This window comes from Hevea brasiliensis, chromosome 2 (assembly GCF_030052815.1).
Source record: "Hevea brasiliensis isolate MT/VB/25A 57/8 chromosome 2, ASM3005281v1, whole genome shotgun sequence".
Taxonomy (NCBI): Eukaryota; Viridiplantae; Streptophyta; class Magnoliopsida; order Malpighiales; family Euphorbiaceae; genus Hevea; species Hevea brasiliensis.
This window is the reverse complement of record NC_079494.1, coordinates 94,198,772-94,270,860: the sequence shown is the minus strand read 5'-3', so window position 1 is coordinate 94,270,860 and position 72,089 is coordinate 94,198,772. Positions and strand designations below refer to the sequence as shown.

General features: G+C 35.6%; 2 protein-coding genes across 6 annotated transcripts; one reads left to right on the top strand and one right to left on the bottom strand.

Annotated features, from left to right (window-relative positions):
* Nucleotides 1–55,032: 55,032 nt before the first annotated feature.
* LOC110657467 (methionine aminopeptidase 2B) lies at nucleotides 55,033–63,645 on the top strand. Of its 2 annotated transcripts, none has more exons than XM_058136068.1 (12): nucleotides 55,033–55,125; nucleotides 55,582–55,732; nucleotides 56,225–56,261; nucleotides 56,361–56,468; nucleotides 56,924–57,023; nucleotides 57,105–57,250; nucleotides 57,341–57,432; nucleotides 57,569–57,663; nucleotides 58,594–58,690; nucleotides 62,341–62,484; nucleotides 62,598–62,815; nucleotides 63,084–63,645. In XM_058136068.1, the coding sequence occupies exons 2-12, from the start codon at nucleotides 55,582–55,584 to the stop codon at nucleotides 63,192–63,194; spliced, it is 1,299 nt and encodes a 432-aa protein (XP_057992051.1). In that variant the 5' UTR covers nucleotides 55,033–55,125; the 3' UTR covers nucleotides 63,195–63,645. The 2 variants fall into 2 exon arrangements, with proteins under 2 accessions (XP_057992051.1, XP_057992049.1); XM_058136066.1 differs by having other exon boundaries at nucleotides 55,035–55,141.
* A 1,320-nt stretch (nucleotides 63,646–64,965) lies between these two features.
* Nucleotides 64,966–67,545, bottom strand: LOC110657465 (putative 4-hydroxy-4-methyl-2-oxoglutarate aldolase 3). Of its 4 annotated transcripts, none has more exons than XM_058136053.1 (3): nucleotides 67,358–67,545; nucleotides 66,337–66,422; nucleotides 64,966–65,766 (listed from the first exon to the last, which is right to left on the bottom strand). In XM_058136053.1, exon 3 carries the CDS (start codon nucleotides 65,742–65,744, stop codon nucleotides 65,244–65,246), a length of 501 nt encoding a protein of 166 aa, XP_057992036.1. In that variant the 5' UTR covers nucleotides 65,745–65,766; nucleotides 66,337–66,422; nucleotides 67,358–67,545; the 3' UTR covers nucleotides 64,966–65,243. The 4 variants fall into 4 exon arrangements, with proteins under 4 accessions (XP_057992036.1, XP_021670367.2, XP_021670364.2 ...); XM_021814675.2 differs by having other exon boundaries at nucleotides 64,966–65,764; nucleotides 66,375–66,422; XM_021814672.2 differs by having other exon boundaries at nucleotides 64,966–65,764; nucleotides 66,363–66,422; nucleotides 67,358–67,544.
* Between the last annotated feature and the right edge of the window lie 4,544 nt (nucleotides 67,546–72,089).

Here is a 72,089-nt window from a genome sequence, read left to right as displayed (position 1 = left end):
AACATAGCGCTAAAACTTTTGTGAAGAAACAGAGCCCAGAAATGCCATTAACCAAGTCAAATTACTTGCCCAATTTGGGTTACCAAAACTATCCAGAACCAAAACTGCCCAGATTTGCTAAACATAGGCTATTTGACTAGTTTTGGCAAAGAGGCCATAACATAGTCCACAAAAATCCAAATGCCTGAAACTAGTGTCAAAATTTCCATAAGACATAAACCTACAAGATTGGTATTTTGACCAAAACTCAGAAATCAAGAGAAATAGGTCAATTGGCTAGGTCAAGTTAGTGTATAAATTCTGGAAATATGCATAAGTAATCATTGACTCCAGCATAGTCTTTTAAGCATATCTATCACTAGAAAACTTCAATTGAAATGTGCCATATAGTTCTGGAAACCTAAGAAATAAGGCTTTAACTTTGTTTGAGACACTTACCTGAAATTATGAATGTAAGAAGCTTAAATTTTGGATCAAAGCTACTGACTTAAATGGAAATCATGTTAGTATAGGACATTTGAGTCCAAGCTAATAATGTAGCTATAAGTAAATCTATCTGACTTGAAAAAGTGCAACTAAAAATTTTGAGTGACCATAAGACATAGAGCAACGTATCCTATGAAGAACACTAGGCCTAAATATTGCTACAACCTGTTCAAATAATTTGACAAAATATGATACCAAAACTGCCTAACTAAAGGAACCAGAATTTACAACTAAACTAGTTATGGTTATTTGATCATAACTTGAGTTATACAAATCCAAATGATATGATTCAAAAAGGAAAATAAAGACAAGACATAGAAGAACAACTTCCATGAAGAAAGTGGGGCTAAACAGTAGCCACAAATTACTCAACTTGATATGTAAATTCAAAATAGTAAAACTGAACCTAAAGAAAGGTTCTTGAATTAAATTGTTTTTAGTAAGGACTTATCCCTAATAAGTCACTACATGCTAAATTACATGAAATAAGTATGTGGGACCCACTTTTCCATTATACTTGGACATGAAAATTCTATAACATAATTGATAATGCTTACTTGCCCAAAGTAAACCTAGGCTTATATATATATAGTTGGATTGATTGGTATACCAATTAGGGATTACAGATAAAAGTACTACCTACATGGAAAATCATGGACTGACAATATATGTTTGATATGATTGTATACAGGATATTATATACCTGCCTGCTAGCCTTGTGCCTGACATGACAGTTATATACAGGATAGACACTCCCATGTATCTAGCTTTATAGATTGTTATAGGTTACTTGGGCACTTATATGATTTTAAAGACAGAGAAAGAAATAAATGCACAGATAAGATACTGATAATTAAATTATTCTAAAAGTGCAATTGAAATATACAATTGACCTGAAATTATGAAATTTCACATATTATTGTCATTTTAAATCATTTAGTTATTCTACTTTAAGATTATGCACTACTAAGCAATTTGCTTAGTGCGTTAGATTTTCTATCGCATAGGTACTGGAGACCAGACACGATGGCGCCATAGCAGCCACTACGGTAGTACTCGATTCTGATTGCGGATGCACTTTCTGATCCAAAGCTCACCTCAGTAGTGTTTAGTTTGGTAGGGCCCAATGTACTTAGGTTTTGCATTTTAGTTCATGTATAATAAGATGTATATTAATTTTGAAAATTGTAATTAAATGAATTTATATTTTGGACTGTAAATAAAGCTTGTAATTTTTGTATATAAATTTTCATATTAATGAACTGAATTTTATTTTCTTGAAATGATATGATATGGTACATGGAAAAATAATACAGATATGAAATTGTTTTTAACAGGTAACTGTTGAAACCCGCCAGATGCCAATAAATCAGAGGAGGCTTTGCCCAAGTTTCCACAGAAATAAATTGTGATAAAAAAAATATTACCACATGTTTTCTACAAGTTTAAAAATTAACAATGGACACGACAAGATAAGATAGGGTGCTTCGGCACTGAATGTGCACTTCTTACTCAGCTACACTATAGACGGGTGAGGGTGTCACATTTAGTGGTATCAGAGCAAAGGTTTAGGCGATTCTAGACCTAGATAGGTAGAAAGAAATAGTTTGCATCATATGCATGGGCCTTTAAATAGAGTCGAGGTGACATTAATTTAGATCTATTTTCTATGGTTATTTTCGGTTAAGGTATGGATCTCGGTCCACAGAAAGTCATAGATTCGAAAAGGATAAGTATAGGAAAAATATGATCTATTGGAATATACTGTGGTAACTATACAATGTTCTCAATGTTTATCCTGTAAGCTGTAGATTACAGTACCAACTTGGGACTATTGTGTAGAGCTACGTATTTCCGATAGTAAATCGAGATGAGGATAAGATTGTAGAGCTAAGTCTAGTAAGATAAACTAAAGAGAAAGTGAAGTATTATAACACAAAAAAGCGAAAAGACAAGAAGATAGTGGTTCCTCGATTATTTATACTGGGTAAATTTCAAGGACAAAATTTTATCTAGAGGGGAAGAATTGTAACACCCTCACTGTAGGTAGTCTGTGTGTTCTACTGTTCTGACGACTAATGTCTGTGTGGACAACTAAAATGTCTGGAACCATACTTAAATGATAGTGAGGAGATATAAAATGATGAAATAAATGATAAGAACATACAAGAAAATTTAAGAAAAAATAAAAGACATGAAATGTAATTAGGTTAAATGAGCTGGAACTGTAACGATGGGTGACCGTACCGGGAAGTCACTGCATAGACAGTTAATGACCCCAGACCCATAAGGAACCTTGGGAGATTTTTTCAAGACTTAATTAAAGGTTTACAGAGATACAAATGACATTAAAAATGTCAAAAAATATTTAGTTAATCGGTATCGATAAACATGAAAATTAAATAAACCATCGGATCAGGGATTTAATTGGTAGTATTGAAAAAGTTAGACTATAACCCGAAGAGGGGCATTTTGATCATTTGACATCTAAAGCTGACTTTTGACTTAAATGTCCATTAAAAATGAGTGGTATTAAATTTTAAAAAAACCCCATGAAAATAAGAAATTTTATATGTAATATAATTAAAGGAAATATGGGGGGTGTAAATTGAAATATGAAAACTTGAATTATTATAATAATTAATTAACACTTAGTGGGGGTATATAAGCCATTAGATGACAAAGTCCACAACTTCACTTCATCTTCTTCCTAAGACTTCTTCCATGGCCAAAATAGTCCTCCCATTTTCCTCCATGAAAATTGTTTCATGCAAGCTTCATTTCTCCATGTTTATGCCATAAGTCTTGCAACTCCCTTCATTAAAAGTGATCATCACACCTTGGGAAGACTATAGGCAGCAAAAGGAAGGAAAATTTTGGAAGTTTTACAAGCTTGGGAAAGTCTTGATTCAAGGTTAGTGCTCAATCTTCCCACTTTTCTTCCTTAATTCTTGTTTTGAGCTTAGGATGAGTTAATATGTTAAGAAAATTGATAAAAATTGATGAGTATTTGGGAGTCTTGAATTTGGAAATCATGAAAACTAAAGGAGTTTGATTTATTTTTACATGTAAATAATGGGTAGTGATGTTAATTAAGGTAATTAGATGTTCAAGCAAATTGATTTCATGTGTATGTGGATATTGATAATTTGAATTAGGGTTTTGAAATACATATGGAAGTTCAATTCGACAGCCTTAATTTCCTTGAGAGTTTGATGAATTCTTAACTAGAATGATGGTTATTAATGTTATTTGATGCATCTAAATGCAATGGAAGTGATATGTATGTAATATGCATAAATTGGGGGAAACTTGAATTAAGGATTGATGACAATTATGGAGACCTTGTGCAATTATTGAAATTGGTAATTTGAATTTGTTTGATGAGACTTGTGTAATTGCTTCACTTTAGATGTCACACCTTACCCCTCTGTAAGGCATAACATGATCCCGTAGAATACCTAATGAACTACCGAACTTCACCTACCGATAACTCATTAAGTACCCTACAAGGGATTTTAAAACAATTTTCTTATCTTTGACAAGTGGTGAGCATTTCAAATAAGTATTTAAAACATTTAGTTGAAATTAAAACTAATTAATATTTTTGGCCATTTTAGTTTTCCGCAAATTTTATAAAAATTTTGACAGAGTTTCCTCTGTATTTTGAGAAAACCGTTCTTCAAATACCTGAAATAAAAGCACTTCCAATAATTATCTAACCATTGCTTCAAACTCATACTCAATCTCAACCAATTTCTCAAAATTCACAAGTTCAAAAATTCTCAAAATACTGTCCATCAATATCATTTATTCATATTCCATTCAAGATAAACAATTTATATATTCATCATACTAAAATTTACATTCAAAAGTCCAAATTAAAATTTATTACAACTTTTATACAAACTTTGTACAAAGTGCTCAAGACCCATGTACATGTCCATACATTTATGTGTAATATATACATCAAAAGAAATATTTCTGATTAGGGTATAAATTATACCCAAGACTTCAAGTGATGACTTCACACACCTCAGTGACTCGATCTGCTGCTCCTCTAATCTCTGTATCTGCGGCAATGACAATAAAGCTATCATTGAGTACTAAGACTCGATGGTGCACAATATACTAAAATAATCTTTATGCAAAACTTAAAGCACATTCATTGAAAATTTGACTAAACATGAAAATTAAATACAATCATGCATTGTAAGATTTTACATGTAAACCAAGTTTATTTCAAAGTATCAAAACACATTTAATAAAACCCACAGTTAGATCACGCAATTCGAAACAAATATAATCTCAATAGCCGAGGCTAAAGAGAAATCACATGAATCTCAATAGCCGGAGGCTAAAGAGAAATCATATCACAAGGCTAGCTAGCTCAAATATATGGATATCCATTCACATCCTCTTCTCTTGGCACACCTCAACACTTCTCCGGAGAAGGAATCAAAATTAAATTAATTACCCCACTAGTCGTGCTAGTGAGGTGTTCAAATATATGGTCATGATCTCGTGGTTTTAAAACTTATCTTAACAATTTGCTAAACATTGTCATTTCAAATATACACAATAAATTTCACAATTTGAATCAAAATATCATAAGTAAGGTCACAATACTTTCAGCAATTCAAAGCAACAATAAAATGCATATTTCATTCATTTAATCAATGAATTTTTTTAAAGCATAGTAATATTGTGCACAAACCTCAAACGAGTCGTCCTTTAGCCTCGACTCGGTTCCTCGGGTTCCTTCCCGATATTCTTTTCAACTGAAACACACAATTTTACAATGTTTCAGTACTAAAACTTAAAATAAATCCAAAATAAACTTAACTTCACATTTACCTAGCTCTAACGTGTTAAATTCGACGTTCACAAAATTTTGTGTTAGGGTTACTATTCACTGCACTATTCAAGTCAAATTATTGACTTTCTAAGGCTTAATAGGTATGGGAACTCCAACTTCACCCACATACCACATTTTGGTCACCAAACTTGTTGGTTTTGGTCATTTGTTTAAAGCTTAGGTCATTTTGGCAAAATTGCCAATTTTCGGTTTTGGTTCTCCGAAGTTGTACTGTTCCATTGGTCGATCTACTGTTAGAATTTGACAAAACTTCCTTCATAGAAAATGTTCCTTATTGTCTTAAGTGTATTCTCATTTTTGGATCACCTCAATCGGAGTTTTGTAGCTCAAGTTATGGCCAAAATAAGTTTACTGTTCACGTGCAATCGCTCATACTGCAATTTAGGTGCTGGCAGATTTTTGGTCCAACTTTGGTCAATTGTTTGATCAAGTTAAGTTCATAATTTGGTCTCACTTTCTTCATATGAAATGTTGTACTATGTCTTAGGTTTCCATCGGTTCAAGAATCGCCTAAATCCGAGTTTTCTAGAGAGAGTTATAGTTATCCAAACATTGCTGCTCAACTAAAAATCTGCAGAATTTCAGTACAGAAATTTTAACTTTGCTCAATGATTTGAATGAGTTAATGGCCTAATTTGGGTTGGTGTTCTTCATGAAAGTTTTAGGTCTATATCATATCTAATTGCTGGTAAAATTTCAGGTCAATTTGATCTACCTAGCTCGAGTTATGACCAAATGAACAGTTACTATTCATTTGGTCAGTTTAGTGCAGTGGCAGCCTGCTATCAACTCACTTTGGTCAATTGTTTCACCAAGTTTTGGTCAGTTTTTGGCAATGGTTCCTTAATGAAAATTGTGCTCTTTTATGTCTATTTTCATCTCCAATTGGTGGCATATCAATTGGACTTGTAAAATTTGAGTTTTGGTCCTTCAAAGTGGGTTTGGTCATGCTGCCAGCAGCATGACCATTGACCTACGAATTTGATTTTTATTCCAACAATTCCCACACAAATTATTTGGTCATAATTGACCATTATTTCATTTCACAATAGGTTAAACATGCTATTTATGCATTTCTCCAAAATTTTGCCTCAAAACCCTAACATTCAAACCCTAGCTCTTTCCTCTCATGCATTAAATCACAACTAGTGCACTAATCAAAGCTTTTAAACTTATTCTAATGCATCAAATTCATGTAAATCATACTCCTCTCAAGCTGCCCAAATTTCAGTTTGGTCCTTCTCCCATGTTTTTATTTCATTTCATAACTTCTAAGCTCACTTCCAACCCTCACATATGCATTTGAATGGATAAATGAAGGGTTTAACATACTAACCTTGTGTGCAGAATTTTCTTCTCCCTTTTCTTCAAATTTTTCTTCTTTCTTTTCCTTGAATCTTCTTTCCTAGTTGCCCAAACAAAGTCTAGTTATGGTAGGACAATTTTCTATGGTTGGATTTTGGTTCTTCAAGCTCAAAAATGAGCTTTAATGGTAGTTTAAGTGGTTTAAGTGAGGGAGAGGGTGAGGGAGAGAGTGAGTGACGTTTTTGGAGAAGAAGAAGACTTGTGTTTTATTTTTTTTTTCTTTTCTTTTATAAATTTTGGCTTATGGAAGACAATAAAAATCTAATTTAATAATTCAATTAATTAATTTTTTTTATGGCATCATGCATGAGGTCATGCATGATGTCATCACCTTTTCATTTTCCTCTCTCTTTTTTTATATTTTTCTATTAGTTCTTTAATTTAATTATCGATTCCAAAATTTTCTTTTCTCCGATTTTATTTGTGATTAGGTCAGAGTCGACTCTGGTCAATTGACCAAATTGCCCTCATTTGGTTCATCGGTTTGCAAATAATCCAATATTTCTTAGGCTCCACGACCTAATTATTTGGACTTAACAGTTCTTTTCGTGATTTTCTCTTTTCCACTTTGTGTCCATAAGGGTCCTAAGGACGCAGCGTCTCTTTTTACGGTTCGATATTTGAGTTTAAAACGACTTCGCTGTCGTTCCCGAGGAGGTCACTCATCGCTGTGACTCTCGGCTCGTTTAACCTCTTATGTTCTGTTTTTCTTATTTGTAGTTAACTAATTAAACATTACTAATTATTTGTGTTTATGGCTTCTCATGTTGTCTTAAGTGTGGCTCTAATCTCTTTATTTGTCCGACCGACACAGGTCCACCGACGATGAAATATACCAGGCTATACCAATAGGAGTGTTACAATTCTCCCCTCCTTAAATAAATTTCGTCTCGAAATTTTTACCTGGTATTAATCTCTGAACAGCTGTTGGTGTTGTCTCCTCATGTCCTCCTCTCGTTCCCAAGTAGCTTCTTGGCCCGAATGATGGTTCCACAAAGACTTTTACCAACCAGATTCCGCTTATTCCGCACCGCTTCACCTCATGAGCCGAATCTTTATGGGTTCTTCTTCATATGTGAGGTCCGATTCACTTCTATTTCTCTACTGGTAGTACATGAGATGGGTCTGATCGATACCTCCTCAACATAGACACATGGAAGACATTATGTATCTTCTCCAACTCTGGAGGTAGTGCCAAACGATATGCCAAAGGACCCACTCTTTCCAGAACCTCATATGGCCCGATAAAACGAGGACTCAGTTTCCCCTTTCTGCCGAATCTCATAATCCTCTTCCAAGGAGAAACCTTGAGGAAAACTTTCTCACCCACTGCATACTCAATATCCCTTCTCTTCAAATCAATATAGGACTTCTGACGATCTGATGCAGCTTTAAGTCGATCTTTGATCACCCGGATTTTCTCCTCAGTTTGCTGAACAATTTCGGGTCCAATCATCTTTCTTTCACCCACGTCATCCTAACACAATGGGGTTCTATATTTTCTGCCATACAAAGCTTCATATGGAGGCATCCCAATGCTTGATTGATAGCTGTTGTTATAAGCAAACTCAATCAAAGGCAAGTGTGTATCCCAACTACCCTCAAACTCAATCACACAAGCCCGTAGCATATCCTCCAAGATCTGAATTACCCTCTCAGACTGGCCATCTGTCTGTGGGTGGAATGCAGTACTGAAGTTCAATCTAGTTCCTAGGGCTCTCTGAAGACTACCCCAGAATCTAGAAGTGAACCTAGGATCTCTGTCTGATACGATAGATACTGGCACTCCATGCAATCTCACAATCTCATCGATGTATAACTTGGCCAATCTTTCTAAACTGTAGTCCATCCGATCGGCGTAAAATGAGCAGATTTAGTCAATCACAACAATGACCCAAACTGCATCATGACTCTTCTGTGTCCTCGGAAGTCCCATCACAAAATCCATCGTTATTCTCTCCCATTTCCACTCTGGTACTGGTAGTGGATGTAACAACCCAGCGGGTACTTGATGCTCTGCCTTTACTTGCTGACAAGTTAGGCATTTGGATACAAATTCTGCCACATTCCTTTTCATACCCATCCACCAGTAATGCTCCTTTAGCCCTCTATACATTTTTGTGCCACCAGGGTGCATGGCAAAAGGAGACTCATGCGCTTCCTTCAAAATGATCTGCCTCAAGTTGACATCATTAGGAACACATATTCTGCCCTGGTGTAGCAATAGACCATCATCTCTGATTGAGAATTCTGGTTTCTTGCCCTGTCGGACTTCTCCCATCAACTTCTGATACTTCTGATCATTCTGAGCAGCCATTCTAATCTGATCAATCAATACTGGCTGTACATGCCATGCAACTGCTGCCTGCCCATCATCATTAATCTCTAAACTGGCATGTAATGATCTCAACTCATGTACCAAAGACAAAGGAGTAATTTGTAGATTTGCCATAGTCTTACGACTTAAGGCGTCAGCCACAACATTAGCTTTCCCTGGCTGATAGTCTATCAGACAATCATAGTCTTTTATCAACTCTAACCATCTCCTCTGTCTCAAATTCAACTCTTTTTGGGTGCCCAAATACTTCAAGCTCTTATGATCTGTATAGATGTAGCACTTCTCCCCATACAAATAATGCCTCCAGATCTTAAGAGCAAACACAATAGCTGCAAGCTCCAAATCATGTGTTGGATAGTTCCTCTCATGCGGTTTTAGCTGGCGTGATGCATAGGCAATGACATTTCGATCTTGCATCAATACACAGCCTAACCCATTGTGAGAAGCATCACTATATACTGTATATTCTTTACCTGGAGTAGGTAAGGTAAGGACTGGAGCTTCAGTCAAACATCTTTTCAATTCATCAAAACTCACTGCATTTATCCGTCCACCAAATTTTACATCTTTTCTAAGCGGCTTGGTCAATGGAGATGCCAACATGGAGAATCCTTCACAAATCGACGGTAGTATCCGGCTAAACCTAAAATCGCGAATCTCCGTGACATTTCTGGGTGGCCTCCAATTAAGGACAGCTTCAATCTTACTTGGATCTACCTTAATGCCCTCTTCTGATACTACATGCCCCAAGAAAGATATTTCTTTCAGCCAAAATTCACACTTCGACAATTTGGCATATAGCTGTTTCTCCCTCAAAGTCTGCAGTACAATCCGCAGATGTCTATCATGCTCTTCTGCATTCCTCGAATAGACCAATATATCATCTATGAATACCACAACAAACTGGTCGAGGTATGGTCTGAAAATAGTGTTCATCAGATCCATAAAAGCAAATGAGCATTAGTTAACCCGAATGGCATGACCAAGAACTCATAATGGCCATAGCGGTTCTCAAGGCGCTTTAGAAATACTTTGCTCTTGTACTTTCACCGATAATAACTCGATCTCGTGTCAATTTTGGAGAACACAAATGCACCTCAACCGATCAAACAAGTCATCAATGCGGGCAATGGATATCTATTCTTTATTGTCACCTTATTCAACCGCCGATAATCAATACACAAGCGGAGAGTGCCATCTTTCTTCTTTACAAACAACACCGTGCTCCCTAAGGTGACACATCGGCGGATAAAGCCCTTGTCAAGCAATTCTTGCAATCGCACTTTCAACTCTTTCAATTCTCGCAGTGCCATTCTATATGGCGTTATGGAGATTGGGTCCACACCGTGCATAACATTAATCTCAAATCGCACTCTCTTTCTCGAGGTAATCTCGCGATTCATCAGAAACACATCCGAAAGTCACATATCGTAGGGATGTCCCTTAGTGCCGGACTCCCTACTTGGGTGTCTATCACATGTGCCAAGTATGCTTCACACTTTTTAATCATCCTTCTAGCTAGTGCAGCGAAATGATGTTTGATGGCGAAATGCCTCTCCCGTGTATTACCACATCACCGCATAAAGGGAGACCAAAAGTGATCGTCTTCGCCTACAAATCAATCATAGCATGATGCCTGGCTAACCAATCCATGCCCAAGATGATATCATACTCTCTAAAGGGCATTTCAATCAAATCTGACAGGAAAACATGTCCTTGGATCACCAAAGGACAGTCTCTATAGATTCTGTTGACCCGGACCTCTTGTCCTAACGGACTAGTTACTAGCACTTCAAAACCCATTTGCACACATGGAGCGACAAGTTAACAAACTATGCTAGCACTAACATATGAATGGGTTGAACCCGGATCAAATAATACAAATACTTCTTGATCAGAGATAGAGAATGTACCAGCTACCACATCAGAAGTCTCAGCCTCTTCTCGCTGTTTCATTGCGTAGATTCTGGTTGAAGCACTTCCTTGTCCTGACTGACCAATTGTGCCCCGATCGTCAAGCGGCTCTACCTCTGCCTCTTCCTCCGCTAACCGATCGTGAACCTCCGGGAGCAGACTCAATAGATCCTCGGCGTAGTAGGAGCTGGACCATATCTCTGAGCACTAGTACGTCTCTTGCTAAATGACCCTTGCCTCCACAGTTAAAACAGCTCCAGTGGCCCAATAACACTCCCATGAATCTTGCCACAAGTCTCACAGGCGGCATCGTGAACCCTCGCTGATCGGGCCGGACCTAGGGTCTTTGTCCTAAAATCTGCCTCTACTAAATCTTCCACCTCGACCCCTACCGGGTCCACTAAACTTCTTTCTTTTTCCAGAGGTAGCACCGTAACTCTGTTCAACCGATTTTTCCCCTTGTCTTTTCTCGATTTCTCTTGTGAACCCTTCCTCACCGCCCTTCGATTCTATCCTTTCTAATTCCAAGGCTTGTGAGATCAATTCAGAAAAATTCTGATGTTTGAAACCCACAACTTGCATTCTCGGACTCTGTCTTAGCCGGACTCAAACCTCTTGCATCTGTCTGCAGGGTGGAGACTAAGCTTCCAAAGATAGTGGCTTAGCCTTGAGAAATCTCTTTCATACTGCTACTGATTTGGTTCCCTTGTTTCAAACTCAAAATTCTTGCGCTTTTGATCAACATATGCATCCGGGATGTATTTGCATCGAACTCTCGATGAAGTCATCCTGTGTCAAGATCGTGGTTCACCAAGCCGTGGGGATGGTCTTCCACCAATCATACGCATCCCTTGCGAGAGCGACACGAATATTCCAACTTCAGCTCATCTTGGCGACAGTTTCTTAAACACTGTCCATTCTTTCAAGCCATTGCTCTGCCTCTAAAGGGTCCATTGTACTTTAAATTCTGCAGCCCCATACTTTAGCAATTTATCAAACTGTCTGGCTGGAGGCAGTGGTTGTGCCACAGGTGGTTGGGGTGGAGCTTGAGCAGGCATACCCCCAGCCATTTGTTGAAACATTGCCGCTATCTGCTGTGCGAACTGTGCAGGAATTTGCGGCATTTGTGGGGCTGGTGCTGCTGACCCACTGACATTCGGTAAAGCTGGGGCTTCCCCTTGTGCCTCAGCTTCAACAGACTGCTCAACTGAGCGATCTCCTTCTTCCATTTTAGTCTGAAGTTAGGGTATCTCCTGAACAAATAACACAAGGAGATTTCCCTCCGTTAGGTCATATTCATGATGTAATGCACTGTATGTAACAATTATGGACATTGAGCAGTTGTACTTAACAAAGAAAAACACAAATTCACAATTTAAAACATAATTCAAAAACTTGCTCTGATACCACTAAAACATGTCACACCTTACCCCTCTGTAAGGCATAACATGATCCCGTAGAATACCTAATGAACTACCGAACTTCACCTACCGATAACTCATTAAGTACCCTACAAGGGATTTTAAAACAATTTTCTTATCTTTGACAAGTGGTGAGCATTTCAAATAAGTATTTAAAACATTTAGTTGAAATTAAAACTAATTAATATTTTTGGCCATTTTAGTTTTCCGCAAATTTTATAAAAATTTTGACAGAGTTTCCTCTGTATTTTGAGAAAACCGTTCTTCAAATACCTGAAATAAAAGCACTTCCAATAATTATCTAACCATTGCTTCAAACTCATACTCAATCTCAACCAATTTCTCAAAATTCACAAGTTCAAAAATTCTCAAAATACTGTCCATCAATATCATTTATTCATATTCCATTCAAGATAAACAATTTATATATTCATCATACTAAAATTTACATTCAAAAAGTCCAAATTAAAATTTATTACAACTTTTATACAAACTTTGTACAAGCTGCTCAAGACCCATGTACATGTCCATACATTTATGTGCAATATATACATCAAAAGAAATATTTACAGTTAGGGTATAAATTATACCCGAAGACTTCAAGCTGATGACTTCACACACCTCAGCAGCTCAGTCTGCTGCTCCTCTAATCTCTGTATCTGCGACAGCAATAAAAGCTATCGCTGAGTACTAAGACTCAGTGGTGCACAATATACTAAAATAATCTTTATGCAAAACTTAAAGCACATTCATTCGAAAATTTGACTAAACATGAAAATTAAATACAATCATGCATTGTAAGATTTTACATGTAAACCAAGTTTATTTCAAAGTATCAAAACACATTTCATAAAACCCACAGTTAGATCACGCCATTCGAAACAAATAGAATCTCAATAGCCAGAGGCTAAAGAGAAATCACATGAATCTCAATAGCCAGAGGCTAAAGAGAAATCATATCACAAGGCTAGCTAGCTCAAATATATGGATATCCATTCACATCCTCTTCTACTGGCACACCTCAACACTTCTCCAGAGAAGGAATCAAAATTCGAAATTAATTACCCCCACTAGTCGTGCTAGTGAGGTGTTCAAATATATGGTCATGATACTGTGGTTTTAAAACTTATCTTAACAATTTGCTAAACATTGTCATTTCAAATATACACAATAAATTTCACAATTTGAATCAAAACATCATAAGTAAGGTCACAATACTTTCAGCAATTCAAAGCAACAATAAAATGCATATTTCATTCATTTAATCAATGAATTTTTTTAAAGCATAGTAATATTGTGCACAAACCTCAAACGAGTCGTCCTTTAGCCTCGACTCGGTTCTTCGGGTTCCTTCCCGATATTCTTTTCAACTGAAACACACAATTTTACAATGTTTCAGTACTAAAACTTAAAATAAATCCAAAATAAACTTAACTTCACATTTACCTAGATCTAACGTGTTAAATTCGACGTTCTCAAAATTTTGTGTTTCGGGTTACTATTCACTGCACTATTCAAGTCAAATTATTGACTTTCTAAGGCTTAATAGGTATGGGAACTCCAACTTCACCCACATACCACATTTTGGTCACCAAACTTGTTGGTTTTGGTCATTTGTTTAAAGCTTAGGTCATTTTGGCAAAATTGCCAATTTTCGGTTTTGGTTCTCCGAAGTTGTACTGTTCCATTGGTCGATCTACTGTTGGAATTTGACAAAACTTTCTTCATAGAAAATGTTCCTTATTGTCTTAAGTGTATTCTCATTTTTGGATCACCTCAATCGGAGTTTTGTAGCTCAAGTTATGGCCAAAATAAGTTTACTGTTCACGTGCACTGTTCATACTGCAATTTAGGTGCTGGCAGATTTTTGGTCCAACTTTGGTCAATTGTTTGATCAAGTTAAGTTCATAATTTGGTCTCACTTTCTTCATATGAAATGTTGTACTATGTCTTAGGTTTCCATCGGTTCAAGAATCGCCTAAATCCGAGTTTTCTAGAGAGAGTTATAGTTATCCAAACATTGCTGCTCAACTAAAAATCTGCAGAATTTCAGTACAGAAATTTTAATTTTGCTCAATGATTTGAATGAGTTAATGGCCTAATTTGGGTTGGTGTTCTTCATGAAAGTTTTAGGTCTATATCATATCTAATTGCTGGTAAAATTTCAGGTCAATTTGATCTACCTAGCTTGAGTTATGACCAAATGAACAGTTACTGTTCATTTGGTCAGTTTAGTGCAGTGGCAGCCTGCTATCAACTCACTTTGGTCAATTGTTTCACCAAGTTTTGGTCAGTTTTTGGCAATGGTTCCTTAATGAAAATTGTGCTCTTTTATGTCTATTTTCATCTCCAATTGGTGGCATATCAATTGGACTTGTAAAATTTGAGTTTTGGTCCTTCAAAGTGGGTTTGGTCATGCTGCCAGCAGCATGACCATTGACCTACGAATTTGATTTTTATTCCAACAATTCCCACACAAATTATTTGGTCATAATTGACCATTATTTCATTTCACAATAGGTTAAACATGCTATTTATGCATTTCTCCAAAATTTTGCCTCAAAACCCTAACATTCAAACCCTAGCTCTTTCCTCTCATGCATTAAATCACAACTAGTGCACTTAACCTTAACCATTCACTAATCAAAGCTTTTAAACTTATTCTAATGCATCAAATTCATGTAAATCATACTCCTCTCAAGCTGCCCAAATTTCAGTTTGGTCCTTCTCCCATGTTTTTATTTCATTTCATAACTTCTAAGCTCACTTCCAACCCTCACATATGCATTTGAATGGATAAATGAAGGGTTTAACATACTAACCTTGTGTGCAGAATTTTCTTCTCCCTTTTCTTCAAATTTTTCTTCTTTCTTTTCCTTGAATCTTCTTTCCTAGTTGCCCAAACAAAGTCTAGTTATGGTAGGACAATTTTCTATGGTTGGATTTTGGTTCTTCAAGCTCAAAAATGAGCTTTAATGGTGGTTTAAGTGGTTTAAGTGAGGGAGAGGGTGAGGAGAGAGTGAGTGACGTTTTTGGAGAAGAAGAAGACTTGTGTTTTATTTTTTTTTTCTTTTCTTTTTCTTTTATAAATTTTGGCTTATGGAAGACCATAAAAATCTAATTTAATAATTCAATTAATTAATTTTTTTTATGGCATCATGCATGAGGTCATGCATGATGTCATCACCTTGTTCATTTTCCTCTCTCTTTTTTTATATTTTTCTATTAGTTCTTTAATTTAATTATCGATTCAAATTTTCTTTTCTCCGATTTTATTTGTGATTAGGTCAGAGTCGACTCTCGGGTCAATTGACCAAATTGCCCCTCATTGTTCATCGGTTTGCAAATAATCCAATATTTCTTCCGGCTCACGACCTAATTATTTGGTGACTTAACAGTTCTTTTTCGTGATTTTCTCTTTTCCAGTGTGTCCATAAGGGTCATATGGACCGCAGTTTAACTTTGTACGGTTCGAAATTTGAGTTTAAAACGACTTCGCAGTCGTTCCCGAGGAGGTCACTCATCGCTGTGACTCTCGGCTCGTTTAACCTCTTATGTTCTGTTTTTCTTATTTGTAGTTAACTAATTAAACATTACTAATTATTTGTGTTTATGGCTTCTCATATTGTCTTAAGTGTGGCTCTAATCTCTTTATTTGTCCGGACCGACACCGGTCACCGGAACAGTGAAATATACCAGGCTATACCAATAGGGGTGTTACATTAGAAGCCTTAAAAAGCTTGGGAGTGTGCTTAATTCATACATGTAAGTTGAGATTAGTGATGTTGATGGATAGGTAATTGAAGTTACATGTGTTAGAAATTTGATTGAATGTGAATCGTTGACTTTGACAGTTTGAGTTAGGGTTTTGAATTACTCAATTGAGACTTTAATGATGTTGTTAGAAATTTGATTGAATTGAGATGAATTGATGATATTAGAAGTGCCATGAATGCAAATTTGTAGTTTGGGAGTTGGAGGAATGAAATTGGAAGTGTACAATTTTCTTGCAGGTTAAGTATTTGTTAAAGGCAGTGAATGTTTTGAGCCATAAGTGAAATTGTGTGATCCCAATTAGTATGAGGCCAATTGGAGATAAAACTAGACCTAAAATATCGAATTTTCATGCAGAAACCATGTTCAAATTCTGCCTAAAAAGTGACCTAAATTATGCCTTAATTTGCATGACCAATTTGTGAACCTAGAAAATTGAACAAATGAACAGTGCTCATTCATTTGGTCGCAACTAACTCTAGACAGGTCCAAATAAATTGAAATTTATATCATTGGAAAGTTTAGATATAGGGCTACAACTTTTGTGAAGACACCAGAGCCCAAAAATGTCATTAACTAAGTCAAATTGCTTGCCCAAGTTGGGTTACCAAAACTGCCCAGATTTGCTAAACATAGGCTATTTGACCAGTTTTGTCAAAGAGGCCATAACTTGGTTCACAGAAATCCAAATGCCCTGAAACCAGTGCCAAAATTTTCATAGGACATAAACCTACAAGATTGATATTTTGACTAAATCCAGAAATCAAGAGAAATAGGTCAATTGGCTAGGTCAAGTTAGTGTATAAATTTTGGAAATGTACATAAGTAACCATTGACTCTAGCATAGTCTTTTAAGCATATCTATCACTAGAAAACTTCAATTGAAATGTGCCATGTAGTTCTGGAAACCTAAGAAATAAGGCTTTAACTTTGTTTTAGACACGTATCTCAAATTATGAAAGTAAGAAGCTTGAATTTTGGGTTAAAGCTACTAACCTAAATGTAGATCATGTTAGTATAGGACATTTGAGTCTAGGCCAATAATGTGGCTATAAGTAAATCTACATGACTTGAAATGTCACACCCTACCCCTCTGTAAGGCATAACATGATCCCGTAGTATACCTAATGAATTACCAACTCCGTCTACTGATAATCCATTAAATACACTACAAGGGATTTTAAAAACTTTTCTTACTTCTTTTACAGTGGTGAGCACTATTTACAGGTGTGAAAGACTTTGGTGAACTGAAGTGAAACAACTAACTCATTTGATTTATTTGGAGTATCTGTAAAAATTTTGGCAAGGTGCCATTTGTATTTTGGACAAAACAGTTCTTCAGAAAACCTGTAAAAAGCACTTCAATATATTTTCAAATCTCAACTCCAACATTTTTATCAACACAACACATTTCTCAAGTCAAATCCACAGTGATTTTCAAAGACTAAGATACAAAGATATAACACAATTTTTACAAGCCAAATAACTCATAATTATTTTACAACTTTACTGTACAACTTAAATTTACAACTGCTCAAAACCAAGAACAAAATATACATACAGTGAATATACATTCTGATTACAAAATGCCACATGTGGTATACTCACTATACCCAAAAATCTCTCATTGGCGATACTAGCGACCTAGCCTCTTTGCTCTGTCTGTCTCTCTACTGCGGCAATAAAAGCTATCATTTGAGACAATGTCTCAGTGGTGCACAACATTTACCAAATACAAATTTTAAATCACAATTCATAAATCATATCAATAGTGGATACTTAAAACCATAGTTAAATTCAAGACAATAAATGTCAATAAGAATTTAAACTCCATTTGTTAATATCACAAAAATTTTCAATAAGTCAGATCATGGTTGAATTCAATAGACAGTATATGTCAATAAGAGTTTAAATCAATTTCACAATCTCACAATACATAATAACACAATTCGATCAAATAACTGAAGAATACAGTGTTGCCAATCTATAACACAATTTAGGCCATGACACAATTTTTCCATATATGTCGTGTTGTACACCACGACAAGACATGCTCACCCCAATAATCGAAATCAATGAGGGAGGAAGCTAGCTATATAATGAGAACTCATCCATACTCACCTCAGACTGGGAAGTCAAAGAGGGAGGAACATAATCATACTCACCCGAGACTAATAAGTCAAAGAGGAGGAATAATCACACTCACACCATTACTGGATGAGTAACATATTATCAGTGTCATTGAAATTGTGAGTCAAAAAAATTCCAAAAATTTTATTAAAATGATCGATAAGAATCCAATAAATTTCCAAAGTTATAATTTCATTCACAAAATGGCAACACAATTCGTAATTCACTTCAATTTCCACAAAAACCATTTACAATGCTTTTCAATCAATAAGTATCCATCAAATACCATTCAAACAATTTTCTGATTTCAAACCATTCACAATGTTTTTCAATCAATAAGTGTCCACCAAACACATTTCCACAATTTAAAACAATGATATGCAATTAGTCAATATTTATTTCCATTGAAAATAATTCAAAAGAAACAGTTGTTGTGCACAAACCTCTGATATTTGTCTCTGGTCTTGACTCGATATTTCTTTCCCTTTTCTTTGAGTCCTTGTTAACTGAGAAACACAATTTGAAGTGTTTCAGTGCTAAATTAAACTGTCTCTATCGATGGTGTTTGGTAAATAATGCACTGAACTCAATTATTCACTTAATCACCTAATATACCGACCCTCGATGCGTTTTAGGTAAATTAGGTTTTAGTGTCATTAATATGTCACACTCGATAGGGTTTTAGGTTTGGTACGTTTTACCAAAGTCATTTCCTTGTTTAGTGCATTTTAATGCAACTTCTTTGGATTCGGGATCTTGGTTTGACCTAACGGACGATCTAGTTCCCTCGGTTTTCGGGTCTCGGTCGAAACTACAAACTTGTAGATCTAGGTCTTATTGCACGCGGTGCAAAATTTCAGGTCATTCCGAGTTAAGTAGACCAAGTTATGGTCATTACACTATTGCTGGTCAAGTGGTACCATTTTAGGTCAATTTTAGGTCAAGTTGGTCAATTCTGGTTCGGCCAGTTTTTGGACTCGAACTTGTGCAAGTTGTTTGACTTGCTTATGGTCATTTCTGGGTTTTGGTGTCTTCATAAGACTTGTAGGTATGGGTCTTAACTATTCATGGTTAAAATTTCAGGTCAATTGGACCTGGTTTGAGTGAGTTATGGCCTAAATACTCACTGCTGCCCAATTGGTCATTTTTCAGGTCCTAATTGCACCTAATCCGAATTGGTCAAATTTTTAGGTCACCTTGCAAGCAGAATTTTGGCATGGTTTCTCAATGAAAGTTGGCACATTTTGTGCCTAGTTTCACCCCAAATTGGTCTCATACCAATTGAGGTTACACATTCAAGGTTATAGGCTAAAATATTCACTGCCCTCAATATGCATTTCACACCCCAACTTCAAACACATACTCACCTTGCAAGGTTTACTTCCATACCCTACCAAACTGTTTTGGCACATTACCAAAAACATTTTCTACATTACATTAGCATTATTTTGGGCAGATTCCAATCACCCTCAACACACCAAATATCATTCACAATTACAATTTCTAAATACCATTACAACCACACCTAAACATTACAAACTTTACATACACTTTACAACATTCATTCACATACATATCATCAATCCTTCTAGGTCAATATTCTGCCCACTCTTCTTTCAATATACACCATTTCTCAAGTGTCCACAAGCTGCCACAAAACATTCATCAACATCACATTGCCGTACCATATGCCAATTCCCATCAAAGTGCATAATTCACCATATAAACATGCAATAACTCACTAAGTTACTAAATCACCATTATTAACATTCTTTCCCATCAATTATATGCACAAATACCTCATCATAAACGTGACCCATGGCTATCCAAAATGAAAATAATAATAACCTTTCAAACTTAAAATTTTCCTTCACCAAACTAATACCCATAACATGCACAAAAACTTTAACAAAGGATTTCTCAAAATGCAAACTTACCTTTATTTGTAACTTGCTAAACCTTCACCAAACTTCTCAAATTGGGTGTCAATATCTTCCTTGTGATGTGTAGACAAAGTTTAATGAAGGAACTCAAGTGTTTGGAGTTGAAATGGAAGGAGGGATCAAGCTTGCATGAAAATGTCCATGGAGTTTTCTCTCCCTTCATTCACGGCTTGGATGGTAAATGAAGAAGATGAAGTGGCTGCTGGACATAGTGGACTTACATCAGCCCCATAATGTGTTTATTTTATTCTCTTAGTGGTCCACTTACTCTAATTAATTCATATTATAAGTTACTTTCACTTAATCCCACATTAAACCCTTAATTCTCACTATTTACTTTAGGTACCACCAATTTAATTTTTCATTTCATTTTCTAAGTGTAATATTATTTATTTTTAATGGAAATTTAGGTCAAAAGACACTTCGGGATGTCAAATGACCATAATGCCCCTGTTCGGGTGGCATTCTGATTTTCGGTATTAGGGTTTTGTCTGCTTTTGATTTCTCACTTTTCTTTGTACTAATTATTTAATTTTTCTTTGATATTTCTAATGATATTTATTCTTCAACAAGGGTCTATTTATGTCCCAAAAATGTTTTCCAGGGTTCCCCGCAGTCCAGGGCCAGTCAACGGTCCACGCCGTGACTTCCCAGTGCGGTCACCCATCGTTAGGTTTCCCGGCTCGTTTAACTTGATCACATTTCTTTGCAATCATTTTTCCTTTGTTTTTCTTGTACTTTCTTTTCTTTTATTTCATTATTTTATGTCTCCTCACTCTCATTGAAGTGTGGTTCTAGGCATCCTAGCTGTCCGGACAACACTGGTCACTGGAGCAGCAGAACGCACTACCGAAGTTAGGGGTGTTACATGAAAAAGTGCAACAAAAAATTTTGAGTGAGCATAAGACATAGGGCAACGTATCCTATGAAGAACACTAGGCCTAAATGTTGCTACAACCTGTCCAAATAATTTGACAAAGTATGATACCAAAACTGCCTAACTAAAGGAACCAGAATTTGCAACTGAACCAGTTATGGTTATTTGACCATAAATTGAGCTATACAAATCCAAATGACATGATTCAAAAAGAAAAATAAAGATAAGACATAGAAGAACAACTTCCATGAAGAAAGTGGGGCTAAACAGTAGCCACAAATTGCTCAACTTGATATGTAAAGTCAAAATAGTAAAATTGAACCTAAAGACAGGTTCTTGAATTAAATTGGTTTTAGTAAGGACTTATCCCTAATAAGTCACTACATGCTAAATTATATGAAATAAATATGTGGGACCCACTTTTCCACTATACATGGATATGAAAATTCTATTACATAATTCATAATGCTTGCTTGCCCAAAGTAAACCAAGGTTTATATATATATATATATATAGTTGGATCAATTGGTATACCAATTAGGGATTACAGATAGCAATACTACCTACATGGAAAATCATGGACTGATAATATATATTTGATATGATTGTATACAAGATATTATATACCTGCCCATTTGTAACACCCCTATTCGTATAGCCTGGTACATTTCACTGTTCCGGTGACCGGTATCGGTCTGGATAATTAAGGGGATTAGAACCACACTTAAGACAACTAGATAAGCCATAAAACACAAAAGTCTTCTTTGAAAACGTCACTCTCCCTCTCCCACACCAAAACCTCCATTAAAACTCAATTTTGAGCTTGCATATTATAAGATTTCACCATAGAAAAGTAAGCCACCATAGTTAAAGCTTGTCTAGGCAACTTGAGAAGAAGATTGGTCATCAAAGAAAGAAGAAAAGAAGAAAGAAAATTGGAGAAAAGGGGAGTTAGAAGTTGCTACACAAAGGTTAGTGATTTAAGTTGCAAATGAGTTTATTACTTGTGTTTATAACTTAGTTAACTTAGAAAAATGCTTAAAATGAAATAAAAATTTGTTGAGGGACCATGAATGATTTTTAGCCAGCATGTATATGGGAATATATTTGCATGGTTTGATGGATTTAATTGGGTATATCCTTAGTTAGTTGAATGACTATGGTTAGAGGCATGGAATCAAGTAAATGCATGAGGTTAGTGAATTAGGGTTTGGACATTAGGGTTTAGAGACCAAAAAATGTGAAAAACTTATAAATGGTGTCTTTGACGTAATGTGAAGTGAAAAATGGTCATTTGTGACCAAATGAGGTGTGTTAAAAGTGTTAGAATTAAAAGCCAATTCGGATTGGATAAGGTCATGTGCTGGCAGCATGACCAAAATTTCCTTGAAGGATCAAAAATGAAATTTTACAAGTCCAATGGATATGGGACCAATTGGCGATGAAAATAGGCACTAAATGACACAATTTTCATTTAGGAAGCCTGCCCAAAAAGTGACTAAAACCTAGTGAACAAAGTGACCAAATTTGAGAAATCGCAGGCTGCCCTGCACAACCTGACCAAATGAATAGTATTTGTTCATTTGGTCATAACTCGAACTAGGCAGATCAAAATGACCTGAAATTTTACCAGTGGTTAGATGAGATATAGACCTAAAACTTTCATGAGGAACACCAACTCAAATTATGCCATTAACCCAATCAAATTACAGAACCAATTTGGGTCACTGAATCTGTAAACTGCAGATTTGCCATTTGAACAGTAAAGTTTCAATGGCTATAACTCTCTCTAGAAAACTTTGATTTAGGTAATTCTTGAACCGATAGAAACCTAAGGCATAGTAGAACATTTCATATGAAGAAAGTTAGACCAAATTATGGACCTAACTTGATCAAATTGCTGAACGAATTTGGAATTAATAATCTGCCAGAACAAAATTCTGCAGCATGAACAGTAAACGTAATTTCCTTATAACTTGAGCTACAAAACTCCAATTGGGGTGATTCAAAAAGGAGAATAAACTTAAGACAATAGGGAACATTTTCTATGAAGAAAGTTTTGCCAAATTCCAACAGTAAACTGACCAATGAAATAGTACAATTAGGGACACCAAAACTAAAAATTTGGCAATTTTGCCTAAAAGACCTAAGTTTTGAGAAAATGACCAAAACCAACAAGTTTAGTGACCAAAAGGTGGTATGTGGGTGAAGTTGGAATTCCCATACCTATTAAGCCTTAGAAAGTCAATAATTTGACTTAAATAGTATAGTGAATAGTAACCTGAAACACAAAATTTTAAGAATGTCGAATTTAGCGCGTTAGAGCTAGGTAAAAGTGAAGCTAAATTTATTTTGGATTTATTTTAAGTTCTAGTACTGAAACATTGTAAAATTGTATGTTTCAGTTGAAAAGAATACCGATAAAGAACTCGAGGAACCGAGTCGAGGCCAAGAGGCGACTCGCTTGAGGTTTGTGCACAACATCACTATGCTTTAAAATGTATTGATAAAGTGAATGAAATATGTATTTTACATTTGCTTTGAATTGTTGAAAATTTATTTGTGACATTAGTTATGATGTTTTGACTTAAATTGTTGAAAGTTATTATGTATATTTGAAATGACAATGTTTAGCAAATTGTTAAGATAAGTTTTGAAACCACAGTGTCATGACCATATATTTGAACACCTCACTAGCATGACTACTGGGGGTAATTAGTTTTGAATTTTGATTCCTTCTCTGGAGAAGTGTTGAGGTGTACCAGTAGAAGAGGATGTGAATGGATATCCATATATTTGAGCTAGCTAGCCTTGTGATGTGATTTCTCTTTAGCCTCTGGCTATTGAGATTCTATTTGTTTCGAATGGCATGATCTAACTGTGGGTTTTATGAAATGTGATTTGATACTTCAAAATGAAATTGTTTGGGATTAAAATCTCATAATGCATGATTTGTATTTAATTCTCATGTTTAGTTAAATTTTCGAATAAATGTGATTTAAGTCCTGCATAAAGATTATTTTAGTATGTTGTGCACCACTGAGTCCTAGTACTCAGCGATAGCTTATTCTTTGTCAGATCTGAGACTAGAGGAGCAGAATTTCTGAGGTGTGAGGAGCTATCAGCTTGAAGTCACCGGGTATAATTTATACCCTAATCGTAAATATTTCTTTTGATGTATGTATTGCATATAAATGTATGGACATGTAAATGGGTCTTGAGCAGCTTGTACAAAGTTTGTATGAAGTTTGTAATAAAAATTTAGTTTGAACTTCTTTTGATGTAAATTTTGTAATGATGTGTATATAAATTGTTTTGTCTCTAATGAAATATGAGTGGAACTATTTTATTTAATTTGAATGAAATGTATTGCTAGTATTTTGAGGATTATTGAATTTTGAACTTGAGAAATTGATTGAAATGATTGTGGAGTTGTTGAAATGAATTGAGTATGATTGTGAAATTAAAGTAGTTGTTGAGAAAGATTTTTTAGAAGTGCTTTTTACAAGTATTTGAAGAATTGGTTTCTCAAAATACAAACAAAACTCTGTCAAAATTTTTATAAATTTGTGGAAAACTAAAATGGATCAAAAATATTAACTAGTTTTAATTTTAACTAAATGTTTTAAATACCTATTAGAAAATGCTCACTACTTACCAAAAATAAGAAAATTTTTTTAAAATCCCTTGTAGGATACTTAATGAGTTATCGGTAGGTGAAGTTCAGTAGTTCACTAGGTATTCTACGAGATCATGTTATGCCTTACAGAGAGTTAAGGTGTGACATGTTTTAGTTGTATCAGAGCAAAATTTTTTTGAAGTATGTTTTAACTTGAGAATTTGTGTCTTTTCTTTGTTAAATACAACTGCTCAATGTCCATTTTTGTTACATGCAGTATATTACATCATAAATATGAACTAACGGAGGGAATCTCCATGTGTTACTTGTTCAGGAGATACCCTACTTTAAACTGAAATGGAGGAAGGGGATCGCTCAGTTGAGCAGTCTGTTGAAGCTGAGGCACAAGGGAAAGCCCCAGCTTTACCGAATGTCAGTGGGTTAGTAGCACCAGCCCCACAAATGTCGCGATTTCTGCCTGCATTCGCCTGAGATGGCTGCGATGTTTCAACAAATGGCCGGGGGTATGCCTGCTCAAGCTCCACCCCAACCACCTGTGGAACAACCACTGCCTCCAGCCAGGCAGTATGATAAATTTTTGAAGTATGGGGCTGCAGAATTTAAGGGTACAGTGGACCCTTTAGAGGCAGAGCAATGGCTTGAAAGAATGGATAGAGTATTTAAGAAGCTGCACTGTAACACCCTCCCGGTAGCAACTCCGTACATTCTCTTTATTCGGTGACGATTAATCGGTCAGACGGCTAGAACGTCCGGAAAAATATTTAAACTAAAGTGAGGAACCATAATTAACTCAAATATTAATGAGAAAAATTTAGGAAAAATTTTAGAAATAAAATACAACCAAGTTAAATGAGCCGGTGCCCAAGCGATGGGTAACCCAGAGGGAAGTTGCGGTTCTCGCAACTAGGAGCCCTAGACCCGGGGGAAAAATTATAAAATAATTTTTGGGACTCCAGAGAAGGGTCATTGAGATTCCTATGGCATTAGAATGCCAAGAAAATATTTAGAAAAATTTTCAATCGGTACAGACAATTTTGACCCGTTAAGCCAAACGGAGGGCATTTTGGTCATTTCGCCTTCAGAGACTATTTTTGGCCGACTTGTCCAGTTAAGTAAATAATTATTATGATCTAAAATATGAATAAATATTGTTAAAAATTAAATTGAAATTTGGTAGAAAAGAAAAGAAAGAAAAAGGAGCTAAATTGGGAATTATGATGTCATGCTTAGGTAATTAAAAATTCTATGGCCAATCAAATTAAAGCAAGACAATTAAAATACATTAAACTAAAGAAAAGGAGGAAGAATTCTAGAAAAAAATAGCAGCCCTTTTCTTCTTCTTCAAAACATTTTACACCTCCTCCCTCACTCCTCCATTAACAAACTTTCTAAATCTTCATTTTCCCTAGCTTTCTTTCAACAAAAACCCTAAGTGTCAACATAAAACCTTGATATTTCAGTTTGGTGAAGTTTTTGGGAGCAAAAAGAAAGAGAAAAAGTGAATTTTAAGCTTGGAAAATTCTGCCCTACAAGAGGTTAGTGCCATAACTTTTGCTTTTACATCTTTCTAATCTTGAATTTGAGCTAAGTTAAGTTAAAAATTTGATAAAAATTGAATTAATGAAGCATTGTTATATTCCATGAAGTTTTGGCAGCCTGGACATGAGTTAGGGTTAGGAGAAATCTTTGGTTTAAAGTGACATATTGCTGCCCCTCTTATAAATTATATTATTAGTATAGCAAATTAGGAGTGGAATGCATGAATTGGAGGCTTGGTCAATTAGGATTAGGGTTTTGGGAGAGAAACTTGGATTTGCTTATGAAATGGTGAGTGAACATTCTAATGGTCAATTAGTGACCATTTGAGGTAAGTTGACCATAATTTGAAGTGAATTAGAGTGTTACAAACCAAATTGGTAGGCTGCCTAGTGACAGCAGCAAGGAGGCTGTGAGTCTAGCCTGTTTGGACTGCCATATCTTTGGCTGTGTAGGTTCAATTGGTGTTTGGCCAATTGGACATGAAACTAGACATAAAATGGCACAATTTTTCTGAAGAAACCATGCCCAAAAGACCAAAGCAAGAGGACCAAAAGTTGGCCCCAATCCGGATACCCTGCAAACAGGTTCTGCAGAATGACCAAATGAATAGTAACTGTTCATTTGGCCATAAATCACTGTAGAATGGCTCAATTGACCTGAAATTTTTACAGCAACAAGATAAGATATATACAAACAACTTTCATGAAGAAACCTACCCCAAATTATGACCAGAACCTAACCCAAATGGCAGTCACAGTCACTATTCATGGTACTATAGATTTGGTAATTCTGCAGTTTTTCCAATCCGGCCAGCTGTGGTTTTTGGACCATATCTGGAGCTACAGAACTCCAAATGGAGTGATTCAAAAAAATAAATTCAACTAGACAAAATAAGGAACAACTTTTATGTTTACCAATTCCTCAATTTTCCACTGTAACAGTCCCTAATGGAACAGTAAAATTATGGTACAAAATCTAAAAATTCTGCTCCTTTGGTTTAATGCTTAGAAATGGTATTAATGCTTAATTCCAACAAGTTTTAAATGCAAAATGTGGTATGTTGGGAGTGCCAAAACCAATGTACCTATTTTCTACCTAAAAGTCAACATTTTTGTTGACCAATGAGGTGAATAGTGATACCAAAACTTGAAATTCACAAATTGAAGAATTTAAAAGTTTCAAATGCCCTAGTATACCTAACAAGATTGGTTTGGATAGGTTGGCATGCCAATAGGGTTCAGTTAGCAGTACTGCACATGGCAATATGCCATTCTGTGATTTTATGGCTTTTAGCTATTCTGACCTTGTATTGAGATTTGGCCTTGTGCCTGATGTATTCTGACTTGTTAGTGTTTTGTTGCACACCGGAGATGCATATGTGACCGATGGTGTGACGGCCCGATACTTGATACCCAGTGCGGTTACCCGTTTATCGATCCGATGCGTCTAGTGTAGGTTACTTGGGCAACCAAATGAATGAAAGGGGACAAAGTTAATGATACACAAATTCAAAACAAATAAAACATATACATTCACTACATATTTATTTCTTGTTATTTCTTTTATTTTATTATTGCACCACTAAGCATTATTGCTTAGCGCATTACTTTTGCCACGCGTAGGTTCTGGAGATACAGATCGTGAGCCCAGTAGACCGCAGACTGGGTGAGTCCATCCTGCGATTCATGCGATGGACCGTGTCACCTCAACTTCTGCAGTGCATTGGTAGGGCACTAGGTGTCATTTTGTCATTTTGTAACTAAATTTTTATTTTCTCATATGTATTTAGAATTATGTAATGTATTTGGATGTTCATGTAAATTATGAAAATTGTATTTGTGAATGGAAAAGTAAATATCTATTTGTGAGTTATACTTGATTATCACATGTGATGGATGATTGAGAACTGAAATTGAGAAATGTTGTTAAGATTTTGATATTGGAGTTTAAGATGATGAGATATGAATATTGGAAGTGTTTTTTCACAGGTTCCGAAGAACTGTTTTCTCCATTTTTAGCCTGTACTCTGCCGGATTTTCTTTAAAATTTTCGGAACCTCAAACAAATAATAATTTTGATAAATGGCTTAAATAAATTATATTTCATAACTAAATCCAAAACTATGACAATAATTAATTAAGGTAAAAATAGAGTGTGCCGGTACACCGTGTGACATTACTTACTCGGATATACTGTACATGGGTATGGGGTGTCACATTTAGTGGTATCAGAGCACGGTTTACCATCGGTCACATATGCATCTCCCAATGTGCAACAGAACAGCTAACAAGCTGTAAATACATCAGGCACAAGGCCAAATCTCAATACAAGGTCAGAATGGCTAAAAGCCATAAAATCACAGAATGGCATATTGCCATGTACAGTACTGCTAACTGAACCCTATTGGCATGCCAAACTATCCAAACCAATCTTGTTAGGTATACTAAGGCATTTGAAACTTTTAAATTCTTCAATTTGTGAATTTCAAGTTTTGGTATCACTATTCACCTCATTGGTCAACAAAAATGTTGACTTTTAGGTAGAAAATAGGTACATTGGTTTTGGCACTCTCAAAATACCACATTTTGCATTTAAAACTTGTTAGCATTAAGCATTAATACCATTTCTAAGCATTAAACCAAAGGAGCAGAATTTTCAGATTTTGTACTATAACTTTACTGTTCCATTGGGGACTATTACAGTGGAAATTTGAGGAATTGGTAAACATAAAAGTTGTTCCTTATTTTGTCTAGTTTAATTTCCTTTTTTGAATCACTCCATTTGGAGTTTTGCAGCTCCAGATATGGTCCAAAAACCACAGCTGGCCGGATTAAAAAAACTGCAGAATTACCAAATCTACAGTACCATGAACAGTGACTGTGACTGCCATTTGGGTTAGGTTCTGGTCATAAGTTGGGGTAGGTTTCTTCATGAAAGTTGTTTTTCTATATCTTATCTTGTTGCTGTAAAAATTTCAGGTCAATTGAGCCATTCTACAGTGAGTTATGGCCAAATGAACAGTTACTATTCATTTGGTCATTCTGCATAACCTGTTTGCAGGGTATCCGGATTGGGGCCAACTTTTGGTCCTCTTGCTTTGGTCTTTTGGGCATGGTTTCTTCAGAAAAATTGTGCCATTTTATGTCTAGTTTCATGTCCAATTGGCCAAACACCAATTGAACCTACACAGCCAAAGATATGGCAGTCCAAACAGGCTGGACTCACAGCCTCCTTGCTGCTGTCACTAGGCAGCCTACCAATTTGGTTTGTAACACTCTAATTCACTTCAAATTATGGTCAACTTACCTCAAATGGTCACTAATTGACCATTAGAATGTTCACTCACCATTTCATAAGCAAATCCAAGTTTCTCTCCCAAAACCCTAACCCTAATTGACCAAGCCTCCAATTCATGCATTCCACTCCTAATTTGCTATACTAATAACATAATTTATAAGAGGGGCAGCAATATGTCACTTTAAACCAAAGATTTCTCCTAACCCTAACTCATGTCCAGGCTGCCAAAACTTCATGGAATATAACCATGCTTCATTAATTCAATTTTTGTCAAATTTTTAACTTAACTTAGCTCAAATTCAAGATTAGAAAGATGTAAAAGCAAAAGTTATGGCACTAACCTCTTGTAGGGCAGAATTTTCCAAGCTTAAAATTCACTTTTTCTCTTTCTTTTTGCTCCCAAAAACTTCACCAAACTGAAATATCAAGGTTTTATGTTGACACTTAGGGTTTTTGTTGAAAGAAAGCTAGGGAAAATGAAGATTTAGAAAGTTTGTTAATGGAGGAGTGAGGGAGGAGGTGTAAAATGTTTTGAAGAAGAAGAAGAAAAGGGCTGTTGTTTTTTTCTAGAATTCTGCCTCCTTTTCTTTAGTTTAATGTATTTTAATTGTCTTGCTTTAATTTGATTGGCCATAGCATTTTTAATTACCTAAGCATGACATCATAATTCCCAATTTAGCTCCTTTTTCTTTCTTTTCTTTTCTACCAAATTTCAATTTAATTTTTAACAATATTTATTCATATTTTAGATCATAATAATTATTTACTTAACTGGACAAGTCGGCCAAAAATCGTCTCTGAAGGCGAAATGACCAAAATGCCCTCCGTTTGGCTTAACGGGTCAAAATTGTCTGTACCGATTGAAAAATTTTTCTAAATATTTTCTTGGCATTCTAATGCCATAGGAATCTCAATGACCCTTCTCTGGAGTCCCAAAAATTATTTTATAATTTTTCCCCTGGGTCTAGGGCTCCTAGTTGCGAGAACCGTAACTTCCCTCTGGGTTACCCATCGCTTGGGCACCGGCTCATTTAACTTGGTTGTATTTTATTTCTAAAATTTTTCCTAAATTTTTCTAATTAATATTTGACTTAATTATGGTTCCTCACTTTAGTTTAAATATTTTTTCGGACGTTTTAACTGTCCGGACCGACACTGGTCACCGGAACAGTAGAATGTACGGAGTTGCTACCGGGAGGGTGTTACAACTCTTCCCCTCTAATTTAAATTTCGTCCTCGAAATTTACCTGATGCAAACAGTTGAGGGAACTGTTGCCTCATCGTCTCTTCACTTTCCCAAGTTGCCTCCTCGGTGTTGTGGTGCCTCCAAAGCACTTTCACCAGTGGAATCTGCTTATTTCTCAACTCTTTCACTTCCCGCGCCAAGATCCGTAGAGGTTCTTCTTCATATATCAAATCTGGTTGTATTTCAATTTCTTCCCTGGAGATGACATGTGAAGGATCTGAGCGGTATCTTCTGAGCATGGACACGTGGAACACACTGTGGATCTTGTCCAGCTCTGGTGGTAAAAGCTAGCTTATAGGTCACCGGACCCACACGTTCAATGACTTCATATGGGCCAATGAACCTAGGGCTTAACTTACTTTTTCTTCCAAATCTCAGTACTTTCTTCCATGGTGACACTTTGAGGAACACTTTGTCACCAACCGCATATTCTATTTCTTTTCTCTTCAGGTCGGCATAAGATTTCTGTCTGTCTAAGGCAACCTTCAGATTGGATTTGATTAGTTTTACTTTCTCCTCAGTCTATTTCACCAAGTCTGGCCCTACTAGTTTATCTTCGCCCAATTCAGTCCAGCACACTGGAGTTCTACATTTTCTCCCATACAGTACTTCATACGGGGCCATTTGGATGCTAGCTTGGTAGCTATTATTGTATGCAAATTCTACCAGTGGGAGGTATCTATCCCAACTTCCCTCAAACTCAATGACACAACTCCTCAGCATATCCTCAAGGACCTAACATATATTTCATGTTATTGTTATCATTTTAGTTCAATAGTTGTATTAATTCAATTGGTTCAATTGTTTACCTGGATTACTCTTTCTGATTGCCCATCCGTCTGAGGATGGAAAGGCATCTTTGAAGTGGAGTTGTGGACCCAAGGACTCATGCAACTTCTTCCAAAATCTCGATGTAAACCTTGGGTCTCGATCTGATATGATGGAAAGTGGAATTCCATGCTATCTAACTATCTCACTGATATACAATTCTGCTAACTTCTCCAGTGAGTAGTCGGTCTAATCGCGAGAAAGTGTGCTGACTTAGTCAATCTATCAACTATCACCCATACTGCATCATGTTTCTTCCGGGTGAGAGGTAGACCACTTACAAAATCCATGGTGACCCGATCCCATTTCCATTCAGGTATGCGTATAGGCTGTAGCAATCCTGATGGAACTTGATGTTCTGCCTTGACTTGCTGACATGTCAAGCATTTAGTCACAAAGTCAGCTATGTCTTTCTTCATACCAGGCCACCAATACTGAAGTTTTAGATCATGATACATCTTTGTACTTCCTGGGTGCATAGCATATACACTGGTGTGTGCCTCTTTTAGAATACTGGCCTTCAATTCCCCATCATCTGGTACACACAGTCTTCCTTTGTAATACAGACACCCATCTGCTTTCACCCCATAGTCAGTTGCTTTTCCTTCTGAGATTTTGCTCATAATAGCCATTAGCTTCTCATCTACCTTCTGCCCATTTAAAATCTGCTGTAGCAGGTTTGGCCTCACTTGCAACTCAGCCAAAATAGCTCCATCTCGAACCAAAGATAGACGGGCATTCAATGATCTCAAGGCTGTCATGGATTTTCTGCTCAAAGCATCAGCAACAACATTTGCCTTCCCAGGATGATAGTCAATCACACAATCATAGTCCTTCAGGAACTCAATCCATCGCCTCTGTCTAAGGTTGAGCTCCTTCTGAGTTGGCAAATATTTCAGACTTTTGTGGTCTGTGTAAATGTAGCACTTTTCACCATACAAGTAATGCCTCCATATCTTCGATCACGAAGATAATTGCTGCAAGCTCTAGATCATGGGTAGGGTAATTCTGTTCATGTGGCCTTAGCTGCCTGGAAGCATAAGCGACCACCTTCCCCTCTTGCATTAATACACACCCTAACCCATTATGAGAGGCATCACTATAGACCACAAAGTCCTTTCCTGACACTGGCTGTGTTAACACTGGTGCCTCTATCAACATAGCCTTCAACTTCTCAAAACTGGTCCGACACTTGTCATTCCAGTCAAATCTGACATTCTTGTGTAACAACTTGGTCATTGGAGCAGCTATTAAGGAAAATCCCTTCACAAATCTTCTGTAATACCCAACTAGCCCCAAGAAGCTTCTGACCTCAGTTGTATTTCTAGGAGGCTTCCATTCCATTACTGCTTCTATTTTCTTGGGATCCACTCTAATCCCATCAGCTGACACTATGTGTCCAAGGAATGCAATCTCATTCAACCAAAAGTCACACTTGGACAACTTAGCATACAGCTTCTTTTCTCTTAGGGTTTGCAGAACAATCCTCAAATGTTCATCATGTTCTTCCCTGGTCTTGGAATACACCAAAATATCATCAATAAAGACCACTACGAACCGATCTAAGTGTGGATGGAAGATACGGTTCATAAGGTCCATGAATGCCACTGGTGCATTTGTTAGGCCAAAGGGCATCACTAGAAACTCATAATGCCCATATCGGGTCCTGAATGCAGTCTTTGGCACATCTGCATCCTTCACCCTCAACTGATGATACCCTGATCTGAGATCAATCTTAGAAAATACTCCTGCTCCCTTCAACTGATCAAACAGATCATCAATTCTAGGCAACGGATATTTGTTCTTCACAGTCACTTTGTTCAACTGCCGGTAATCGATACATAGCCTCAAAGTCCCATCCTTTTTCTCTACAAACAGCACTGGAGCTCCCCATGGTGACACACTGGGGCGTATAAAGCCCTTATCAAGCAACTCTTGCAACTGAGTTTTCAACTCCCTCAATTCAGTGGGTGCCATCCTATAAGGAGCAATGGAAATGGGTCTTTGTGCCGGCGATGTCTCAATAGCAAATTCAACTTCCCTTTCTGGTGGCAAACCAGGTAACTCTTCAGGAAATACCTCTGGGAAGTCTCTTACTGTGGGTATATCACTCAGGTTTGACTTAGCCTGCCTAGTATCGACCACATGTGCTAGGTAGGCTTCGCAGCCTTTTCTCATCATTCGTCTTGCAACTGTGGCTGAGATGACATTAGACAAAAAAATCTATCCTTTCCCCCACAACTGTGATCTCATTACCCTCAGAAGTTTTCAGAGAAATTATCTTCAATTTGCAATCAACTATTGCCTGATGACGTGACAACCAGTCCATTCCCAAAATCACGTCAAACTCGTGGAAGGGCAACTCAATTAGGTCTGCCAAGAATTCATACCCCTGAATCCTTAACGGGTAACCCTTGTATACTTTGTTCACCACTACACTGTGGCCCAATGGATTAGTGACCAGAATGTCTTGGTCACTCTCCCCTACTAGTATCCCCCTTTCTACGGGTAGGTTGATGCAGATGTATGAATGAGTGGATCCTGGATCCACCAATGCATGCACAGATGTATTGTAGAGGGAGAACGTACCCCTGATGACGTCCGGGGCATCTTGCTCCTCCTGAGCTCTCAGGGCATAAGCTCTGGCAGGTGGTCTATTATCTGGCCTCTCTGATGGCTCAGATGCAGGCCTCTGTGATGGTCCCACTGCCTCAGATTTGCCAGATTTTCTACCCCTTTGTGGTGCAGGAGCAGGTCTGTCTGCTTGTGTTGTAGCAACTATAGTAGTTCTGCGTGGACAGTTCTTCAACTGATGCTCTGTTGACCCACACCTTAAGCAGGCACCAGCCACTCTCCAACACTCCCCCTTATGCCATTTCAAATAGTGTGGACATGCTGAAGATGCTGGGGCTGGTCCCCTGAACCCCATCCCTGGAGAGCTGCCCACTGATGGTGTGGACTGACCTCTCCTAGGGGTAAACTGTGGCTTGGGCCCCTGAGACTAACCCTGACCTTGTGGGTGACCTGAACTCTATGCAGGTCGACCCTTGAACTTCTTCCCAAATGCAGGAGATGAACTAGACTGACCTGGGCCCCTCTTCTGCTGTCTTTCCCTTCTAGTCTGCTCACTGATTCTTACTTTCTCCACTTTTAATGCAGCTTCCACTAACTTGGTGAAGTCAGTGATTCCCAAGGCGGTGATCTGGATCTTTATGTTGTCATTTAATCCCTCTTCAAATCTCTTACACATTTCAGCCTCATTAGGGACTATCTCCCTTCCATAGCAGCTCAATCTTACGAATTCCTTCTCATACTCGCCCATCGACATTGTCTGCCTCAGTTAATGAACTCTCTTCTTCTCTCTTCGGTATACACTACCCACATATTTCTTCTTAAATTCGGAGAGGAAGAAGTCCTAAGTTACTATTTCGATCAGTACTTCACTGGACACAGATCCCACCATTCATATGCGTCGTCTTGCAAAGCAGAATCAGACTTCTAGATTTTGCTCGAGTGCAATGGAGTTGTTTTAGAACTCTGCTCTGCATTCAACCAATTTTCTACCAATGAGAATCATCTTCTCTCTTGCCAAAAAAGTCCACTGCTCCAAACTTTCTCAATCTTTCAGTGTGATTTGGTTGTGGAGGTGGTGGTGGTGGTGGCATTACCCGACCATTTGTTTAAAGAATTCGGCCATTTGATGAAACATGGCTCTGTGGAGGCTGAGCAGCTCTGCTTGTCTTTGTGAGCGAGTTCTCCCATACCCCCAGTCTCAGCTGCTGTAGGTGGAGCATGACTCTCCACTTCCTCCTCAACTGCTCTCTGTGATGTAGGGTCCATATCCTATTCAAAATAAGAAAGACAAACAGATCTGCATTAGTGTCACCTCGACTCTTACAAATGCAATGCATGGTATGGACTCAATCTAGGCCCAGAAATGCCTAAACCGTGCTCTGATACCACTAAATGTGACACCCCATACCCGTGTACAGTATATCCGAGTAAGTAATGTCACACACGATTATCTTAGACACTCTATTTTTACCTTAATTAATTGTTGTCATAGTTTTGGATTTAGTTATGAAATATAATTTATTTAATCCATTTATCAAAATTATTATTTATTTGAGGTTCTGAAAATTTTAAAGAAAATCCAGTGATCTGGCTAAAAATGGAGAAAACAGTTCTTCGGAACCTGTGAAAAAACACTTCCAATATTCATATCTCATCATCTTAAACTCCAATATCAAAATCTCAACAACATTTCTCAATTTCAGTTCTCAATCATCCATCACATGTGATAATCAAGTATAACTCACAAATAGATATTTACTTTTCCATTCACAAATACAATTTTCATAATTTACATGAACATCCAAATACATTACATAATTCTAAATACATATGAGAAAGTAAAAATTTAGTTACAAAATGACAAAATGACACCTAGTGCCCTACCAATGCACTGCAGAAGTTGAGGTGACACGGACACTGTGCAGAACTACAGGATGGACTCACCCAGTCTGCGGTCTACTGGGCTCATGATCTGTATCTCCAGAACCTATGCATGGCAAAAGCAACGCGCTAAGCAATAATGCTTAGTGGTGCAATAATAAAATAAAAGAAATAGCAAGAAATAAATATGTATTGAATGTATATGTTTTATTTGTTTTGAATTTGTGTATCATTAACTTTGTCCCCTTTCATTCATTTGGTTGCCCAAGTAACCTACACTAGACGACTGGACTGGATAAACGGGTAAACTGGCACTGGGTATCAAGTACCTCGGGCCGTCACATGCACTGCCAAGATGAGCTGAAGTTTGAGTATTCTATGTCGTTACTGCAAGGGGATGCATATGATTGGTGGAAGACCATCCCCCACAGCTTAGGTGAACCACCAGTGCTGACCTGGGATGACTTCATCAGAGAGTTTAGACAGAAATACATCCTAGATGCATATGTTGATCAGAAACTGCAAGAATTTTTTAGTTTGAAACAAAGGAATAGATCAGTGGCAGAGTATGAGAGGGAGTTCTCCCGCTTGAGTCATTATGCTGGGAGTCTCCTTTCCATTAGCAAGGCAAGATGCAAGAGATTTGAGACGGGTTTGAAGCCCAGCATAAAGATGCAAGTTGTGGGATTTCGATACAGCAACTTCTCAGAGCTCATGTCTCAAGCACTTGAATTGGAAAGAATAGAATTAGAAGCAACCCCAGTGAAAGAAAAATCAGAGAAAGCTGAGAAATCAGAAAAAGACAAGGGGGAAAAGTCAGTAGAGCCAAGTTCTGGTACTACCTCTGGAAAGAAGAAGAAATTTAGTGGACCCAGCTGGGGTCGAGGTGGTAGATTTGGTAGGGGCAGATTTTTTGGACAAAGACCCCCTAGGTCTGGTCAGCAGTCGAGCAGAGGTTCACATTCTGCCTGCCCCTGTGAGACTTGTGGCAAGATTCATGGGGGGGAATGCTATTGGGCCACTGGAGCCTGTTTTAACTGCGGAAGCAAGGGCCATATAGCTAAAGACTGTACTAGTGCTCCGAGATATGGTCCAACTCCTACTACTGCCGAGGGATCTATTCAGAGTCCTACTCCCAGAGGTTCACAGTCTGTTGGCAGAGGAAGAGGCAGAGGTAGAGGCACTGCTTCAGGTAGTCAAGGCACAGTTGGTCAGTCGGCACAAGGGAGTGTTTCAGTCAGGGTTTATTCAATGAGACAGCGAGAAGAGGCTGAGACTTCTGATGTTGTAGCCGGTACATTCTCTATCTCTGATCAAGAAGTATTTGTATTGCTTGATCCGGGTTCGACCCATTCATATGTTAATGCTAGCATAGTCAGTTCACTTGCTGTTCCATGTGTGCAAATGGGTTTTGAAGTGCTAGTAACTAGTCCGTTAGGACAAGAGGTCCTGGTCAACAGAATTTATAGGGACTGTCTTTTGGTGATCCAAGGACATGTTTTCCTGTCAGACTTGATTGAAATGCCCTTCAGAGAGTATGATATCTTCTTGGGCATGGATTGGTTAGCCAGGCATCACGCCATGATTGACTGTAGACTGAAGATAGTCACTTTTGGTCTCCCTTTGTACGGTGATGTGGTAATACATGGGGAGAGGCATTTACTGCCCTCAAACATCATTTCGGCTGCACTAGCTAGAAGGATGATCGGAAAGGGGTGTGAAGCATACTTGGCACATGTGATAGACACCCAAGTGGGGAGTCCAGCACTGAAGGACATCCCTACTGTATGTGACTTTCCGGATGTATTTCCTGATGAATTGCCAGGATTACCTCCAGAAAGAGAGGTGCAGTTTGAAATTGATGTTATGCCTGGTGTGGACCCAATCTCCATAACGCCGTACAGAATGGCACCAGCAGAACTAAAAGAATTGAAAGTACAGTTGCAAGAGTTGCTTGACAAGGGCTTCATCCGCCCTAGCACCTTAAGGAGTGCCAGTATTGTTTGTAAAGAAGAAGGATGGCACTCTCCGGTTATGCATTAACTATCGGCAGTTGAATAAGGTGATAATAAAGAATAGGTATCCATTGCCCCGCATTGATGACTTGTTTGATCAGTTGAGGGGTGTAGATGTGTTCTCCAAAATTGACCTGAGATCAGGTTATTATCAGCTGAAAGTACAAGAGCAGAGTATTCCTAAAACTGCCTTCAGAACCCGTTATGGCCATTATGAGTTTTTGGTTATGCCATTCGGGTTAACTAATGCTCCAGCTGCTTTTATGGATCTGATGAATACTATCTTCAGACCATACCTCGACCAGTTTGTTGTGGTATTCCTAGATGATATATTGGTCTATTCGAGGAATACAGAAGAGCATGATAGACATCTGCGGATTGTACTGCAGACTTTGAGGGAGAAACAGCTATATGCCAAATTGTCAAAGTGTGAATTTTGACTGAAAGAAATATCTTTCTTGGGGCATGTAGTATTAGAAGAGGGCATCAAGGTAGATCCAAGTAAGATTGAAGCTGTCCTTAATTGGAGGCCACCCAGAAATGTCACTGAAATTCGTAGTTTTCTGGGTTTAGCTGGATACTACCGTAGATTTGTGAAGGGATTCTCCATGTTGGCATCTCCATTGACCAAGCTGCTTAGAAAAGATGTAAAATTTCAGTGGACGGAAAAATGCCAACAGAGTTTTGATGAATTGAAAAGATGTTTAACTGAAGCTCCAGTCCTGACTTTACCTACACTGGGTAAAGAATATACAGTTTATAGTGATGCTTCTCACAATGGGTTAGGCTGTGTATTGATGCAAGATCGAAATGTCATTACCTATGCATCACGCCAGCTAAAACCACATGAGAGGAATTATCCGACACATGACTTGGAGCTTGCAGCTATAGTGTTTACTCTTAAGATCTGGAGACATTATTTGTATGGGGAAAAGTGTTACATCTACACAGATCATAAGAGTTTAAAGTATTTGGGCATCCAGAAAGAGTTGAATTTGAGACAGAGGAGATGGTTAGAGTTGATAAAAGACTATGACTGTCTGATAGACTATCAGCCAGGGAAAGCTAATGTTGTGGCTGACGCCTTAAGTCGCAAAACTATGGCAAGTCTACGAGTTACTCCTTTGTCTTTGGTACATGAGTTGAGATCATTACATGCCAGCTTAGAGATTAATAATGATGGGCAGACAGTAGTTGCATGGCATGTACAGCCAGTGTTGATTGATCAAATTAGAATGGTCGCCGTAATGATCGAAGCATCGGTCGATGGAAGAAGTCCGACAGGGCAAGAAACCAGAATTCTCAATTAGAGATGATGGTCTATTGCTACACCAGGGCATAATGTGTGCTCTTAATGATGTTAATTTGAGGCAGGTCATTTTGAAGGAAGCACATGAGTCTCCTTTTGCCATGCACCTTGGTGGCACAAAAATGTATAGGGGGCTAAAGGAGCATTACTGGTGGATGGGTATGAAAAGGAATGTGGCAAAGTTTGTATCCAAATGCCTAACTTGTCAGCAAGTGAAGGCAGAGCATCAAGTACCCACTGGGTTGTTACATCCACTGCCAGTACCAGAATGGAAATGGGAAAGAATAACAATGGATTTTGTAATGGGACTTCCGAGGACACAGAAGAGTCATGATGCAGTATGGGTCATTGTTGACAGACTAACCAAGTCTGCTCATTTTCTGCCAGTCCGGATGGACTACAGTTTAGAAAGATTGGCCAAGTTGTACATTGATGAGATTGTGACACTGCATGGAGTGCCAGTATCCATCGTATCAGACAGAGATCCTAGGTTCACTTCTAGATTCTGGGGTAGTCTTCAGAGAGCCCTAGGAACTAGATTGAACTTTAGTACTGCATTCCACTCACAAACAGATGGCCAGTCTGAGAGGCTAATTCAGATCTTGGAGGACATGCTACAGGCTTGTGTGATTGAGTTTGAGGGCAGTTGGGATACACACTTGCCTTTTATTGAGTTTGCTTACAACAACAGCTACCAATCAAGCATTGGAATGCCTCCATATGAAGCTTTGTATGGCAGAAAATGTAGAACCCCGTTGTGTTGGGATGACGTGGGTGAAAGAAAGATAATTGGACCCGAAATTGTTCAGCAAACTGAGGAAAAGATCAGGGTGATCAGAGATCGACTTAAGACTGCATCAGACCATCAGAAGTCCTACATTGATCTGAAGAGAAGGGATATTGAGTATGCAGTGGGTGAGAAAGTATTCCTCAAGGTTTCCCCATGGAAGAGGATTATGAGATTCGGCAGAAAGGGAAAACTAAGTCCTCGTTTCATTGGGCCATATGAGGTTCTGGAAAGAGTGGGTCCTTTGGCGTATCGTTTGGCACTACCTCCAGAGTTGGAGAAGATACATAATGTCTTTCATGTGTCTATGTTGAGGAGGTATCGATCAGACCCATCTCATGTACTACCAGTAGAGGAAATTGAAGTGAATCCAGACCTCACATATGAAGAAGAACCCATAGAGATTTTGGCTTATGAGGTGAAGCAGCTACGGAATACGCAGATACCATTGGTAAAAGTGCTGTGGAACCATCATTCGGGCCAGGAGGCTACTTGGGAACGAGAGGAGGACATGAGGAGACAACACCCACAACTGTTCAGAGATTAATACCAGGTAAAATTTAGAGACGAAATTTATTTTAAGGGTGGGAGAATTGTAACACCCCTATTTGTATAGCCTGGTATATTTCACTGTTCCGGTGACCGGTGTTGATCTGGACAATTAAGGGGATTAGAACCACACTTAAGACAACTAGATAAGCCATAAAACACAAAAGTCTTCTTTGAAAACGTCACTCTCCCTCTCCCACACCAAAACCTCCATTAAAACTCAATTTTGAGCTTGCATATTATAAGATTTCACCATAGAAAAGTAAGCCACCATAGTTAAAGCTTGTCTAGGCAACTTGAGAAGAAGATTGGTCATCAAAGAAAGAAGAAAAGAAGAAAGAAAATTGGAGAAAAGGGGAGTTAGAAGTTGCTACATAAAGGTTAGTGATTTAAGTTGCAAATGAGTTTATTACTTGTGTTTATAACTTAGTTAACTTAGAAAAATGCTTAAAATGAAATAAAAATTTATTGAGGGACCATGAATGATTTTCAGCCAGCATGTATATGGGAGTATATTTGCATGGTTTGATGGATTTAATTGGGTATATAAACCTTAGTTAGTTGAATGACTATGGTTAGAGGCATGGAATCAAGTAAATGCATGAGGTTAGTAAATTAGGGTTTGGACATTAGGGTTTAGAGACCAAAAAATGTGAAAAACTTATAAATGGTGTCTTTGACGTAATGTGAAGTGAAAAATGGTCATTTGTGACCAAATGAGGTGTGTTAGAAGTGTTAGAATTAAAAGCCAATTCGGATTGGATAAGGTCATGTGCTGACAGCATGACCAAAATTTCCTTTGAAGGATCAAAAATGAAATTTTACAAGTCCAATGGATATGAGACCTATTGGGATGAAAATAGGCACTAAATGACACAATTTTCATTTAGGAAGCCAGCCCAAAAAGTGACTAAAACCTAGTGAACAAAGTGACCAAAGTTGAGAAATCGCAGGCTGCCCTGCACAACCTGACCAAATGAATAGTGTTTGTTCATTTGGTCATAACTCAAGCTGGGCAGGTCAAAATGACCTGAAATTTTACCAGTGGTTAGATGAGATATAGACCTAAAACTTTCATGAAGAACACCAACCAAATTATGCCATTAACCCAATCAAATTACTAAGCCAAGTTGGGTCACTGAATCTATAGACTGCAGATTTGCCATTTGAACAGTAAAGTTTCAATGGCTATAACTCTCTCTAGAAAACTCCAATTTAGGTGATTCTTAAACCGATGGAAACCTAAGGCATAGTATAACATTTCATATGAAGAAAGTTAGACCAAATTATGGACCTAACTTGATCATATTGCTGAACGAAGTTGGAATTAATAATCTGCTAGAACAAAATTCTGCAGCATGAACAGTAAACGTAATTTCCTTATAACTTGAGCTACAAAACTCCAATTGGGGTGATTCAAAAAGGATAATAAACTTCAGACAATAGGGAACATTTTCTATGAAGAAAGGTTTGCCAAATTCCAATAGTAAACTGACCAATGAAACAGTACAATTAGGGACACCAAAACTAAAAATTTGATAATTTTGCCTAAAAGACCTAAGTTTTGAGAAAATGACCAAAACCAACAGGTTTAGTGACCAAAATGTGGTATGTGGATGAAGTTGGAATTCCCATACCTATTAAGCCTTAGAAAGTCAATAATTTGACTTGAATAGTATAGTGAATAGTAACTCAAAACACAAAATTTCAAGAATATCGAATTTAGCGCGTTAGAGCTAGGTAAAAGTGAAGCTAAATTTATTTTGGATTTATTTTAAGTTTTAGTACTGAAACATTGTAAAATTGTGTGTTTTAGTTGAAAAGAATACCGAAAAAGAACCCGAGGAACCGAGTCGAGGCCAACAGGCGACTCGCTTGAGGTTTGTGCACAACATCACTATGCTTTAAAATGTATTGATAAAGTGAATGAAATATGTATTTTACATTTGCTTTGAATTGTTAAAAATTTATTTGTGACATTAGTTATGATGTTTTGACTTAAATTGTTGAAAGTTATTGTGTATATTTGAAATGACAATGTTTAGCAAATTGTTAAGATAAGTTTTGAAACCACAGTGTCATGACCATATATTTGAACACCTCACTAGCATGACTAGTGGGGGTAATTAGTTTTGAATTTTGATTCCTTCTCTAGAGAAGTGTTGAGGTGTGCCAGTAGAAGAGGATGTGAATGGATATCCATATATTTGAGCTAGCTAGCCTTATGATGTGATTTCTCTTTAGCCTCTGGCTATTGAGATTCTATTTGTTTCGAATTGCATGATCTAACTGTGGGTTTTATGAAATGTGATTTGATACTTCAAAATGAAATTGTTTGGGATTAAAATCTCATAATGCATGATTTGTATTTAATTCTCATGTTCAGTTAAATTTTCGAATAAATGTGATTTAAGTCCTGCATAAAGATTATTTTAGTATGTTGTGCACCACTGAGTCCTAGTACTCAGCGATAGCTTCTATTGCTGTCGCAGATACAGAGACTAGAGGAGCAGCAGACTGAGCTGCTGAGGTGTGAGGAGCTATCAGCTTGAAGTCACCGGGTATAATTTATACCCTAATCGTAAATATTTCTTTTGATGTATGTATTGCATATAAATATATGGACATGTAAATGGGTCTTGAGCAGCTTGTACAAAGTTTGTATGAAGTTTGTAATAAAAATTTAGTTTGAACTTCTTTTGATGTAAATTTTGTAATGATGTGTATATAAATTGTTTTGTCTCTAATGAAATATGAGTGGAACTATTTTATTTAATTTGAATGAAATGTATTGCTAGTATTTTGAGGATTATTGAATTTTGAACTTGAGAAATTGATTGAAATGATTGTGGAGTTGTTGAAATAAATTGAGTTTGATTGTGAAATTAAAGTAGTTGTTGAGAAAGATTTTTTAGAAGTGCTTTTTACAGGTATTTGAAGAATTGGTTTCTCAAAATACAGACAAAACTCTATCAAAACTTTTATAAAATTTGCGAAAAACTAAAATGGACCAAAATTATTAACTAGTTTTAATTTTAACTAAATGTTTTAAATACGTATTAGAAAATGCTCACTACTTACCAAAAATAAGAAAATTGTTTTAAAATCCCTTGTAGGATACTTAATGAGTTATCGGTAGGTGAAGTTCGGTAGTTCATTAGGTATTCTACGAGATCATGTTATGCCTTACAGAGGGGTAAGGTGTAACATGTTTTAGTGGTATCATAGCAAAATTTTTTTGAAGTATGTTTTAACTTGAGAATTTGTGTCTTTTCTTTGTTAAATACAACTGCTCAATGTCCATTTTTGTTACATACAGTACATTACGTCATAAATATGAATTAACAGAGGGAATCTCCATGTGTTACTTGTTCAGGAGATACCCTACTTTAAACTGAAATGGAGGAAGGGGATCGCTCAGTTGAGCAGTCTGTTGAAGCTGAGGCACAAGGGGAAGCCCCAGCTTTACCGAATGTCATGGTCGAGCACCACCCACAAATGTCACGGTTTCTCGCATGAGATGGTCGCGATGTTTCAACAAATGGCCGGGGGTATGCCTGCTCAAGCTCCACCCCAACCACCTATGGCACAACCACTGCCTCCAGCCAGGCAATATGATAAATTTTTGAGGTATGGGGCTACAGAATTTAAGGGTACAGTGGACCCTTTAGAGGCAGAGCAATGGCTTAAAAGAATGGACAGAGTATTTAAGAAGCTGCACTGCCAAGATGAGCTGAAGTTTGAGTATTCTATGTCGTTACTGCAAGGGGATGCATATGATTAGTGGAAGACCATCCCCCACAGCTTAGCTGAACCACCAGTGCTAACCTGGGATGACTTCATCAGAGAGTTTAGCCAGAAATACATCCTAGATGCATATGTTGACCAGAAACTGCAAGAATTTTTGAGTTTGAAACAAAGGAATAGATCAGTGGCAGAGTATGAGAGGGAGTTCTCCCGCTTGAGTCATTATGCTGGGAGTCTCCTTTCCATCAGCAAGGCAAGATGCAAGAGATTTGAGACGGGTTTGAAGCCCAGTGTCGACACCATATTTTGGCCGATCCCCAGAATTAATAAACTTTGAAACCGATCCCCAGTACTAAGTCTCCCTTTGACAGCTAGCCACATTTCCGATCTCTCCTCACAAGGAATTGAATCAATGCTAAGTCCTCACATCAGTCAAAGACTTACCGGTCTATTAAATCACTCACCGATCTCTCAAACCCATTGTCGAATCTCCTAACTAGTCAAGTATATTCCTGATCTCTGTTGACAAACGAAATTGAACTGACACTAGATCTTTGTTACCATTTTTGTTGCCGATCTCCCTTTCAAAAGTTTAAGAATAATCAAAGGTTTTGTTCCGGTTTAATGATGATCCCGATCTTAAATGTTCAAGCCAAATTTCTAATTTTAATCAAGTCCCGTTTAGCGTTGGTTCCCTACCGATCTCATGCTCATTGTGTTTTCTGATCACTCACACTTAGGTTAATAATCACTTTCAGTTATTTCAACATACTCAGATAATCAAGTGTTTAAATAATTTAGAAATTTTCCGATCACAACCATTCATCGAACAAAAGAGGTAATCCATTTCATTTCATTTCAAAAATTTGTACAAGTTATTCAGCTGGAGGATCACCCCCAGCCTGATCTACATTTTGTCCGTCTCCCCCCTCACCCTCAGCCTCCTCACTCTCCTTGCCTTCATCCTCGGGAGCTAGGTTGGCTATCCAGGAGAAGTCCTCCTCAGGGTAACGCTTCTTGAGCTCAGCCAGGAGATCTCTGTGGGCATTTACATAAGCGCCGGCCACTCCAGTCACCATCTCTTCCTCTTTCGCCTTGAGCTCCTCAGCAAGGTGAGCAAGTTGAGCAGCTTCATCGGCCCGGAGCGCTTGCACTTCTTCAAGAGCATGATCCCGCTCAGCCAGAACATGAGCTTGCTCGGCCAGCTTGTCCTCATAATACTTCGATCGCCCCTCGAGTTGAGATATGTAGTCCCGAGCGGATGATAGTTGGGATCGGAGGGAAGCTGCTTCATGCCCTATCCTCTCGACCTCTTTACCCAGGCGATGCGCCTTCTCCCGGACCATGTGCTGGTTCACCAGACACTCAACGTTCAGGCTCATAGATCTGGTCAAGATATCATCAAGGCTATCCGGAGACAGCCTGTCCCGATCCTCCCGAAGGCAGATGGAGGACCCCAATACCTTAGCAAAACCTGGGTTCTCCCGAACAGTCCGGTTCTTCTCCAGCGAGTGGATCAGAACTTGAGCTCCGTGGGAAAGGGGCCTCACCTGTTGTTGGGAAGGACCCCCTTCCGCGCCCGAAGTAACTGGAGGAGGAGGAGGCGGCTCCTCCTGGTGAGGGGGAGATCGGACCATTTCTATGATCGGCGGTCCTGAAGGTTGAGACGGGCCTTCTCGTATTTCCTCGGGCTTATGACGTGGTGTCTGCATCTCCTCGGCCCGCTTCATCTCCCGTACCTTCCGGGAGATCTCCTCTTCGCCTCCGCCTCCTTGGAGGCTTCGCCGCTTGCCATACCTGCACAAAGAAGAGGTCAGTGAGATCGCTAAGGTCCTGAGATCTGAGATGTAGAAAATACTGATGCCGAGGTCAGAGAGCTGAAGCCCGCGATCTTTGCCGGTAATCAATTCCATAGTCCAATGGTGCAGCTCGGTGGTCACTGCATCCAAGCAAGAGAACTTCTCTCTGGATGCCTGCTCCTTCAACTCCATCACCATTGCGCCCTCTTCCCTATTCAACACGAGACGCTTCAGAATTAAGGGGCCTTAGTGTAGCCAGCTACGAGGGAAACCCTCAAAGCCGTTCGGAATTTTGCTCCTTAGAATGAAGAAGCGGTTCTTCCAGTTTTTCAGGGAGGAGGGCAGATCGATGAAGAGCCCGCAATGTGGCTTCGCCTGGAAAAACCAGTACTCATCGTCCTTTCGACGAGTTAACCTATGCAATTCGGTGAATACTTTAGGCGTAGGACGGAATCCCTTAGCTCGGCAGAGGCCTCGGAAGGCTACTAAGATCCGCCACGAGTTCGGGTGAACTTGAGCTATGCACACTTGGAAAAATTTTAAGACTTCCTTAAAGAAGTCGTCAAGAGGGAACCGCAGCTCGGCTTTCAACTGTTCTTCGTATACCATAATCATGTCGTTCTCTTCGAAGAAATGATCGGCCTGGAGATCGCCGTGACATCGGATAAGTTCATATGAATTGGGCTCAATGTTGTACTCCTGGCTGAATGACTGCAGATCGGTTTCTTGAAGGACCGATGGCAGCTCGTCCATAGGAAGATTCTCTTTCCCTGAAGAAGGCGCATGCCTTGATGATGTCACTTGTTCCCGAGCTGGAACAGAGACTCTAGGAGGTTCAGGTCGCGCGCTTGGCCCGACCACCTCTACTTCATCAGATGACCACGAGAACTGGATGGAAGGAGGGCTCGCCACTCTCTGACCTTCGGCGCCGCTCATTTTCAAAGGAAATAAAGAATTTAAACTAAAAGAATGATCAAAACCCTTACCGGAGCTTGATCGGCGTCGGAAGAGCTTGAGAAAACGAGAGAATTTTGAAGTTGTTCGCGAGAAACTGAAAATGACACAAGAGAGCAAATGGCTAACCCCCACCCCTATTTATACTCGTCCGAGCATTTAATGCTCACGATGTTCCAGGTGGTGCATCAGATAGTGGGACTCGCCAGCTATTCTGACACGTCTCACGAATATTCCCAAGATTCCATGAAGAGATCGGTTAATTATAGAGCGGCAGATCAAGGTGTTTTGAGTTACGGATCGGATAAGTGTCATTCAAATGAAGAATCAAATCGGATAATCACATAAAAGATCGGAAAATAATTAATGCAATAATAATAAGATGATAATCGACAAAATAAAATCTTTATTTCCAAAAGATCGGATTACATCATTTGGGCGATCTCTAAGGATCGGATTATACTAAAATTGGATTACATCATTTCGGTGATCTCTAGAGATCGGACTACATTAAAAATAAAATACATCATTTGGGCGATCTCAGAGACCGGTGGAACATCCCATCTAAAGGGCCTATGTCAAAGCCCACATTGTGACTGATCCAAAGGATGTCATCGACCGGAACCGAGCCACTGTTGGAACACCCAATGTGGAGAAAAGCCGCTGTCGGAACACCCAATGTGGTGAGAAGCCAAATAAACTTGGAAGAGCAACCGCCAAGGGTTGGCGGAACATTAGCAGTCTTCTCGGCCGAAATCGGTTCGTCGATTATACCGGTCGATCGACTCGAGATCGGCACGATCGAGGTCCGCGATCCAGATCGGTTAATTGGTCCAGTTTTCTCACCATCATTAGATAAAGTTATCACGATTATTCGATCACCGGGGTCGTAAATTTTCAGTCGGGGAATAAAGAGGTCCATCGGGAAGGGATCAACAGCCACAATCATGGCCGGAACTACTGCCGGAGCAGCTAGAACAGGGAAGTAAGAAGGAAGAGAGAAAAATCGAATAAGGAAAGTCTCTTCTGTCAGGGGTATATATAGGGGAAAATCGGGCATTTATTGCTAAGCAGAAAACGAAGCGGACACTTCGGGAATCGAGGGGAATTAATGCTTTGACCGGACCGGGCCTGATTAAGGGAAATATTGGAATAATAGAGATCGGAAGAGGGGAGACCGGTATGAAAGATCGGAGAAGGATCATGTTAAGAAATCGGAAAGGAAGAGAGAGCAGAAAACAAAAAGAATAAGGCGCCTACCACCGTCGCCATGATCAGAGCCGAGGTAGTTAAAGCGTTGCAGGTAAAATCTCAACCGCACGCCCCAGAATCGCCCGCATTACTGACAGGTGCCAGAATATGTCATGACAGCGCTGTACCTCCCAATCTCCACCGTTGATCCAACTTGTAAGGACGAGCCCAAGGCCCTTGGATCAAAGAGGAAGACGACAAAACCAGTGCCTTTCACTTCTAGCCCTTGGATCGCCCCGGACAAGAGAATTTGGGACCGTCAAATTAGAGGAGGAAAAAGACAAATATTCTGAAGTAGATCTCGGCCGTCTATTCTGATTCTCTTTAATTCTTGAGCTTAGGATTATGTCCTTTGAAATCTTGACCCTCCATCTCCCTCAAGATAGATCCTGACCCTTCAAGGGGAACACCCGGTCCCTATAAATACCTGCATGAAAAACTGTTTAAAGGACGGACAAAAAAGGAGGAAGTTACTATAGCGGAAGAACTCTGAAATTTAATTCAGATCGTTACTCTGCTTTCATAAGAAGAACTTTTGGAACCAGTTTTCTGAAGTGTTTTCTTAAAAGATTTTGAACACTGAAACTCTCCATTTTCAGCTCGTTCATTATCCCGTAGCGTTCACATTTTTTTTCAGTTCCTTGTTATCTTTATTTTCACTTTCATCGCCCATGCTCAATCTCATTTAAACTCGGGTATAATTCTGACTCGATTGCATTTAGTGAAGCACTCTTTGTTCCAAGGCGAACCTTAGTCTCCCGGCTATCAACTTGCAATCTTATTGCGTTTTGTGATTCTCGGTTAGTTCACTAGAATCGACTCCTTACAGGTCAGTATTCATGTTGCCATTTTATTAAGTTTAGTTCTTGTTTTATGCATTTCCATTCTTCTTTCTTTACGTATGTTATTTTCTTTAAGTTCATATCACGCTAGAAAGATACAGAGAAAGGTTATGCTCTAGTTTATTCCCGTGCCGATGCCTTTGTTAATCTTTATCATTTCTGAGCGTAAGTCATCTAGTTCCAAGCGATACATAAGTGGTTGGATGAGATGTGGGTAACAACAACTTAAGAGTCCTTTTGAAATAATGAAAGGTCTGAATAATAAGCCTGGAAAATGGTAAAGCTGAGTCACTAGAATGACTCAGTAGGTCATAGGGCAAGATGTCATAAGACAGAGTAAAACCAAACCCTGGATAACTAAATGGAATAGATCGGCTACCAAAAAATGCTGGTGAAGCGACCATATAGGAAGGTCAGAGGATTCGATTTGGCATCCCCTGCCCAGTCCTAAGGTACCAATAAGTTAAAGAAGTCTTGCAGACTTCGACACCTTTGAACGTCAGAACCCTTAGCCTTAGGCCCTCTCGATAGGTAAAATTTAGAGAGATCGAAAAATCCTTATCCGACTACCATTTAATTAAAAGAGGTCGGAGGAGAAGTTCTTATCCGGTTCTCAAGCTTAAAAATTTTAATAAATATTAAAAGAGATCGGAGGAGGGTTCTTATCCGGTTCTCAAGCTTAAAAATTTTAATAAATATTAAAAGAGATCGAAGGAGGGTTCTTATCCGGTTCTCAAGTTTAAAAATTTTAATAAATATTTTAAAAGAGATCGGAGGAGGGTTCTTATCCGGTTCTCAAGCTTAAAAATTTTAATAAATATTAAAAGAGATCGGATGAGGGTTCTTATCCGGTTCTCAAGCTTAAAAATTTTAATAAATATTTTAAAAGAGATCGGAGGAGGGTTCTTATCCGGTTCTCAAGCTTAAAAATTTTAATAAATATTAAAAGAGATCGGAGGAGGGTTCTTATCCGGTTCTCAAGCTTAAAAATTTTAATAAATATTAAAAGAGATCGGAGGAGAGTTTTTATTCGGTTCTCAACCTAAAATTTAAATGAATATTAAAAGAGATCGGAGGAGAGTTCTTATCCGGTTCTCAATCTAAAATTTAAATAAATATTTAAAAGAGATCGGAGGAGAGTTCTCATCCAATTTCAAAAATTGGATTCTAATAAAATAGCCCTTCAAACAAAACTAACATACAACAGTAACTCACTAAGGTTGTCTCATTTACTTTTGTATCTGGGTAATCCGAATTAGTGAAAAATCAAATATTCCTTTTGTCAAAAGGATTAACATTTCCATTCAAGTCCTCCTAACTAATTTATAAAGAGTGCGAAGTTAAATCTACTTACCCTAATTAAGGGACGAGGTGGGGTGCCTAAAACCTTCCCCACCCGTTTACGGACCCCGAACTTAGAATCTCTGTTTTGAAGTGGTTTTATTTCAATTTATCTTAACAAATGGTTTTCTTTAGTTTCCCTCAAAACTAAAGTGGCGACTCCTCATTCTTTTCCACTTCGGTGAGGGTTCGTTCAGGCGACCGCAAAACACCTTGCGACACCCAGCATAAAGATGCAAGTTGTGGGATTTCGACACAGCAACTTCTCAGAGCTCATGTCTCAAGCATTTGAATTGGAAAGAATAGAATTAGAAGCAACCCCAGTGAAAGAAAAATCAGAGAAAGCTGAGAAATCAGAAAAAGACAAGGGGGAAAAGTCAGTATAGCCAAGTTCTGGTACTACCTCTGGAAAGAAGAAGAAATTTAATGGACCCAGTAGGGATCGAGGTGGTAGATTTGGTAGGGGCAGATTTTCTGGACAAAGACCCCCTAGGTCTGGTCAGCAGTCGAGCAGAGGTTCACATTCTGCCGGCCCCTGTGAGACTTGTGGCAAGATTCATGGGGGGGAATGCTATTGGGCCACTGGAGCCTGTTTTAACTGCGGAAGCAAGGGCCATATAGCTAAAAACTGTACTAGTGCTCCGAGATATGGTCCAACTCCTACTATTGCCGAGGGATCTATTCAGAGTCCTACTCCCAGAGGTTCACAGTCTGTTGGCAGAGGAAGAGGCAGAGGTAGAGGCACTGCTTCAAGCAGTCAAGGCACAGTTGGTCAGTCGGCACAAGGGAGTGCTTCAGTCAGGGTTTATTCAATGAGACAGTGAGAAGAGACTGAGACTTCTGATGTTGTAGCCGGTACATTCTGTATCTCTGATCAAGAAGTACTTGTATTGCTTGATCCGGGTTTGACCTATTCATATGTTAGTGCTAGCATAGTCAGTTCACTTGCTGTTTCATGTGTGCAAATGGGTTTTGAAGTGCTAGTAACTAGTCCATTAGGATAAGAGGTCCGGGTCAAGAGAATTTATAGGGATTGTCCTTTGGTGATCCAAGGACATGTTTTCCTGTCAGACTTGATTGAAATGCCCTTCAGAGAGTATGATATCATCTTGGGCATGGATTGGTTAACCAGGCATCACGCCATGATTGATCAGAGATCAAGATAGTCACTTTTGGTCTCCCTTTGTACGGTGATGTGGTAATACATGGGGAGAGGCATTTACTTCCATCAAACATCATTTCGGCTGCACTAGCTAGAAGGATGATTAGAAAGGGGTGTGAAGCATACTTGGCACAAGTGATAGACACCCAAGTGGGGAGTCCAGCACTGAAGGACATCCCTACTGTATGTGACTTTTCGAATGTATTTCCTGATGAATTGCCAGGATTACCTCCAGAAAGAGAGGTACAGTTTGAAATTGATGTTATGCCTGGTGTGGACCCAATCTCCATAACGCCATACAGAATGGCACCAGCAGAACTAAAATAATTGAAAGTACAGTTGCAAGAGTTGCTTGACAAGAGCTTCATCCGCCCTAGTGTATCACCTTGGGGAGCGCCAGTATTGTTTGTAAAGAAGAAGGATGGCACTCTCCGGTTATGCATTGACTATCTGCAGTTGAATAAGGTGATAATAAAGAATAAGTATCCATTCCCCTGCATTGATGACTTGTTTGATCAGTTGAGGGGTGCAGCTGTGTTCTCCAAAATTGACCTAAGATCAGGTTATTATCAGCTGAAAGTACAAGAGTAGAGTATTCCTAAAACTGCCTTTAGAACCCTAAAATGGACCAAAAATATTAACTAGTTTTAATTTTAACTAAATGTTTTAAATACCTATTAGAAAATGCTCACCACTTACCAAAAATAAGAAAATTGTTTTAAAATCCCTTGTAGGGTACTTAATGAGTTATCTGTAGGTGAAGTTCGGTAGTTCATTAGATATTCTACAGGATCATATTATGCCTTACAGAGGGGTAAGGTGTGACACCGTTGGCCTTGTGTCTGACATGACAGTTGTATACAGGATAGACACTCTCGTGTATCCAACTTTATAGACTATTATAGGTTATGTGGGCACTGATATGACTTTAGAAGACAGAGCAAGAAATAAATGCACAGATAAGATACTGATAATTAAATTATTCCCAAAGTGCAATTAAAATATACAATTGACCTAGAATTATGAAATTTCACATATTATTATCATTTTAAATCATTTAGTTATTCTGCTTTAAGATTATGCACCACAAAGCAATTTGCTCATTGGATTTTGCATTGCGTAGGTACTGGATACGAATCTGGCGGTTGCCACGAGAGTACTCGATTACTGATTGTCCATATCTCACATACCCAGAGCTCACCTTAGTAGTGTTTATTTTGGCAGGGCCCAATGTACTTAGGTTTTGCATTTTGGTTCATGTATAATGAGATGTATATTAATTTTAAACATTTTAATTAAATGAATTTATATTTTGGACTGTAAATAAAGCTTGTAGTTTTTGTATATAAATTTTCATATGAATGAACTGAATTTCATTTTCTTGAAATGATATGATATGGTACATGGAAAAACGATATAGATATAAAATTATTTTTAATAGATAACTATTGGAACCCACCAGATGCCAATAAATCAGAGAAGGTTCTGCCCGGGTTTCCACAGAAATAAATTGTGATAAAAAAAATATTACCACTTGTTTTCTACAAGTTTAAAAATTAACAATGGACACGACAGGATAAGATAGGGTGCTTCGGTACTGAATGTGTACTTCTTGCTTAGCTACACTGTAGATAGGTGAGGGGTGTCACAGTCCCAATAAGAAAAATAGTCTAGGAATAACTATCATTAGTAATAAGATCACTAACCTAAGCATCAAAACTTCCAAGCCCTAAATCATTGAACTCAAAATGGTTAACCCAAATTATTATAATAGTTGGGGTAAGGTTTATCTAAACCCATTTTATCCTTCCTGAGTCTATCCCACCAAGCAATGAGATGTTACATCTAAAGTTATATTTTGCTATAAATATTTTATATTTAAATAATTATATGTTTTGATTATTATAATTCATTTTACTATATGACTATCTAAATATAAAAATATTATTTAAATATTTATTTATCTCTTTTTAATAAATAATTATTTAAATATAAAATATAAAATCTAAGTAATTATTTATTAAATAAAACATCTTTACACAATTATTTAATATACATTTAATAACAAAATTATTATAATGATTATTTATTAACAATATTAATAAATATAAAAGGATGAATTTAATTATAATTTATATACATAAATGAAATGAAAACTAAATTACGAGAATAATTATAAATTATAAATAAATTATAGTTTTAAACTATATATTGTCAAAATAAATTACATAAAATTTTTTTTGTATAACTGTTTCTTTGAAAATTCATGTTAAAAGAATTTTATATTTATTTATTTATTTAAATTATCACTATAGATAAAATTCATTCATTTAAATTATCAATATAGATAAAATTCATTATTTTATTAAATTAAAAACTATAATATAAAAATTAGGAATTTAATAAAGCATATTATTTATTTATTAACTATTTTAACAATTTTAAAAACATACTATTTAGAATTCAAATATATATATATATTTATTTATTTATTTAAATTATCACTATAGATAAAATTCATTCATTTAAATTAGCAATATAGATAAAATTCATTATTTTATTAAATTAAAAACTATAATATAAAAATTAGGAATTTAATAAAGCATATTATTTATTTATTAACTATTTTAACAATTTTAAAAACATACTATTTAGAATTCAAATATATATATATATATATATGATTTAAGTAATTCAATAATTGAATATCTTAATTATATAATTAATTATAATGTAAAATTATATAACTATATATTGTTTTAATATAATTATTTCTAATATTATTTAGATATAATTATTTAAATATAAAATAAATAATTATTTAAACTTAAAATTTGAATAAAGGGATATTTTATTAGTAAAATAAAATTTGAGAGTAATTATTTTGAAATTAAAAAAGAATGACTGAGCGGCCATTTTGCTAAGTGAAAATTGAATTAAATTTTAAAGATTAAATTATTTTCCTAAAAAAGAAAAAAAGATAGGGAACTAATGACATATTTTTTAGGCACTTGCTTGTCATTTAGCCTTAAAGGATTGGGAAGGCTTTCGAAGCCCAATAGCTACCGGGCTTTAATTTTAGAACTGGTTAACAATGGGCTTTCTTGGGGTGGGCTCTTAGCCATCGGCTGGCATAAATGGGGTTTGGCCTTTCCGTTGTTATTCAGTGTGGAAAAAGTAAGAAAGAGGAGTTTTTCTTCTTCTTTTCTACCTGCTTGCTTGCTGACCCTTCTCAAGGTATGGTTTTGATCAGGTAAAATTTCTTTACTTTCTCTGACCTCAGATACATTTCTCTCTCATTTTCTTCAGATATTTTCTCACGTACTTTCGTTTCTTTTTATGTTTAGTTGGTTTAGTTTTTGTTTTGATCCCCCTTTTTTCTGTGGTGGTTTTAATTTTCCGTGACTGAGCTATATTCACAAAGATTGCACCTGTAATGGCAATTCAGGAAGCAGAAAGTTTAATTTTTAATTGAAAAGACTTCGAAATTCATGCTTCTTGTATTTGGCTTTAGGGTTAAATACTTTTTTTTTCTTCCTTGAGTAGTCTGCTGGACTTAAGAATGGCTTTCCACGTGTTTTTAGCCATTTTATGAATTTACTTATTCTTGTTAAATCTGTTGTTATAACATTTGATAATTTGTTTGTATTTATTTAAGCCATGCTAATTTTTTAAGCAAACGGGTCTTCATAGATGGCAGTTGAAAAGGTGGACAAAGAAGTCCATGTTGAAGAAAATGGGACTAAAGAAGAAAATGGGACTTCAGAACCTTCAATAAGCAATGAGAATGATGAGTCTTCTGACCTTTCTTCTATGATACAAAAGGATGAAGATGACGGGAAAGGTGATTAATTTTTAGGCTTCTTCATCAATTCTCTTTAAGTCGCCATTTCTTTTGTTTTTGGTTAATAATTAGTCTTTATGAAATTATTTTTAACTACCTTTCGAACAAGAAAAAGAGTTGGTCAAATTTGGCTAATGAGGTTTTTTATAGACAAGGAACATGTTGTGTGTGATTTAGCATGAGGGGTATTACCACATAGCTGAGAAAAAGTCAATTTCTTTGACACATGTAATAGAAGAAATAAAATACAATTGCTTTTGATGTTTTTCACTTATTGTTTAGTGGTTCTCATTCTCAATATTGTAGTGTTTACTCTATGGGTATTAATTTGTTTTAGTTAATTTTCTGATTGAGAGATTCAGGATTGTTGTGTGATATTCAATGTGACATTTCTTAGTATAAAAGGGCTGATTTAATGATTTCACCCTCAAAACTTACCCACACTTTGCTAATGTATGCACTTTTATGCATCTGGAAACTGTTTTGTTGCAGAAGTTTCAAAGAAGAAAAAGAAGAAAAATAAAAGCAAGTGAGGACTTTTTGTCGTTTTCTTGCTTTGATACAGCATCCTTGTTAACTTATTCACTGCATAGTTATTAATCAATAATGTTTCATCTTTATTCCTCAGGAAAAAGAAGGAATTGCCACAGCAGACTGATCCACCCTCTATTCCTGTTATTGAGCTTTTTCCATCTGGGGAGTTTCCTGAGGGTGAAATTCAACAATACAAAGATGAGTGAGTATATGTTGTTTCCTCTGACCACAATCTCATGTAATTCACTGCATATACAAAATTACAAAAATGTATAAGCAATGCCATTTATCATCATCTGTGATTGAGCAATTTTAGAACTGTATAGGCTCAAACTTTTTTTTGGGAAATAGCAAAATTCTTGACCATTTGTGTGTAAAAGGAAGCTTCAACTCAATGAGTAATAATTGATAATTTGATACTTTAATCCATTCTTATTACAATGCTAAAGGAACTGATGGAACTTGTTTGAGGAATGAGAAATGGTTATCTTCCTCTTTTTTTTCAATTATGTGACAACCGAAATGATCTCTATCAAGTATCAATAAAATGTCTCCCCCACTCCCATCTCCAAGTTAGTATCGTCATTTGTGTTTCAAGTGAATTTATAGTTTATCCTCTTTCTGTGTTAAACTAATAACTGGGCACTTTTGTTTCAGTAATTTATGGAGGACTACATCCGAGGAGAAGCGAGAGTTGGAGCGTCTTGAAAAGCCCATATATGATTCAGTTCGCCAAGCAGCAGAAGTTCATCGACAGGTTGCTATTAAGCTTTATGCATGACTAATGCTGCTTAATTTTTTGTGATATCTTCTTGACTCTTTACCTACTTGGTATTAGGTTCGGAAGTACATCAAAGGCATATTGAAGCCTGGAATGTTAATGACCGACTTATGTGAGACCTTGGAGAATACAGTTCGTAAGCTAATATCAGAGAATGGTCTTCAAGCAGGCATTGCATTTCCTACTGGATGTTCTTTGAACTGGTAGATATCTTCTGAGGATATAATTGAATTTACTATCTATTTTCATGGTTGCACTTTTTTTTTTTTTTTGAAATTCTTGTTTATTGATAGGGTTGCTGCTCATTGGACCCCTAATACAGGGGATAAGACTGTGCTTCAGTATGATGATGTGATGAAGTTAGATTTTGGAACCCATATTGATGGTAAAAGCTCTTGCATTTCTACTTTTCACTGTGTTTAAAACACCAAGTTTTGTTAGAATTGAACTGTGGATACAACATTCTGCTGTTCTTTTATGGCTGAGCCCTTATTGTAAATGGGTGTTTGTTGAATTTTTAGGGTATATTGTGGACTCTGCATTTACAGTAGCATTCAATCCTATGTTTGACTCACTACTTGAAGCTTCACGAGAGGCAACGAACACTGGTGTCAAGGTGCTCACACGTTTATTCCTGCAGTTTAAGTCCATCTATTTGGTTGTTGTGCATTCAGTGAAAATAAATTTTCTGTTTTCATCTGATTCTTAGTTTTGAGCCGTTGGGGACTTTGTTGTTAATTGATTTTTGAAAGAGGAAAGCTTTATGTCAAATTAATTATAAAGTCTACAGTTCTCTAGGGGTTTAGGAGTATTGGATTCATTTATTCCTGCATTCCAATGGAAGGTTTTCTTCTTCTTCTTCTTCTTCCTCTCTCTCTCTTTTTTTTTTTAGATTTTCTCTGAGAGTTATACTCCCTTATCTAGCTTTTACTTTTTTCCTTCAGACTTTGGGAGTGGAATTTTGAGTGTTTAAATTACATTTCAGAGCATGCATGCCAAGCATGAGTTTTCTCTCATCTTAATTGCACCTCTTACTTTTACTTTCTCCCTCTAAAATAGCTGCTCAAATACATTAGCTACTGTTCCCAAGCCCCAAAATACCACCAAATATGTTGTTGTCTTGCTTTAATCAAATCAAAACTTGTACCCTCTTCATCCTTAGCAGAGAATGCAACAAAAGCTGGTAACTCTTATTTTTGTGGATTCACGATTTTAGGTTTCTTCAATGTCAATTTTTGTTCTCCAACAGTATGTTTTGTGAATAAAGTTGGAAGGAAAGATAGAGAGGGAAATGGGGCAGCATCTTCTTAGTTGTTTGGAGACACTATAGGGATCCTTCTTTTTCCTTTTCTTTTCCTCGAGGCCTACCAGTGGAAAAGGAAAAGCAAAAGTACTGGCTAAATATATCTGTTAATTTTGTAAGAAGTCTTACTAAATCTAGTTCTTACTCTAAAATGAATGTTTATGAAACTTATACCACTGTTACTACCTTGTACTCACTCAATTATATTGAGGACCATGTGCTGACTGTCATTTGATTTTTCAGGAATCTGGGATTGATGTGCGCCTTTGTGATGTTGGTGCTGCCATCCAAGAGGTCATGGAATCATATGAGGTAGAAATTAATGGGAAGGTGTTTCCAGGTATGGCATTATTTGAGTTTTGAACTGTTGTGTACATTTTTTGTAGTTGGTCTCTGGAAATTTGCATTGACTAGATAATTTCTGCTTCAGTTTGTCAACCAGAAATCATGGAGTTAATTAGGCATAATGTTGTGTTAAATTTAAATTAGGATTTCTCATTTTTAATGGACATTCAGTCCATGGATTTGAATTGCCGCTGCATTCTCTGGTAACAAAAATAGACTTGTAATGGTTATAACTTAACAGTAACCGCCTATCGTTGTGTAATTTTTTTTTTTTAATTTGCAAAGTTCATGAAATGAATAGTTATTTAAAAATATTATTAAAATTAAGATACACAACTAAATAATACGCATAAATACATCAAATAAAGGCATTAGATCCATCATTCTTAAACATCATTAGAATTAATCAATTTAAAATTAAAATAATACAACTCAACTCAACTCAACTCAACTAAGCCTTTATCCCAAAAATTTGGGATCGGCTATATGGATTCGCTTTCTCCACTTAAAACGATTTTGGGTTAAATCCTCAGAAATGTGTAATGCTTCTAGGTCATGTTGTACTACTCTCCTCCAAGTCAATTTAAGTCTACCCCTTTTTTTCTTTCTATCCTCTAACCTAATGTGCTCTACTTGTCTAACTGGAGCCTCCGTATGTGTACGCTTCACATGACCAAACCACCTCAATCTCCCTTCTCTCAACTTATCTTCAATTGGCACCACTTCTACCTTTTCTCTAATACTCTCATTACGGACTTTATCTAGTCTAGTATGGCCACTCATCCACCTTAACATTCTCATCTCTGCAACTCTTATCTTAGATGCATACGACTCTTTCAGTGCCTAACACTCACTACCATATAACATAGCCGGTCGTATGGTTGTACGGTAAAATTTTCCTTTCAATTTATTGGGAATCTTACGATCACATAAAACTCTCGTGGCATGTCTCCACTTCAACCATTCAGCTTTAATCTTATGACTAACATCCTCCTCACATCCCCCATCTACTTGAAGGACTGAGCCTAGATATTTAAAGTGATTACTTTGGGGTAGTATCACTCCATTCAAACTAACTCCTTCCCTATCACCAGTTTGGCCCTCATTGAACTTGCAATGCATGTATTCTGTCTTCGTTCTACTTAACTTAAAACCCTTTGACTCTAGAGGACTTCTCCAAAGTTCTAGCTTTCTATTGACTCCTTCTCGTGTCTCATCTATCAGAACAATATGGATGTAGAAGTATATATTTAATTACTTTCCTGCACTTCAAATAAACCTTCACTATTTGATAATCTTATTTGAAACAATGGAGATATGTGAAAATGGAAAATTTGAGATGAGAAATTTGAGAGAAACAGATGGAGAACTGTATTAACTAGAAACAAAATAAGGTCTCTACCTCTTTTCATCACAAATAAAAAGAATCCCTATTAGCCCATGTGTGTAACAATTGTTACCTGTTAACTGTTAAGTAAGGGCTGTTACCATTACGTAATGGTCATTACAGCTGTTACATATTACAATTTTTGCGGCCCTTAACAGAACCTCCCAGAAACCTGTAAATAGCAGTTGTTTTGTAATGTGATGGCAGATATTTAAAACTATGATTCATTCTGTCCCATGCAACATAGTTGGTGCTGCATTTCATAGGCGGAGTTGTGAACTTTATTTTGCCTACCTTCATATAATATAGAGCTGATCCGGGTTGCTAAACTGTATATGGTATCCTGTGGAAACCTCTCTCTCTCTCTCTCTCTCTCTCTCTCTCTCTCTATATATATATATATATATATATAGTTAGTTAGTTAGTTAGTTAGGCATGAACAGCGGTTCAGTTTGAGCAGAAACCGCCAGTTCTGGTTCAAGGGTCAGGGCTAGCTGGGCCAGAACCGAAGGGTCCACCCTGGTTGCGGTTTTGGTTCAAGTTTGGTCTTTTTTGATAAAATCTAATGGTTGAAATTTTTTGAAATTGTTTTCTTTTTTAAAAAAAATGAAAAAAAGGTTTTGTCCTGGAATTGGACCGACCAGTTTCGGAACAGTTTTAAGGTCAGTTTTGGTCAATCCAGGTTGGACCAGTCTGGTTCTGAGTCAGGACCCGGACTCGGCCATGACTGGAGTTGTCTCTATTTGGTATTGCAGTTGAAAACTATGGGGCTGTTTAGGGAAACAATTACAGAATGCTCTGATTGCAATACTGAAGATAGTTATATATGAATAACATATACCAATTAGAAGTTGTCATTTGCTATGGTCATAAAGTAAAATCTTTTATAAATCAATAATATGTTGTAAAGGCATGGATGTGCAGGAGAACATTTAAATGGATAAAAAATAATATTTTTAGATTCTATATTTACCAAAAAAAAATAACGAAAAAGGTGTAATTAGCCATAATTGTGAACTCAAATGTGTGTATCATTAACTAAAATTGTGCTAAATCAGTTATTAAATTAATATTGCGTTGACCTAAAACTGTAATATTTTCAAAGCTCCAATTCATATGCCTGTCCCTCCTTTTCTCTCTTTCATAAACATAAAATTGGTTCAGCAATCCATTAAACCTTTTTTACTCCATCTCTCAAATTACTTTTGGAACAAACCTTTCTTCTATTATGGCTGTTTTGAGCCATTATGCTACTGCTTTGATCCATGGCCAGAATTAAGTTGGAGAATTTGTTTGTGGCCTCTTGATATGGTTATATCAAATTGGCATGCATCCTGCCTTCTGGGACCTTCAAAGGATTCCAACCATTGCTCCTGCTATATCCTGATCTTTATTTCCTTGTGGGTTATCTTTAATGATTTATAATATTTTGTTTATTAATATTATATTTAATATTATTGAATTCGTATTGGCGTTTGAACTAAAAATTTTTTATAAAAAAAAAAGTGAAGTGAATTTTAAGAAGTTGAGTGTGAATAAGCACACCCAATAAATATATAAAGAAAGAAAACACAATTTTTAATGACTGTTCTATTATTTTTCTACAATCAATAAATAATTATATATTTAAAAAATATAATTATGATATTTCCTTTCCACTCTGTATTATTCTATATTGCTCATTAGTCATGCCATTTTGAGGTGGTACTATTTTGGTTCAAGCTGTTTCTTCCACTAAGTTTCTATGAACAGTTTAGTGCTAAGCTGAATAACAAGTTAGACACGTTGATGAATAGCTTCTTTGATCTTCAAAAGATGGATGGAGGTAATGATAAGCTTGATATCCAAAGTTTTACGTTTCTTCTCCCTTTGTCATGTGATCTGGTTTGTAGTGTCTATAACCTTAGAATTGTAATTTTACCAGACTGTTTTACCAATTACCAATGCAGTCATTGTATTTCCGTTATCCGTACTTCTTCTATTGCTGAAGCTTGAAATTTTGATATTGTTTTTTTTGGCACAACTGGAACAATATCATAATCTAGGTTAGCTATATCACTTTAATATGGTGTTGAAAAGAGGATGTCCCTTGTATACATTCTGTTGCACTTTGGAAACAAAAGCACTTCGGTAGTTCAATGTTGTATCTTTGTCATTAGACAATGAATTTGTTCATAGTACTAAGATCTGTGAATTTTTATTGAATAACCCATGCATACTTGTCTGTGTTTGACATGAACTTAAAATGCCATTGGCAGTTAAAAGCATTCGCAACTTGAATGGACACAGCATTTGTCGTTATCATGTCCATGCCGAAAAATCAGTTCCAATAGTTAAAGGAGGGGAGCAGACAAAAATGGAAGAGGGTGAATTCTTTGCAATTGAAACATTTGCATCAACAGGTATCAGTTGTTCCATTTGTCAGGGAATTTATTATTTATGTATTTTGATAGAGATGGCTGCTAGCAGCCTAGCACCATGACCTATAGAGTAACAAGTCTTTTCTGTTGTGTAGGAAAAGGCTATGTCAGGGAAGATCTAGAGTGCAGCCATTACATGAAAAATTTTGATGTTGGCCATATCCCACTGAGGTTACCAAGAGCAAAGCAACTGTTAGCAACAATCAACAAGAACTTCTCCACATTGGCTTTCTGTAGACGATATTTAGACCGCCTGGGGGAAACTAAATATTTGATGGCATTAAAGAATTTATGTGATGCTGGAATTGTTCAGGTATTCCTCAAAAAATTGCTCTAACTTTCCCATCTATCAGTGCTTTTGAAATTCAAATTCCTTTATGATAAGTGAATAGTTTTGACTGGAGTAAATATAGTATCCCCTATATCTATTTGTATTGCTGTTTAGTGCAGATGATTGATGTTTTTCAAAGATTTTGCAGAGAGATTTACCTCATTTTCATCATAAGATTCTGTGATCAATTTACGAAGTTCTATCTTTCTTCCTTCCTGATGTCTTTGTTCTTCTGTGTTGTTTTTGGCAGCCATGTCCTCCTCTATGCGATATTAAGGGCAGTTGGGTATCCCAGTTTGAGCATACTATCTTGCTACGGCCAACTTGCAAGGAAGTTATATCAAGAGGAGATGATTATTAGTCTGGGTCCTGTTTGTTGTCACACCACCAAAATGTAAAATATTTGAATCTAAAGTTTATGGTTGATGTCTGTTCTGTAACTGTTGTTCTTATTATTATTTTTAAAATAAGAGATTGGGATCTCAGCAGAAGAAAAAGAAATGGAAACAATATTTTGCGACACTTGTATACTGCAGGGATGACTTTTGTCATAGTTGCCTTGTAAATAATGAAAAATGGGGAGGGAGGGCACCTGAAGATGAGAACGATCAATCATGAAGAGGGTTCAATCGGAAAATTCGAGAATCGGGTTTATGGTTGGTTTGTGGTTTGAGTTACCCTTAAAATTGGAAATTAATGAATCATGAAGTTGTGTGCTTTGAATAGTAAAATTCTTACTTGGTTTATATGTAATACATTTATTTGCACAATTTAGACAATTGAGGGTGGCGTAGTGTTTCATTATTCTTTTATGGTTGGTTTGTGTAGTGTTTCATTATTCTTTTATGGTTGGTTTAAGTAAATATTTCTTGGTAAGTGATTAGACAAACTAATTAAGTGCTATAATGATATATTTGTACAAGTAAATATATTAAATTTAATCTATACAAAATTATATATATTAATTTACTATATTAATATTTAATTTGATATTAATATAGTAATATAAATTTCTAAAAATTATTAATCATATAACATAAATTTAATATTTATTAAATAATATATATATATATATAATATTAATTTAGTATATTAATATTAATGTATAAAAGATTATTAATTTTTTATATATATATATATATATATTTAATATTTTTTAGTTTTTTGATTTGGATGCAGTTGAAATTTAAACCTTTGATTTTTTGATTTCATTGATTCTAAGACCATATCGGATTTGAAAAGTTCGAGAAAATTCCAATGTGCATGAAACTTTATGAGAATTACAGGTGTGAAAACTCCAATTTTGCAAAAGAGTTGAATGTTAACAAGTTCTGAAATTTAACTATTGGGGATTTACAATTCATAAGAGTCGAAGCTAGTAAATGAATCAATCACCAGACAATTAGGATGAAAAATTATAAGGTATGTCCTGTTCAGTAAAAAATTTTAAAGTAATATTTAGTGTTTTGATCGTAATCAAAATATTATTAATTCAATAGTTATTTTTGTTAAACATTTTTAATTTAAACTACTATGTAAAGAGCTAATCACTGGCAGTTAATATCTAACGGCTGACAGCTATAAAAACAGCTAACAGCTATTATAACAGTTAATAATATCGAACAGGACCATAAGATCATATGGATCATATGAAATATATAAAATATTTATTTTAATTTATAAGCTAATTTATCAAACCAGCTTATAAGTTTTAAAAATAAGTTTACTTATTTATTTATAATATTTTTTTTAACTTATAAGCAAAATTTATAATTTAGAAAAATAAAATTTTTATTTTGATACTTATAAACTATTTTGATCAAATATTATACTATATTACCCTCATTTAATTATTAAAATTTTACAAATTCACTTATTTAATACATAAATCCAATATGTTTATATCTTCAATTGATCTAAACAAGAATTTCTCGATGTACTCAGTTATTTTTTTACCAAATATATTAATTACTCATCAATTACTTATTACTCACTTAAAAGTACTTTAACCAAACACTTTTTTATCACTTATGAGTACTTTAATCAAACTCGTAATTGTTTAAAATTTTAAATGCTTATAAATTTATATTAACCTATAAACACTAAAAGCTTATTAGCTAAATTTCATAAGATAAATCAAACATTCTCATAATAATTAAGTTGCTTTTGAGAAATAGTAACTTGTTTGGTGTATAGGCTAAGCAGAACCAATATCAGATCCTAACACAATAATAAATAAGTTGGTTTTGAGAAATGGTTTGTTGATGTAAACAATGCTTGACATATCATGGAGAAAAAATGTTATCCCCACGGGCCATACAAGAACAAAATGATTTATGGGTGGCCTGGGGGAATCCTCTCAACTTATGAGCTGAGCTGAGCAAAATGACATTGAAGCCCCAGTTGTTATTCAAACGAAGAGCTCAGATTTTGAGATAAGAATGCCATCGCTATCTGCATATAGCCATTCACCTTCACGAATCAGGGTTCCGGCAATGTGCACAGGTACATGCTTCTCACCAATGCCTTTCTTGTTGGATTTCATGGGATGTGATGCCAATGCTCTTACCCCAATATCACATCCATTAATCTCATCCACATCTCTTATGCAACCATTGACTACAATACCAGCCCATCCCATATTTTGAGCCAATTGTCCCAGATTTCCTCCAACCAAAGCACATCTCATGCTTCCCCCACCATCTATAACTAGAACTCTTCCTTCACCTTTAGTTTCAAGAAGCTCCCTCACTATCACATTGTCTTCAAACACCTTAAGAGTGACAATGAGGCCTGAGAATGCTCGACTCTGGCCATAATTCTTGAAAATCGGTTGTAAAGCTCGCAAGTCACCACTTGCCAAAAGGGCTGCATTTGAATCACAAGCTTCGGCAGTTGCTACAAAAGCCATTTATTACCCCGCTGATGTGGCTGTAAAAATGTCAAATACATTGTGACATCAATTTTAAAATCTATACTAGAACATGCTCATCTAAACTTTGTCAATCTTCCCAGACATAATCCTCCTGATTTCCAAAATTTTCTAGTTTGCTTGCCAAACCAGAAAGAACACTGAAACGACGACAAAAAAGGGAGCTCATATATGAAGCAATAGATATTTAAATTTTCATGCATTGAAAAGGCTGTATAAATTAGTTTTAATGATATATTGCCGTTCCTTACAAATGACTAGTAGAAAGATACATAGTTTTATGAACTCTAGTGCTCCTCTTTTACAATCTCTCACTGCTGTCACTCACTCTACTGTCAATTCCACAAATACATCATTATGCAAATATAATGGTCCTTACTCTTTTGCAGCAAACTTGGGATCTACTACACTCATTAGACCATATGATTGCTCAACACTAAACACCAGTAATATATAAATCAATGCACAGATCCATATACCAATCCTTTATATTATATGCATTAATTGAATAACGGAGTAACAGAGAATCATATCATTATGTAAATGTGTGTAGTTATACTATTACTTTCCTTTCTAAGCAATATATAGACTTAAGACCTGAAAACAAACCCCAGCCTATTGCCCAAGAGCAACTGCTGCTCCTCAGTCATGTGATATCTGCAACACGAAGAAGTGACTTTACTAGCTTCAAATTTAGTGAAGAAAATGTAAATAGTGTTATCCTAATTCAAGATGAGCAATGCTACAGCACTAGAAGAGGAAAAATAGACAACATGCTTATGCAAAAATTTGGGAAATTCACCAGTGTACAATTCATACATATGACAGGACAAACTTTAACAGTGAACCTTTATAAGTCTAATTATTTCAACTTTCATGGACCAGAGAAATTGCTTACACTCAATTCCTTGAGAAGTTTCTTAAAGGAAAAAAAAAAGGAAAAAAAAAAAGAATGAAAAGATTTGCAGGGAGAAAAGAAATCCAGTTGGAAGAAAGAAAATAACAAAAGAAAAATCCTATAACATAACAAAAGTGCTATCCTAATCTCTTCGCATATCTGCTGATGAAACCCTCAAAGCACCATAGTAAAGACAAATAGAAAATCTTATCCAGTAATATTTAGATGAAAATGATGTTACTCGAATAATTCTAGTGTTATACTACAAACACTCAAACACTGCACAGATTCAAAATTCTTAGTCCAAAACCCCTAAAATGCACTGACAAGAAATCCTCTAGGGTATATTGAGATACCCATAGCTGATAGCAGATAATTTATTCCAAAATTTCCCTGCCATAGAGGAACCCAAATGGACCTCTTTTGCTGACAATTGGCAAAGATTATTCTCACAACAAAACCCAAGAAGAAATTTGTGCATGAAAACAATTGGAGAACTTTCTAACCCTTCATTGACTAGAGAAAGATTCAACGAGAACAAATAAAAGCAATTCAATCCAACCCGTTTAAGATAAAAATTAATAAATAAAAAAATTGAAAGATTATCAACCCATTAGCTATTTTGCTGCAACAATTAAAATCAAAAGAAAAAGGATAAACAAAAGACTTAACAAGGTAAGAAGAACCCAATTACCAATGGAGAAAAAGCAAGAAGTCAGTCTTCAATTCAGGGGTTGTTTTGATGGAGAAGGCTCGGTGTCTTGTATATTTTCTTGTATGAGAGTGGAAAGCGAGCATTGCAAAGATGGATAGAAAGATAATACCAATCTTTGAATTGGCGGCAGAACATAGTGTTGGTTGGTGTGCCCATTATCACTTTACATCATTCATAACGTCAGCACTTGTCAAGTTCGTTGCGGCTTCGAGCCCCTTGTTTTCTCTCTGGCGTAAATGCTTAAAAAAAAAAAGAAAAGTGGGTATCTTTTAACTATAATATTGTTTTATTTCAAATTTTAATTAAAGTTTTTAAGTTAATTGTAATTAAAATTAAAATCAGTTGGTAAAAGTAATTACAGCATAAAAAGGAATTAACAACTATTTTTTATTTATATTAGTAATAAATTATTTTTTATATTTTAATTATAATCAAATTAAAATAAAATTAATATAATACATGCCTTTTTGCTATCAATTTTTCTGTTATTTAGATGTAAATTAACTTTTTTAAAATATAAGACAACTATGCTCATATTATGTGTGAATAATTTATAATTTTTATTTTTTAATTTAAATTTTAATTATATTTTAAATAAAATAAATTATCACTATTTAATTAATGTTTAACTAAAATTTCTTTTTTATTTAATTTAATTTGAAAAACAATTATCTATTATAATAATAAATTCTTAATTAATTTATGATGTAATTAATTAAAATACCTATTTAATTTTTTTTATACATATATTAATAATAGTTTCTATGATTACTTCGATTAAAATGTAATAAAATTATTTTACTCAAAAAATAATTTAAATTTCATTAAATTTTAATGCTTTATCTCATAATTTATGTATTTAGATTATAGAAAATATATTAGATTAATTAGAAAATAATATTATTTAAAAAATATATAAATATAATTTTTTTATTTATTAATATAATAAAAAAAATATATTAAATTACTAATAATGAATTAAATTATTTAATTTTTATAATAATGAAAATATATAATACTATTATTAATTAAAGTTAACATTTTATTATATTATTTTTTAAAAATATTATCTTTAAATTTTTATAAAGTGTACTTTTTTCTATTAATCTAATATATTTTTTCATAAAATAATTCTTTCCCAAAAAAATGTTATCGTTTTACATAAATTTATGATATAAGATAAATATATTTCATAAAAATTAAAATTTTAAAATATAATTATTTTTTATTAATATAATAAATATTAAAAATACATATTATTTTTCAAAAGACAGATTTTATAATTTTAATATTGTAACTTTATTTTTTTTAATCATCTTTACTTGTAATTAAATTTTCGATGTAATTATATTTATATTTTATTTTTGAAATTCTACTTCTATATAAAAATATAGTTGAGAGATAATTTAAATATAAAAATTTATATATTTAATTAAAATGTAAAAAATATTTCTATTGAAAATTAATGATAATAAAATATAAATGATCAAAATATTAGTTATAATTGCATTTGATATGTAATTATAATAAAAAAAATTAGAAATATAAAATAAGAAATTTATAAAAAAAATTAGTAATTAAATATATTTAAGTACAAATTTTGAAAATAATAACTAATAACTTTCGAAAGAAATAAAAAAAATAAATAAAAAAATATTTGAGTGCACTTAGGTGAAATAAAAATACTTGGTAAGAGAAAAGTTGTTAAAATTTATTAAATGTCTCAAATGTCTCATGTGACATATTATATATGGATAAACAAATGAAAACCATTTAAATAAAAATTTAATTTTATAATTAAATATTATTTAATTGAAAAATAGTAACAAAAACATTTAAATTCAATTTTTATAATAGTAAAATTTTTCTCATTTTTTTTGTTGTTTTAATTCAATGGTCATAAGTTAGCCATAATACTTGTAGTAAGCGTTAATTAACTGTAGAAAAGTGAAATAAAAAGAATATTAAATTATTAACATAAAAATTAATACATACTAATTATAAATAAGTTAAATCTCTAATTTTATTTTTATAATTTTTATGTAGATTATATTTTTTGTCTCTCAAATTTTTTAATAAAGATTTTATAATAAAAATAATAGAAAATATAATAATATAGTAAAAATATTTATTAAAAATATGAAATAATTTAAGGTTTATTAAATTATATAATAGTTGATTATGATATCACAAATTAATAACTTTTTTTTTAAGTTAATGACCATCACTGACCTTTTTATTATTATTATTATTATTATTATTATTATTATTATTATTATTGTTGTTGTTGTTGTTGTTGTTAAATTATTTTTTATTTTAAACTATTATTATTATTATTATTATTATTATTATTGTGGAGGGTGAAATATGGTAACTAATATTTTTATATAAATGAATATATAAAAAAAATAATATAAATAATTTTAAATATTTTATTTAATCACAAAAGATTTTAATTTTTTAAAAATCAAATTTAAAAAAAATAATAATTTAAATCATAAATATTAAAGTAAAATTATAAATAATATTAGTAATTAAAAGAGAAATAAAAAATAATTAAATAGTTATTAATATAAAAAAATATAAAAGAAAGTTATTAATGGAAGGTGATAAATGGTAAACTTTTCAAGAAAAGTGCCACGTGACATTTTCTTGGAAATATCACTATACTTTATATATATAGCTTTATTGTATTTAAATTACTTTTTTCAAAATATAAGATAATTTATCATATTTACAATTTATCTTATAAAATTTTCGTAAAATAATTTTTTTAAATAATTAATTGCTAAAGTTTTATTAACTTAAAAAAAATTTCCTCAAGTAAAAAAAAAAATAGAATATTTTTAATAATATTAAAAATATTAATCACAAATAACACCAAATAAGGTATAGTCATCTAGTATTTCATATTTAAAATCTATGATTTTAATTAAAATTTAAGATATCAAGAAAAATATGATAATTTAACATAATTTTAAAACTCACCTTACAATATTTATGTAAAATGTTTTTTTTTTTTGTAAAGTAATTAATTATTAAAAAAAATTATTCAAAAAATAAAAATATTATATTATATATAATTTATCTATTAATTTTTTTAAAAAAATACATAAAGAAATTTTACATTTTCATTAAGGTAATAAATTTTTTGTAATTAGCTATTTAATGGAAAAAGTATTAGTTTACAAAAATCGAATGAGATGAATTGTAAAATTTTGCTAAAATCATTTTATTTTTTGTAATAAAGTAATTTTACTTTGTAATAAAACCAAATAATCATAAAATATGCTTGGTACTTGTTAATAAAAACCTACTATTGTCTTACGAAATGCCGTTTATCATCTACTTCACTTTGTCTTTTTTTTTTCCCTTTTTTTGAGAAATTTTCGAATATAATCGTTGATTATATTATAACAATCAATTATGATGAATCAATTATAATCAACCATCAAAATCACATAGAAATATTAAAAGGTTTTTATGCACTTTCTTTCTAAACTTGGAAGCATTGCTATATTAAGATTCAATTTTGGTGGACAACAAACCAAAATCCCTTGGTATTTTGAAGATGATCATGAAGTTGACCAGCAGTTTCAACCAATAAATTTACCCTCTTTAACGATAAATTTTGCTTATCCTTTTCTAGCAATGTCCAAGTCAAGAGTTTGCAAGTGATATTTAAGAATGTCCTTCGCTATAACATGAGTCTGAAGCCTTCATATGTTAAAATAAGCATATGAATATAAGATTTGAAACATCTAAGGCAACAAAGGCAATCATAATATTCAATAGTAAGGTCATTTTATTTTGTTAGTTTCACAAGTAATTGTTAGCTACTAAAAATTATATATAAGACTCAAGTAATTGTAAGAGTACAACAATCAATATGCATTGCTTATAAAATACAACAACTTCATCATTTATTTGTTATTTGATTCTTAATAGAGAATATTATCAAAAAAACTTCCCTAAAATAGCCCTTATAAGACTATGAATGTGATCTTAAAAGTGTTCCCTTTTGATGGTACAACAACAAGTACAAGTCTTCCTGACTATCCATATACTCCCATGCCCATGACATGGACCTCAAACTTTCAATGACACTATAGTTAAAAATGGGTTCCAGGGAAACATCGAGAATACTATAAAAACTAAATGTTGTGTAGCTTTTAGTATAATAATAAATGAAAAACGTAATGATATTGCTTTATTAAAGTTCATTTTTATAGACATTCTAATTGAAAAGTTATTAATGCATGGATCATGGAAGCCAACATATAACTCATAGCATGCCAAAAAGGTTATGACAATAATTTCACCTATATGGCAAGTTCCCTTATTGGGCAAATGACAGCAACACCCATTCCATTGCAAGGAGTGAAACTAAATTTATATAAAAACTCCATAGCTGGTATCAAGATAGCAAGTGTTTTTAGCAATACTGGAGTCGTGTTTAGGATTATGCCTCTCAAGTTCAAATTCCATTAAGAACCTGTTGAAAATATATCTCAACTATTGAAGTTTGAATAAGTCAAATTGTGGATGATATGCTATTAGAGAATATATCTTCAAAAATCTATTACATTTAAAAAAAAAAAAAAAGGGAAACAATTTGTTACAAATTTATTAGATAGTAACTATTAACATTTAGTCAAATTTTCATGATTTCGTTTAAATTTTCAATTACATTTTGTGTTGTGTAAATATA

What these genes read in the sequence shown, in the direction of transcription:
- LOC110657467 (XM_058136068.1), top strand. Translation starts at nt 55,582, where the DNA reads ATGGCAGTTGAAAAGGTGGACAAAGAAGTCCATGTTGAAGAAAATGGG. An exon ending in ATTCAACAATACAAAGATGA is followed by an intron (nt 56,469 to 56,923) that starts GTGAGTATATGT and finishes CTTTTGTTTCAG; the next exon opens with TAATTTATGGAGGACTACAT. An exon ending in ACTGGATGTTCTTTGAACTG is followed by an intron (nt 57,251 to 57,340) that starts GTAGATATCTTC and finishes GTTTATTGATAG; the next exon opens with GGTTGCTGCTCATTGGACCC.
- LOC110657465 (XM_058136053.1), bottom strand. Translation starts at nt 65,744, where the DNA reads ATGGCTTTTGTAGCAACTGCCGAAGCTTGTGATTCAAATGCAGCCCTT.